The 71,860-nt window shown below is 34.3% G+C and overlaps 4 protein-coding genes across 7 annotated transcripts; 1 reads left to right on the top strand and 3 right to left on the bottom strand.

Moving 5' to 3' along the window:
• Positions 1-5,815: 5,815 nt before the first annotated feature.
• Positions 5,816-12,396, bottom strand: LOC132185760 (RNA polymerase II C-terminal domain phosphatase-like 4). 3 transcript variants are annotated; one of them, XM_059599536.1, is made up of 9 exons: positions 12,271-12,396; positions 12,063-12,195; positions 11,356-11,444; positions 9,897-10,012; positions 9,401-9,581; positions 8,137-8,426; positions 7,104-7,289; positions 6,978-7,016; positions 5,816-6,400 (listed from the first exon to the last, which is right to left on the bottom strand). In XM_059599536.1, exons 2-9 carry the CDS (start codon positions 12,191-12,193, stop codon positions 6,089-6,091), a joined length of 1,344 nt encoding a protein of 447 aa, XP_059455519.1. In that variant the 5' UTR covers positions 12,194-12,195; positions 12,271-12,396; the 3' UTR covers positions 5,816-6,088. The 3 variants fall into 3 exon arrangements, with proteins under 3 accessions (XP_059455519.1, XP_059455520.1, XP_059455521.1); XM_059599537.1 differs by lacking the exon at positions 12,271-12,396 and having other exon boundaries at positions 11,360-11,444; positions 12,063-12,152; XM_059599538.1 differs by lacking the exon at positions 12,271-12,396 and having other exon boundaries at positions 11,360-11,482; positions 12,063-12,151.
• A 12,874-nt stretch (positions 12,397-25,270) lies between these two features.
• LOC132185913 (reticulon-like protein B21) lies at positions 25,271-29,362 on the bottom strand. Its single transcript, XM_059599726.1, has 9 exons — positions 27,991-29,362; positions 27,852-27,905; positions 27,643-27,745; positions 27,459-27,533; positions 27,218-27,362; positions 27,033-27,102; positions 26,627-26,692; positions 26,119-26,241; positions 25,271-25,865 (listed from the first exon to the last, which is right to left on the bottom strand). Exons 1-9 carry the CDS (start codon positions 29,117-29,119, stop codon positions 25,768-25,770), a joined length of 1,863 nt encoding a protein of 620 aa, XP_059455709.1. The 5' UTR covers positions 29,120-29,362; the 3' UTR covers positions 25,271-25,767.
• Positions 29,363-37,329: 7,967 nt separating this feature from the next.
• Positions 37,330-53,166, bottom strand: LOC132184013 (formin-like protein 13). Of its 2 annotated transcripts, XM_059597492.1 has the most exons (18): positions 52,909-53,166; positions 51,452-52,152; positions 50,658-50,879; positions 49,070-50,565; positions 48,845-48,965; positions 47,568-47,639; positions 46,025-46,123; positions 45,828-45,869; positions 44,086-44,166; positions 43,950-44,000; positions 43,767-43,848; positions 42,493-42,587; positions 41,065-41,136; positions 40,863-40,979; positions 38,994-39,062; positions 38,842-38,908; positions 37,774-38,171; positions 37,330-37,676 (listed from the first exon to the last, which is right to left on the bottom strand). In XM_059597492.1, exons 1-17 carry the CDS (start codon positions 52,979-52,981, stop codon positions 37,993-37,995), a joined length of 3,639 nt encoding a protein of 1,212 aa, XP_059453475.1. In that variant the 5' UTR covers positions 52,982-53,166; the 3' UTR covers positions 37,330-37,676; positions 37,774-37,992. The 2 variants fall into 2 exon arrangements, with proteins under 2 accessions (XP_059453475.1, XP_059453476.1); XM_059597493.1 differs by lacking the exons at positions 37,330-37,676; positions 37,774-38,171; positions 38,842-38,908; positions 38,994-39,062; positions 40,863-40,979 and having other exon boundaries at positions 41,065-41,142.
• Positions 53,167-57,833: 4,667 nt separating this feature from the next.
• Positions 57,834-66,723, top strand: LOC132185551 (disease resistance protein Roq1-like). Its single transcript, XM_059599314.1, has 8 exons — positions 57,834-58,361; positions 59,928-61,029; positions 62,941-63,213; positions 63,300-64,697; positions 64,788-65,249; positions 65,453-65,531; positions 66,040-66,197; positions 66,290-66,723. Exons 1-5 carry the CDS (start codon positions 58,018-58,020, stop codon positions 65,208-65,210), a joined length of 3,540 nt encoding a protein of 1,179 aa, XP_059455297.1. The 5' UTR covers positions 57,834-58,017; the 3' UTR covers positions 65,211-65,249; positions 65,453-65,531; positions 66,040-66,197; positions 66,290-66,723.
• Positions 66,724-71,860: the final 5,137 nt, after the last annotated feature.

Genomic DNA, 71,860 nt, shown 5'->3' with positions numbered 1-71,860 from the left:
TGAAGTAATGTGATGAATGGAGATAAATAATTGATCTTGTGACCACTCTATAATTTATAAGCAAATTAAAATAAAATTACGAAGTAATTAAATTAAAACTAATAAAGAGATGGGTTAGGAATTTTTACGGAATTCAAAATCTTAGGGCTCTTGCATTTTTCTCTTCATGCAATCATCGAAACATTTTGAATATTCCGACTTAACATTACAACTATTTTTTCTCAACCTTCTGCTCACTTTCGTACACTCTCTGGCACATGCTATTCTTGCTTCTTTTAACTTCAAATTAGAGCTTTCTTTTTCCTTAGTAGTATTTTTTGAACCAGGATTTTGTCTTTCCTTGGGAGTATCTTTTCTCTTTGGACGATTTTCTCGATTTTTAGCATCATTATGTGGTGAGATGGAGATAATTGGAGGGGAATGCAGAAAAGGAGTGAGAGATGGGAGATGATTGAGAGAGAGGTAAGAAAATGAAGGGTTATTTGCTTGCACCACAGTTTGAACAAAGATGGCCAACACCAGTACACCACCATAATCATCAAAAGAAGTCTTTTCATTAACTTTTTAGCCATGGCACCCATCTCTCCTTTGAATTCTTTTTGTTGTTTGGAAGTCTTGTATTAAACCACGATTTATAGCATTTAAATTAACTACAATTTTCGTGGCCAATAGAAAATGTTGACTTGTAATTTTTTTTTTTTTGGTCTTTTGGTCTTGATTAAAGGCATGCAATTTATTTTTCTAGTAGTTCATTGAAAGGTAACGTCACGATCAATGAGCGTGAAAAGATAAATTTTAATTTTCTATTTTCTTTTTAATTTTTCAAGAAAGGATATAGGAAATACAAATGTTCTCTCTCCAAGAGTGTTGTGAGTGTACTTGTGAGTGTTGAGTCTCACATTGAGAAAAATATAAAGAAAAAGAGTAGTTGATATATTTAAGTTAGGTCCAATATTAATAGCTTGGAAAAGGATTATCTCCATTTGAAATCCTCTTATTTTCTCCCTTCAAAATGCACTAAATGGAAGAAATGGAGGAGATGAATATATAGGCTTTTGGGACACACATTACTAGTGGCATTTAAATATGTATATTAATGTTCGTGAGAGACACCAAGGGAGTCAAACTGAGTAAACTAGTATATCTACTTAGAGCATTCCCAATGGAAGAGCCAAATATTATTTTTATCTAAAATACCTCTTCAAATGTTTAAGAAATCCCTTACATTGGATTAGCCAAAAAAAAAATGTAAAATAGATATTTGATTGGAAGAGCCAAAAGAAAAGCTAAATGTAGCAGCACTTTTCAAATGAGCTATTTTATTTTTCATTGTTTCTCTCACCTGTTTTCTCTTTTTCTCAAATCTTTTCTTACTTTTTCTCTGTATGTTCTATTTTTCCCAATTTTTTTTTTTTTTTTTTTTTTTCCTCTCACATGTTCTCTTCTTCTCAAAATTTTTCTTACTTTTAATAATATTTTAATAGAATAGATAGAAATATAGCTAATCGGATGTAGAGACATTTAAAAATGGCTTAGCTAAACTAAATAAAAGTGAGTTTTGAGAAGCCATTTTACATAAAAATATGGCTCCTCCATTGAAAATGCTCTAAGAGCACTATACATTGAGCAACATGAGTAATATAAAAGAACACATTGAGCAACATGAGTCACAACCATGCTTTGAAAACATTAAAGGACACGATAGAATAGTCAAAGTTAAATATGAAATATATATTTAAGAATTTTGAATCAATACCAAATATTTTTATTGGTCACGCCAAAACAATAAGCCATTCTTTTGACATAAATATTAAAAAACAAGTTTTGACCCCAAACAACACCTAGAGGTGGGTGAATATGTATCATGTGGTACCAATTAAAAATCGGTTATTGTTATTGGTCATGCCATAACAAGAAGCCATTCTTTTGGCATAAATATTGAAAAACAAGTTTTGACCCCAAACAACACCCACATGCAGGTGGGTGAATAGGTATTATGCAGTAACAATAACGTACCAATTAAAAATTATGCAGCCCAATAAACAGTCTATCAAGGCATAGAAAATATACTCAAAGTGATTACACAATTAACAAGCAATTTTTGTTGACGAAGCAATTTGCAACAAAAGAATCCTAACCCTGTCACCACCGGTTCTCAAAGCACAGTGCCCTAGTAACGTAATTGTAAGGTCCCCTGAGTTAAATCAATCGACTTTGATCAACTTAGGGTGTCAGTACTGTCAATTTCGTCCATACCAATTAACTAATAACTGACCGGTGGAGTTGTCTTAAAGTTACTTATCGACTCAGGGCTTACGAACCATAATTGACCTCTCCAACTAACAAAGATGCATGGCAAACATAGTGATGGATTAATATTACATTCACGCAAGCGTCCTTTAGTAGTTGCGCTTCCATCCTAGTATTGGTTGCATGAAAGCCACAGTAAAAGTGGCCATACATACATCTTAATCAAAACTCTCTTCTTCTTTTTTTTCTTTTTTTTTTTTAAAAAAAAAAAAAAAAAAAAAAAAATTATTTTTCAAATTTAAGCTAATCTCTCGCATGAAGGAGAAACTTTTAGGGACTTTCATGTTAGTGAGTGCTAACAGAAGAGTTATAATTTTGTTTATAAATTTATCAATTTCAGTGGCATGCATTGATTATCAACTTCACTATATATAGTTTGGATGCTTCTTTATGTTAATGATGTGAGATTCCTTGTTGCCATGTTACTAGCTAGAGAAAATTACTTGCTGCAAATTCTGGTGTGTTTAGACTGTTAGATTAATTAGTGGATCATGAATTGTCAGTTTTATGCTTGTTCTATTAAAACATAATAATACGTTTTATTTATTAAAAGGTGTAAAAAAAAAAAAAAAAGGTTATACTAGAATTCCAGCATAACCAATTTATTTATTTTTTTATTAAAGCCATTTTCGATGTATTTTGAAAAACACCGAAAAATTTAAACCTTTCTACACTTACATGTGCGGGAAAAATGGTGGCGTACATTATTATTATTATTATTAAAAAAATTTGTACAATTATCAATATTAATATTCAAGCCTGTAAATTTGCCGTCATTTTGTACACCGGCATATATAAACAAATACTGATAGAATATAAAGTAATGGTGTATACCTATCGTCGAAAACTTTGCCGGCCGGCGTCTAACTATATATACACTCTTGTCTAAAAAAGGCCGCCGATTTATTGGCATTTTTTTTTTTTTTTTCACATTTCTCCTGCCAGTGGCGGAGATAGAAAATCTTTTGAATTTTTTTCTTTTTTAGAAGTATACCCACCATAGAGTAAATACAAACGAAAAATAACTAATAACTCCTCTCATTTCTTTTGCCATAGGTTCTTCCTCGATCTGTCTTCATTTAAAAAAAAAAAATAAATAAAAAAAATAAACTTATTATTCCTCTTTCTTTTGTCAACATATATAATATGCATCTCCCACACTAACAAATGTCAACTTAGACATGGCCATATTGCATAAGTAACATGACGTAACGGAAGACTAAGGTCATTAATTAAAGAGCAACGTCTTTGATTCTACAAAGAGAAGTGTCTTCGTCTTCTACCCCAAGAGATAAAACAAGCTTGCAGGCTAAAAGATAGATAAAACTCTGCAGAGTATTTGAGAAAAAATTCTCTTTTGATAATAATTCAACTGATTTTACATAATAAGTTATAACCTATTTATCGAAGAGAAATACTTGTAGAGGAAGTAAATATAATCCTAGTAGTAATAGTAAACATAATCCTAATAATGAAAAGAAAATAATTAAAGTAAATCTAACCCTATTAAGGAAAGGAAATAAAATTCTAATTAATAAAATAAAAATAAAATCCTAAATAAAATTGACAATTAGCGGGAATCGTTATAATCTTTCATTTTGCATTCCATTGTCTGAGAATAGATAAAATTCTGATCAAATGGCGCTGATTCAATATTATTTTTGATATTTTTTTAATTTTTCGTTTTTACCAAAAATATAGGTAAATATCATCCTATATCATAACATTAGTGAGTTAAAAAGAAATAGAACACAAATTCAATTGCATTACTTGTGGTTATATAAGAATATATTGATCTCCATATTTATTCAGAGTTCAAGGACACTGTAAAATATAACATAAATTGCTCTAATTAGGTTTATGTAAATTAAGTATTTCACCCAAATCACCTCATAAGTGAATCAAAAAACTTTCATTGTTCTATTAGAGGATAAACCTTTTTTTTTTTTTTTTTTTTTCAGTACAAAAATTGCTTTATTCTAGTATAGAAAGAAATTATGATAGGACATCACTGCAAAGGAGTTTCTGTTTAATATTACTGAAACTCATTAATTAAGGAGCATGTAATATCCAATTGAAGTGAAAAATATATGTTCTTTTCAATTTTGTATTTGATTTTATGTACGTTAGAACTACTAACATAATATATATATATATATATATATATATATATATATATATATAATTCCAATATGAGATGGATCGATTTAGAGAAGTAGGCAAATTTGGTTCTAATAGATATCTAGACATCCAATTGGAACAATCAGAAATTTTTACCCAATCAATATCTTAGGGCTCGTGCATTTTTCTCTTCATGCAGTCTTGGAAACATTCTGTATATTCCGACTTAACCGAGGGGAAATTACGGTTATTTTTTCTCGTCCTTGCTGTCTTTTTGGTGCACTCTTTCCTACATGCTGCTTTTGCTGCTTCTAAATTCTAATTTTAAATTAGTGCTTTCTTTTTCCTAACCAGAAGTTTGTTCTTCCTTGGGAGTACTTATTGAATGAGGATCTTCTTTTTCCTTGGGACTATTTTTTTCTCTTTGAACGATTGTGTTGATGTTTAGCATCATTATGTGGATAGAGGGAGATAATTGGAGGAGTAAGAGAGGAGGGATGATTGAGAGATAGATCCGGAAAATGAATGGTTTTCTGCTTGCACCGTAGCTTGAACACGATGGCCAACACCACCACCATCATCCTCGGAAGTCTTTTCATTAACTTTTTAGCCAGGGCACCTATTTTTTCTTTATATTTTCAAGAAAGAATATATAAAATGCGGATGTAGTCTCTTCAATAAGAATAATATAAAATAACACATCGAGAAACATGAGTCACAACTATGCTTTAAAAACATTAAAGGACACCATTAAATGGTCAAAGTTAAATATGACATAGATATCGAAGAAATCGCACTTTAACCTTTAAAATCACAGTTTAGTCTTTAAAATTATATATTTTTTTTAAAAAAAACATACTTATCTGCGCTTTAATTTTTTTAAAATACAATCTTAAACAATTAATTTTCTGTTATTTGGTTTAAAATCACACTTTTTGTCTATGAACTTATCCTTAAAAAACGATACAACAGCATAACATAAATCTTAAAATTCAATTGAAACTACGTATATGTCGTTCATTTAGATTTTTTTCAATTTCAACCCAACATAAATTAAAAGAGAAAAAACTAAAGGGAAGTTTAAATTTTAAGTGCCAATGTTAATTGGGAGCTTGGACTATTCAACAAGGGAAATGAACAAGAGAGACACCCAATTAGGGAGAAAAGAAAGAACACAAATTTAAAAATTCTAAAAAAATTAGAAAAGCAAAAACTGCTGGGAGCAACCATCCTGCATCCATAGAAAAATAGCTAGGAGCATCACAAAACCACAACCCACTATATATTTAAAAAGAAAAAACTAAAAATTAATTAAAGAACACGAAGATAAATAAAAGATCATCCAATTCCAAACAAGAAAATAACAATTTAAGGCCTGTGTGTGTTACTTCAAATCTCTCTAAAAAGGCATCTAGAAAATTTATATACAAAAAAATAGATCAGGATCCAACAGAGTGTCCAAACAATTAGTCCACTGATTAGTTTTTTTTCAACCTATTAGGTGATTGAAAATCATCCAACCCCAATCCACCTTTTCTATGAAACATAATTAACCATTCAAAGGTCTAAAAGAAAATGGTAGGTTTAGATCCTCTTTGGTCTACACTGCTGGAGAGCATCACCACCAAGAGTTAGCATTGACATACAAAGGTGTTAGTTATTGGCTCTTTGTTTGGTTGACAGGAAAGTTCTCTTCAGGTTGCTTTTGCCACAGATAATTTGCAGCTTCTAGCCACCCTGTATGGACCAAAAACTTGTTCTGTTTCACTGCCCAACGAGATTTCTCTGTTGCACCATCTGTAGAGACCACATGCGTCACTGATGAATCGAGCTCCGTTGCACAAGTAGCTCCCAAATTCTCTGCCATCCTCCAGAGATGGTGATTATCTGCCGGGAATTTTGTGGGAAACACGCGGCTAAAGACGATTTTACACCCCTTCAGGGTTTCTTTCCTAATTGTTTTCAGAACCTGCAGAAAATGACATACAGAAAAGTTTACCAGGATGAATTAATGGGAAGGCATTCAACAATTATTACTTAAGTTAACATACAGCAGTTAAAAATTGATTCATGGTTACAAAAAGGAACTATGGTGTCCATTCAATACTTAGAACCCTGACCAGGCCACCTTATTTAATGTTTTCTGAGAATGGATCTTCACTACCAATCTGACACAAAAGCAGGATGTGTAACTTTCAGACTAGTAGTATTCAGTAGGCCAGACCCCATGCCAGATTAGGCGGAACCCAACCAGAAGCAGAAAGGGAGAGATGATAGTGGAAATTAAGAATTTTACAAAGATGCAAGACACTAAATAAGCCAGGTTTAATATATTAACCAAAAAAAAAAAACATTTATTGCACAGTTTTTTCAACCCATAATATCGGAAACAATTGAAATCATCCTTGTCACAGGAATGTTAAGACTACAAATATGTATAGGCGCTTGCCACTGGGGACCAGGTCTGGACAACAAAAGTAGAACACTTGGAACAAAGCGTAGAATAAATATTTTAGTCATGTTTCAGTTGTCAAGAAGAGCATTACCTCCCTAACATCTCTGTCAACAAGATTATCCTCAAGTACCTGCAAGAAGGTTCCCCTACATTAGAATTTATCACACAACAAACTATATTAACTATTATCAATTGAGCGGAACGAAGAGGGACATACATCAAAAAACATATTGTGGATTTGCTTAAGAACTTTAAGAATAGTAGCAAGTGCTCCGTCAGTCTCACTCTCATCACTCTTCAACTCAGAAAGAGATTTACAACTGAAGCCAAATTGGTGGCAACTTGAAGCAAAGAAGTGATATCTTTCCATCAATATCAAATTGTCCTTGTGCTTCGTCCATGCCTACAATAATGCATTAAACATTTATATCTAGATTATGGTAGAAGGATGATTCTAGCAAACAAAAACCTATAAAGATAAATTGGTGGTTCAAGGCAACAGAAATGATACCCAGTGAATCAAAGCAAACACTGGGTATCATTTCCTATTCAGCCTATCTTTTAAGCAAGAAAGAGTGCAGATATAAAAGAATGAAGCACAGACAAGCTGGTAGTAGGAAATACTTCATTAAATTTCCCTTTTAGCTCCATTTGTGGCAAATAATTTCTTTACAGCGAGGGCCATTAACAGCCTCAGACAGACTCTAAGGGTATACAAAGTCCTTCTATATACACCAGGAGAAACTGCATATTCTGCATATCCTTTCAATCCTGACTACTAAATCTTTCTGGTTTGATTTCAGTAGCTCCTAGTGTAAAACAAAGTTGGCATATTGAGGTTGATTTTCTGAACTCCAGGACACTGTCAAGGCATTTTACTGCAGACCTCTTAAACTAAAATCATACTACCTCATCGAGGTAGAAATACCACTGTTCGGTTCCCTAATTTCTATAATCTGAATTAGGCCCAATAAAAGGGAAAAGACTACTCCCCATCCTCAGAAGAAAAGACAATTTGTTCCATTTTGGATACATATATATATGAAAAGATAGGTTTATTTGTACCTATTCAACAATAATTTATTAATTTCCTGTTGCCCATCATAAGGATTTTTTTAAAAAAAAAAAAAAAAAAAAAAAAAAAAAATTACTTCAGGTCTGGTTAGCACATCTAACAAGTATTATCAGATTAACATTAAAATACACTGGTTAAGCAAATATAAAGGTTAGCTGAATGCAAATGTACCTACATTTTCTGTATCATCAAGAATCAGAACTGCACTTTCTTGCCCCAGCACGACATCAAGACCCTTTTGATGTCTATGGGTGCCATCATCTCGTGAAATCACTCTATCACTGAAGTACTCTCTTTGAGGATCAAGCAGCTTAGCCATTTCCAATGCATAGGCCCGATCACCCATTGTATAAATATACATCTCAAACATCTCACTTGCTTCTTTTAAAAACGTGCGAACAAAGGGCCTTAACTTGGTCATCATATGCATAAAATCCAGCATGAAGAGGCTGCCTTTTGAGACATCTATCCATTTCATAATTTTTCAACACAATAAGGCAACAAGTACATATAGTCACTAAAGTGTGAAGAATGTCAAAGAAAACTAACTGGTGCAACAAAATCAAAAGTATTAGATGATAATTTACAAAAATTATCACTCATCTTCTGTGCCAGCAGCAGATTGGGATAGAGCAAAAGCCGACTCATAACCAATCGAAATTAATAAGGGACTCTATTTAGTTTGCAAGGTCCAATGGGGACAGGGATGCAAACAGTAAGATTGGCATTATTCTTAAATAATTTCCTTTAATATGATAGGTTCTGAATATTCCACATTACTACCATGTAACCCATGCAAAATAAATCCCATGATACAAATTTTGCCTGACAACTACCAAACCATCATATCTGCAGTTCACGAAAAAAATATTTCATTGTGAAATTACATTAAAAGGCTGTATTAAAACTCGCCATAAGCACATCATATAAATTCTGCCAGTCTTCTTGTAGAGAGAGAGAGAGAGAAAGCCAAACCCCAGCCACACAAAGCCTAGCTTTAATTAGAAGCCACAACATTCTGCTGGCAAATCAAAAACTTCCCTCAGCACATTCCACAAAACTTCCAGGTTATGGTGATAAAACAACATAAGACTGCATAAGCTTGTCTCAAGCACAAGAAGCTAATTGCATCCTTTCAATTTCTTTCAACAATTTTACCTTTCTATTGAAATCAGAATATCCCATTGACAAATTGAAAGCACTCAAAATATAGCACAAAAATTTCCATCAACAGACCCAGAACAGTTCACAATAATTCATGTCAACTTCTAAAAGTTTTGGTTGCTTTAATCATGATGATGTTACAATAGCATTAGCCTAACTAAATAGTGTTAATCAGACAAAAAAGAAAAGAAGCAATCTCACCAAGACATCTGAAACCAATAATATCTGCAATGCTAATTACACTACCAAATCATAATAACATAAAACAGAACTACCTTTCAGAGAATCTGTTTGGGCCTTTAAATATTCCTCTTCGGACGTCATATGCATAAGTTGAGTAGAATTTAGCAGCGTATGATCTAGATCAAGAACCAAGCAAAGCTTCTTATGGCGTAACAAATTCTTCATGTCTGTGTTTCTCAGTCTGGTGATTTCATCATTCTGAAGCCTTAGTCCCTGCAAATACAGATGTTACAGAGGCCTAAACCAAATTGCATTTGAGACCAATAAGCATCAGTATACTTAATTAGGCACGCTTACTCTTGTATGTTTGGAAATGGACTTGATAAGTTCTAAGTTGGTCTAAATCTCTCCAGTTCTAATTACAATATTGCTTCATATAAGGGGATGGGTAATTTGTGAAATGAAAGGTCACAGCTGATGCCTCAATATATGAAGTTTCAAAAGTATTACAAATATTCTCTTTCAATATCCAGCAAAGATAACTGAAAACTCGAAATTCAGCCAATCAGTCATCTTGAAGAAGTATACCTTGTGAATATACCCAAATGTAACACCAGATTCCTCAGCCAACCTTTGCCCACAAAGTATACACATGTCTCCAAAAGAACCAGGATGTGTACATAGATCCTTCTCTACGGATGCTTCTGCAAAAGATAACACATTACATATAATTCAAATGAGTCAAAATAGCACAAATCTAAATGAAACTAAAACTCAGCAATGCTCATCCAGTTTTCTCATTCTCTCAGAAAGTGTTTCAAATAATACAGAGAGAGAGAAAGAGAGATAGAGCTAGATGAATATGGGAGAGTGACTGCTATGCAGGTTTGCATCAGGAACCTTTTCTTCCTCCAATTTTATATACAAACGTACGGTCCATCTTTGTTTCAATGTAACCAAGAGTATGAACTTCTAGCTATAAATCATGACCACGTAAAGACTTCTTATATCTTAACAGTGTGTATAGACATACAGTCACACAAATGAATGGCCACAGTGGAGATACTTGGGGGCACTCCTTACAAAACTTTTAACAATACTGCAGTCCATGCAATAAACTTGTGACCATTTTTAAACCCCCTCCCCCTTTCCCAACCAAATTTTCCCAAACCTAGAAAATGGATCAATTTGACACTTTGCAGAATATTGTGGTTTTCCTATCAAATACAAAACAGAAACAACTTATCTCCTCAAAAGAAATCTAATTTCTTTTCTCCAGAAGAGGAGGGGATGATATTCTCACTCTCTCTCACACACCAATTTGGGGCAATTGCCCCTATTGTCAGGCTTCATAAAATATTTCAGGCACTGCACCTGCAAACACACACTCTCTCTCTCTCTCTCACACACACACACACACAATCTATATAGATTGATAGATAGATAGATAGATCAATATATATGTAAATTTACTTATAAAAAAATGTGCACATGTATATGTAACAGTGTGTGTGTACACATACACTGATATATACATGTGACAGCAGCTTTATATAAGTAAATTTAAAAGGAAGGGGACATCAATCAAGTACACACGTAGTATATGCATACAATACATGTGTGTGAGTACATATGAATGTATGTATGTATAGTATGTAAATACATCCATATGCATGTCTATATGTATGATAATGTTTTCTTTTTACGAGAATATTTGAATATTGAAAAGAAAATCTCCAAGCATTAGAGAATTTGTAGTGAGTTGAATGGCCTCAAACCACTTTTCTAGAAGTAAAGCTCATTAGTAATAGCAGTTCTATTCAGGCTTTAAAAATATGTCAATCAAACAGATTTGCTTAAGATTTATCTGTATGTGCTCCAGCAAAGGAGTGCCTTCAAAAATAAAATTGTTACTTTGGTCTAACAAAAGTTACCAAATGAGCAGTTGATAAGTTGGTCTTGTGCTGTGTATCCCAAGATTTGCCTAGGTGGGTGTTCACAAAATTTGTTAGCCACTGAACCATCCAACTAAATCAGAAGAATTTACCTACGGTTTGTTTTAGGGATGATGTTTGTGAAGTTGACCCCTGAACTTCCTCTACGTTTTCCGACTTCTCCACCTTGCATCTCTTTATCCTGCAAGTTAATGCATAGGGTTTCAGTTCAAAAATGAACTGTAGCTGACCAGTGAGAATCACAAAATACAAAATCAGAGAATCCGAAAAATGGGTCTCTACTAAAACAAAGGGTCTGTTTGGAAGTGTGGTTTCAATATCTGCGACTTTAAAAATTGCGTTTTTGAAATCGCTACTTTTTAAAATCGTAAAGGAGTTTGGTAAAACATGTTAAAAAATACTTTTTTTTATCAAATATTTGATATGCGAAATCGTGAATCGCTTTTTCAAATAAGCACCCCCTAACCACCTTACGTTTTGTGATATCTTTTAAAAATCGCAATTCCAAACGCACCTTAAGTCTCTCATCCAAAAAATTTCAGAAGGTCAGCTAAAATGGGTTCTCATACAAAAACTATGTGTAAAACAATGCAAGATATCAAACAAATATTACAATTTTTATCTAAATAACCATACAAAACTAAGAAAACTAAAATTTATACAACTAGTTATTTCAAAATACAATTTCGAATCAATAATCTAAGATAAGTTCCCAACAGACCCACAATAGCTTAACGCATAGTTAGAGAACCCATAAGGAGAAAAAGCCTAAAAGTGTTTTAAAAAAAAAAAACCGCACCTTTGGGTTTCGAGGTCGTCATTGGCATCTTCAGCTTCTTCGGAGGAACCGGAATCCAGTGACGCATCGAGATACGCTGCAAAGTCGTCACTGCTCGATGAGTGAACTGGCGATTCGGTCACGAGGCTCATCTCTGCATATATTAACGCAATTGAAGTCGAGCTCTGAAATTGAAAATTAAATTTCAATTCCAACGAAAATAGATTACCTTGTTGACTGGAAATTGTTGCAGCAGCTGCCACTTTCAGTTTCCTTTGTCCCCCCCCCCTCTCTCTCTCTCTCTCTCTCCCTCTCTCGGGGTTTTCAAGTTGAAATTTTTGAGATGTAATAGTGGGATTTGGGAGGCCCAATTAAACTTGTTTTTTCTTATAATTTAGGTTAAAATTCTTTTTAGTAATACCATGCATAATCATTTTATCTCGCTTTTATTCTGCTTAGTACTAATTCTTTGATTTTTTTTTTATTTTTTTTTCCAGAATAATAATGACTGATTAGACGTGACATGTCAATAAAGTTGAATAAAAATATAATTTTTAACATTTTCTTAACTCATTATATATTTATTTTTAGCCGACAAGTTGTGCATCATTGTTACATGAAATTGGAATCAAAGTTGAGGGTATTACAATTTTTATCACAATCTCAAACTAGAATTATTATTAGTTGAATGAAGAATTAAGATCTCATACAATTGAAGTAGGTAATTAAGGCACTCTAGAGGGGGCTTATTTGGGCCAGATGAGCCTCACAGTCGCAATCCCTTCTCTATGGGTTACCTGAATTGTGGCGCAAGATCTTTATCTCAAAGGCAAATGGAATTGAATTCATGAGCTTTTTTGGTGGGTTAAATCCGTTGACCCTCTCGTGGTTTAACAACTTTATTTTTTTCACCGAAATTTTAATTTGTATCATAGATAATATCTTGCTTATGGTTAAAAATGGAAATAGTACCTTAGCCCAACTTCCGTCCATAAATTGACAAAAATTCACATTAGTATCCTTAAAAAATCGACACAGGTCCTTATACCTCATTAAAAATTAAAAATTAAAAACTAAAATTAAAAACATTAAAAAAAAAAAAAAAATTGATAAAAGAAAAAAGGTGGCTCGAGCCACCCTTGCCCCGTTTGGGGTGGCCAAACCACCCATAGGGGCCCTTTCAACCCCGAAGGTAATCCTCAATTTTTTTGTTTTATCTTTTAGGGGTAGTCAAACCACCCCCATGGCCATTGAGGGTTACCCCACCTCCAATGGCCACGAGGGTGGTTCGGCTACCCCCAAATCACCTAGTATGGGGTGGCCAAAACCACCCCAAGCCAAACGGGAGTGGCTCGAGCCACCTCCAAGGTTGTTGGGGGTGGTTTTAGCCACTCTCAGTTTGCAAATTGGTGGTGACCGAACCACCTCCAGGGGCCATTGGGGGTGGTTCAAGATGTGGCTCCAACCACATCTTCTTTTTTCTCAATATATATATATTGAGAAAGATAGCGCGTTAAACTTTTAAATCCCAAAAAAGATTGTTCAAATTAGAAAGATTCAAATATATTTGGATTGAATTTTGTATTCAAAATTTAAAATTTGAAATTGGTGTCGGTTGAACAGTAAACTGACACAATTATTAGTGTCGATTTTTGCTCAACCGACACTAAATTAAAAATGGTATCGGTTGAACAGTGAACCGACACCTTTATTAGTGTCGGTTTACTATTCAACATGCACCATTTTTAATTTATTGTCGGTTGAACAATAAACCAACACTATTATTAGTGTCGGTTGCTGTTCAACTGACACAATTTTTAATTTGGTGTCAGTTTAACAGAAATCGACACATCCAAACCGTCACTAAAATCTTTTTTTTTTTTTTTTTTTTTTTTTTTAAGGTAGTGTGGGCTTAGACCAAGTTCAGCCCAAAGATCTAACAAAATCAACTGGTCGGTGAAAGGGACATGACATTTAAGTATATAACGATTTTCTAGCCATTTTTACAAAGTGACCTACTTGGTAATTATTCAAACATTCAAAGAAAATATCTATTACAAAAGCCACATCAAGAAATTATTAGAAGTCCTTAAATGCAAATTTAGTCCTTATGATTGGCCTAAATTACAAATTGGTCCCTATAGTATCAGCGTTAACTAAAAGGTCCTCGAAGTAGGTTAAAATAACAATTTAGTCCATGCAGTTAAATGCTATTAACACACTTAACTGATTCTGTTAGTGTACCATGTTAACACCAATAATATGATGACATGTGACATTCTTAATAAAAAAAAATATAATTATATAAAACTAAAAAAATAAAAAATAAAAATGTAAAAATTAATTATGGCGGGAGGCCACCCCTGGCTACTTCTGCCACCATTATATGATTTCGCTGCCGATCAATCTCATGCGACACTACCAAATCTATAGGAGATAAATTATGGGGTTTGCCTACATACACTCTCTCGCCTTCTAGCTCCAACACTTCACTTGAAACTGAATCTTAATTTGTAAGAGCAGAGAACATTCAACAATGCTGTTTTCTCCTCCCATCCCTTGCTTTCAGTAGAAGACAAGGCTGGACTGGAGAGGTCGACAATAAATTGTTTATCTTCTTCAGCATATTGATTTTCAACCTCAACGACCACTTGCTGACCCAGATTAAGAGTTTCAGAAACATAACTCCCCGATTGAATTAATCCAATTCGCAAACCAGAGGTGGCGGGGGGTGGCACCACCCCATGGCCACCTCCAAGGGTGGCCAGCACCACCCCTCCTCAAAGAGGTGTGGCTACAGGCTACCCCCTCTATTTATTTTAATTGATTTTTTAGTTTTTTATTTTTTTAGTTTAATATATATATATATATTTTTTTTTTTTATTAAGAGTCCCACATGTAATCATATTATTTGTGCTAATATGGCACACTAACGGAATCTGTCAAGTCTGTTGACGAAATTTAATTGCAATGATTTTAGCTTACTTCAAGAACCTTTTAATTCGCGTTAATACCAAATAGAGTGATTTGAAATTTAGGCGAACCATAAGGTTTGATTTTGGATTTATCCTTAAAAATAATTAGACTAGCATTCTCCAAATCTCCCTGTAACAGTTGAATAACATTAACAACTACAAAAAATTTCAATCTCGTGCCCATTATGCCCAAAGAAAACAACCATAATCCAAACATTATATTTTTATATTAAATAAAGGTATCTCTACGTCTACACATTGTTATGTGTAAAAACAGTTGTTATCTGCACCATGTCCAAGATATTGCGAACTAACCTAATATTCTGCGAACTAACCTAGGATGTCAACTTTTTGACCCTGACATCATAAACACAAATCAAAAGAGTTAGAAACAGTTAGGGTATGTTTGGAATTGTGTTTGAGAAATAGAGTTTTAAGTAAAAGTTTTATTTTTAAGCTTTTAGCAAAAGTGCGTTTTGGACATTTTTGAGTTTTTTAAATCCTTAAAAGCATTTTTAATTTTTTTTACCAAATGAGTACTTTTTTTTTTTTTCAAACGAATTTTTTGAATGTTAAACGCACTTTTAGACCCCTTAAATACTCACCCAAACATGCCTTTAGCCTATGATTTGGTAATGGGAACGTTGGAACAAGTCCTAATGTTGGGGAGAATACAAATAATAATTGACAATGAACCTTTTATTTCTATCGCGAAAAATACATAAATGTGAGCAAAGTATATGCGATAAAAATTGATAGCTCATACATATAAACAATGTCGCAATTATGCTTAATTTACTCTTTTTGCTTCTGAATTGTCTTTTCAATGCACTGCAATACACAAGTTGCAACAAGGAAATAAGGAACTTTGCAGCTTGGGTGGCAATCCTTTAAGCACTTTTCAGAAAGTTGATAAATTTCGGAATCAATTTCTTTATGGTAAAAATGCAAGCACCCAATGATACTATATGTAATACACCCGTCTTCTTCATGTGCATGTGTTGCGGCTTTGCAACGTTCAACTCCGATTTCGAGGCAATCATACAATGACTAATTCACAATGATCAATAAAAGGTTGAGTGGAATGAAGAAGACGGACAAGACGTGAAGAAGGACGCAGAGAGGAATGGTTAAGCTCATTCGCTTGCACCGCAAGTACCGTGATCAATATTTGTACTCTTTTCTAACATGTGGATTAATTGATGGCTCCTTGTGACATGTTAATGGTTGGCACCTGAGTACTAAACATTACATAATGTTTCAATTCAAGGGGTCAAATTTCTCCGAATAAATTTTATTCAAATTAATGAAGAGTTATTGAAGAATATAAAATTTTGGCAAAACTTAATGACTTTTAACTTGAGAGATTTTTGGTTGAAGAACGTATCTTGGCTCAGATTAGAAGCTTTCCTAAGAGTCATATATAATTTAAAGTAATATTTGGTGATAAATTCATGTACTCTCATAAGATTTGACTAGGCATTTGCGAAAATAAGAGAAAACGTGTAACGACTCAAAAAAAAAAAAAAAAAAATTGTTAGCCACGTATATGCTATCACTCTAAAGGGATTAGTCAATTTGAAGGTTCCTATAATCACTTACAATGTGAAGTGTAACCTAGTAAGTAACCAATGTTTGACTTAGCATCCATAAGTGCCTTTATAATCTACTCTCTCTAAGTAAGTTATTAGTTACTGGGGAAAGTCTATATATCCACCTCAAACTATCACACAATTGCCGATATTCCCCTTAAATTTTCAAATTAAGTACTCTCTCCGCTACTGCCTCAAGGAAATTATAAAATGCGTATTTATTATGGGGCGTTACAAAACATCATTTGCTATCCATACTTTCTTTGGAATATCAAAATCCAAAGAAACTAATTGATTGGTTGGTTAGGTAGCACGCAATACAATTAGATGGATGACATAGAAGCCTTGTTATATATGTAATTATAACTTGTTAGGTTTTGCACTTGATTTTGATATGTCAGTAAGATATACATCACATGAAGTAAATAGTTATAAATTGATATATTGATGTTCGAGTAATGTTATACATCACCCCTATTATTCTCTCAAAACTTACGTGGTATAGTCCTTCTGCCTAAAATCCAATTTTTCATGCACCAAACGCTATGGGAATGACGTTGCATAAGCTTTTGGGGGAATGTACAATCCTTATTCCTTATCAATTAAACTATGTCAATGTCCTCGAGGGGTAGCTTAATTGGCTAAGGACCACGTCTCACGAACCGGAGGTCACTACTTTGAATCTCCCATCCCTCTCTTGTGTGAATATGTCAAAAAAAAAAAAAATAAATAAATAAACAATGTCAATAATGTAATGTAGGGAAAAACTATCATTTCAAAGTGCCCAACAAAATACTATATTGAAAGGACAAAAACACACTATAAAATCTTTTATTCCATCGAAAATACTTCAGTAAATAATCAAGGCTAAAACCAATATTTTACCCTCAAACAAAAATCACTGTATTTCAATTGAGTCAGTAAATAATCAAGGATAAAACCGGCATTTTACCGTCAAACAAAAATTCTTGTATTTCAACAAAACCCACTATTGAAGGGATTAGAAGCAGTGAAAAAAAAAAAAACCGTCCCTTACATTTCAGATAAGTTAAAATGGTCATTTTGCAATCAAACAAAAAATATAGTTTTCAGATGCAGCGACTTTTTTTTTTTTTTTTTTTTTACATATAGAAGATATAGGACCATCATTCCAAAAAAAAAAAATAATAATAATTTAAGTTTGATAGTGTTATATTAACCGCTTACACTTATAATATCTTTTTAACGTGAATTTGCCCTCTTATTTATATTGAAAGGGTGGGCCTAGTTATTAAAAATATTGGAAAAACTTCACTTACCCTTTGATATTTATATATTTTTGTAATTATACTCTCAAAGTTTTAGAAGTTGCAATGTAGAATTGATTTAGGCTACGTTTGGTACGCGGAATGATTGTTTCATTAGGAAAATTAATAGCTCTTTTTGAAAATAGAAGAATGTGGAATGAAATAGATATTCCAAGTATTAGATCATATTATGATATCCTCTAACATCAACGCTATTCTATTTCACAATTTTTTTTTTCTCATTTCATAACAAAAGCTATTTATTTTTTTATAATGGATAAGCCATTTCACCTACCAAAAACCTTATTGGAGATGCTCTAAGTATTTCATTTGTAACGCCCTCAGCCCATGAAAGCTAGGTTTGCTAATTTATTGGCTTAGAGGTGCGAAGAATTACAAGATCTCTTGAACACTTCTAAATATTCATAAACACTTTTATTAGAAACCTCATAAGTGTAAAGTTTTTCATAACTTTCAAAATAAACTTAATAAACATTTGTAATCCCAACAAAAACATAATAATTCAAAATATTACAGTACTGAAAATGTACTTATTAAATATAAAAAGATCTTCAACAACCCATCGTCGTTGCTCTTATTATTCTGGTCTCATAGCAAGCTCTCGACAACATCTGTGGGGAGGAAAAACAAAGCGAGGTTAGTAAAAAACTAAGTAAGGAATATATATATATATTTCAAACGATTGAATTAAAAAACATAAAGAACTCTTGGTAATAAATATTTTTTGCTGTAAATAATTTTCTAAAAGTTATAAAGTAATTCTAAGTTTTTTATATGCTTAAGCAATTTTCTTTCACTTGTCTCACATACTCTTATGCCTTATATGTCGAGATTGTGAATGACTCTGAAGGGTCCGTGGCTATGAGTTGAGTCAATGGTGCCACATGATTAATGTTAAGATGAACTCAATGTGCCAAGTCTAATGATAAACCGCACGTAGTGGTGGCACCTCATTCTTGAGCTCTGGTACTATGTTATCTCTTATCTCTATACTACCATGTGTAAAATTATTTAATTTGTAAACATTTAAGTTGACATATCTTAACTCTAATTAAGCCTAGGGTTTGGCCCTACAATTCCTATATATGGTCTTCTCTAACTATCCTCCTTTTTTTTTTTTTTTTTTCTTAAAGGTCCAATCTGAGCCACTTACATGGGCCAACTTGGGCCCTTTCATGGGCCTAGTCTGTCCCCTTTGGGTCCAATGAGGCTTGGGCCCTACAAGTGGAAGCCCAACAAACCTTTGACCCAAATTCTAATTAAGTCCCTTCATCATTCTAGATGGGCTTAGGCTCGAACGTGGGGAATTAGTTGAGATTGGCGCACTTGGGCTATCCTTCTCTCCTTACTCTATGGGCTTAGACAAAGTTAGGCCCAAAGATCTAACCAATTCACACTAGTCGATGAAAGGGACATGACATATAGGGTCTGTTTGGGTGTGCGTTTGAAGGGCCTAAAAGTGCGTTTAACACTCAAAAAGTCTGTTTGAAGAAAAAAGTACTAGTTTAGTAAAAAAAAATTGAAAGCAATTTTAATGGTCAAAAAATAGCCAAAACGCACTTTGGCAAAAGCTTAAAAATGAAGTTTTTGCCAAAAAAACACTTTTGAACTTAAAAGCTTTATTTCTCAAACACAATACCAAACTTACTCATAGTGATTTTCTAGCCATTTTTATAGAAATGGCCTACATGGTGTAATTATTGAACCACTCAAAGAAAATATCTAATACAAAAGCCAGATCAAGGAATTATTAAAAGTCTTAATGCATATAAAAGTAACTAGATTAGCATACTCCAAAACTCACAAAAAAAAAAAAAACAAAACAAAACAAAACAAGAAAATAATCCAATCTTATGCCCGTCATGCCCAAAAACAAAACTATAATCCAAACATTATATTAAATAATGGTATATCTACATCTATACGTTCTTATAACTCAAAGGAGACCTAAATATGTAAAAAGATCAATAAAACTATTAGTTGATAATGTGATTAGCCTATGATTTGATAATGAGGAGTGTTGGAACAAGTCTTAATGATGGGGAGAATAAAAATAATAAAGGATAATGAAACTTTTATTGTTATTGTGAAGAATACATAAATGTGAGAAAAGTCTTCTTTTAGTATATCTAATAAAAAATGATATGCTTAAGTTAACGTTACATAAAGATTCTTGTTTATATGTGTGCACATTTATGTCGAAATATTAAAAAAAAAAAAAACAAGTTAGAATTTTTTACCGCACCTTTGAGCTCAGATGATGTTTCAGTTCTTTTTAATTTACTCTTTTGGCTTCTTGATTGTCATTTCAAAGCATTCCACTAAACATTTTTCAACATGGAAAAAAGGAAGTTTCATGCTTGGGAGGCAATCCTTTGTGCACTTTTCAGCAAGAAGATAAACTTCTGAATCTTTTTTGTGATGATGCAAGCACTCATAGAAATGAAAAGCCATACACTCCGTGAAGATTAGGCCTTCATGTGAATGTGTTGCTTTGCAATCATCGATTCCGATTTCGAGGCAATTATACAATGACTCTATACCATGACCAATAAAAGGCTGAGAGGAATGAAGGCGGATGGGACGTGAAGAGGTACACAAGGAAGGATGATTAAGGTCGTTCGCTTGCACCGAAAGTACCATGCGGATAATCAATACCATATGCATCATAAGCTTTTTCAAACATTTCCTAGCCATGGATTGTCTCCCACTCGAGAAGCTTTCTTATTTTCAAAGTTAAGAACACAAACAATTTATTGGGATTAAATCTCTAGTCATCATTGCTATTTATAGGGAATAAACCTCTAGTCATCATCGCTACTAAATAACATGAATCCACGAAATAAAAATATTTTTAGCTTGTTTATTGGTTTATTCATAAAAATAAATAAATAAATAAAGCTTCTTGTTTAAGAATTGTGGCTTGGAAATATGATAATATTCTAATTAACTAACCTTTTGGTTCAAGTTATGTCTTTTGACCTAAGGCCTAAGGTTTGACAAAGTTACACAACTAATATGTGATTCTTGACAAGTGAAGTAAACTCATACAAGTGAAAATCTAAAAGAGCATATTGAGTATACACGTGTGGGCACCAAAAGTTTAATCTCACACTTGAATCTCACACTTGAAATGTATCACAAGAATGAGTGGTTAATATAGTATAGTTAGCATAGACCCATAAGCCTTTTGGTTGAGTGGTGTCCCATTATATACTTTGGTCTCACTAGAAAACCCCCTAAGGTATCAATCTTTTTAACAAATGATATTTGAGCCAATATTGATGTGTGATACAGTGAATGATATTTGCTCTTTTCACGATTGGAGCGTGCAAGCATTGATAATGGGTACCCTTCCTAGTTGAAGCAAGGACAAAGGTGCACAATGTAGCCCTTAGGGAGTAATATTTGCAATGAAAATAATAATAATTATGGAAAAAAATACATTTTACCCCCCTAAAGTATCCACGCATTTGCGTTTTGACGCCAAATGTTTAAAAAGTGACAAAAGACCCCCACAATTTCAGACATTAAAAAAAAAAAAATCCATCAGTTTATTTTGACAGTCACTTTGGACGGAAATCAAGTCACATGCGTGGCACGTGACACTTTTCAATCAAAAAATTCGAAAATGCCCTTAGGGGTAAATTGTAAAAATAAATTACTTCGGGGGGATAAAGTGTAAACATAAATTACTTTGTGGGTAAAGTGTAAACATAAATAAATAAATAAATAATATTTTTTTAAAAAAAATACTTATTTAAAAAAAAATAAGAAAAAAAAAAAACTCGGGTTAATTACCTTTTTAGTACCAAGGTTCTCAACTTTTTTTTTTTTTTTTTTTTTTCACCTAGATTACAAATCGTATAACAGATGGTACATGACTTATAGGAAAAGACCAACTTAGTACTTTTGTCACATTCTGTTAGCCCAAACTAACAGACTATCACGTGTCAACCCAAAAAATGCCACATGTCCTTAAAAAATAAAAATAATTTTAAAAAACAATTAAAAAAAGATAAACCCTAAAAACAAAATTGAAAAAATTATGAGGTGGCCACATTTTGGCCTTTGGGGGTGGTTTCAGCCACCCCCAGACTGTCCCTAGGGATGGCTCAGCCACCCCTAATAGCCAAAATGAGGTGGCCCGACCACCCCATAATTTATTTTCAGTTTTTTAAGGACATGTTGCATTTTAAAAAATATATATATATTTGTAATTATTTGTAATTATTATTTTATTTTGTTAAGAAATTACAATAGCATTTTCTTTGGGTGACATTAACGGTCCCATTTGGGCCTAATGGAATGTGACCAGTGAAGTTGAGTTGCTCACTACTCGGTGCCCAATCGTAATATGATTTTAACCTAAGTGAGAAAAAAAAAAAAAGTGAGAACCTTGGTACTAAAAAGGTAATTAACTCGAGTTTTTGTTTTAGTTTAGTTTAGTTTAGTTTAGTTTTATTTATTTTTTCTTAGATAAGTTTTTTTAATTTTTTTTTTTAATGTTTACACTTTACCCCCGTCCCCGAAGTAACTTATGTTTACACTTTACTCTAAGGGCATTTTCAAACTTTTGGTTGAAAAATAATGTCATACCACCTACGTGATTTGGTTTCCATCAAAGTAACGGTCAAAGGAAATAAGCGAATGGGCTTTTTGTGCGTTGAAACTTTTAAGGTGGGGGGGGGTGGGGGTGGGGGGGTTCTTATGTCACTTTTTAAACGTTGGGCACCAAAATGAAAATGCGTGAATACTTCAGGAGAGTAAAGTGTATTTTCCACAATAATTATTCAAAATAGTTGTAACAATACAATAATTATAAAAGCCACCATCATGTTGCTTCATATTGGCCTATAACATTTGTACTCTTTCTAACATGTGGATGGTTGGCTCCTTGTGACATGCTAATGGTTGGCACCTGCGAACTAAGCATTACATAATGCTTCAATTCAATGGATCAAGTTTTTTCAAATAAATTTTATTTAAATGAAGAGTTATTAAAGAATATAAAATTTTGGCAAAAGTTAATGACTTTTAACTTGAGAGATTTTTGGTTGAATAATGTATCTTGGCTCAAGTTGTAAGCTTCCCCAAGAGTTATATATAATTTAAAAGTAATATTTGATGATAAATTTTTGTACTCATAAGATTTGAATAGGCATTTACTAAAGCAAGTGAAAATGTGTAACAACTCAGGAAAAACATTAATCACATATACGCTATCACTCCAAAAGAAATATTCAATTTGAAGCTTCCTATAATCACTTATAAAGTGAAGTCTAACCTAATAAGTAACCAATTTGACTTAACACCTATGAGTGCTTTTATACTCGACTCTCTATAAGTTATTCATCTTACCAATGTGAAATTGGCGCATTACTGTAGCACCCCCATAATTGATCAATTGATATAACTAATTCGGAGTGTTACTCGTAGCATTCTCCACACTAATTAACTAGTAATTAGCTGGAAACATTATAACACACCAATAAATTAGAGTAAAATAATGTGGAAAGCATAAATGAAATGATCTGAAGCATATCTACATATCATTAAGATTGACTATTATTATATCAATTCCAACACAGAGCTTCCAAGGATAATTCCTATCACTACGTACTCTAAGCAAACCTGTCCACCCGAGCTATTCACTAGGCATTTTCATCCTAGCGAAATGTCCTCTCTCAAAGGGCCAAAAGTACATCAAACCTGCAAAACTGCAAAACACCGAAGTGTTTTACAATGGAAAGTGAAGTAACTACATAAGTCCACGACTTAGTAAGTAAGGTACCCCGGAATGTATACTATGCAATGAGCCTTAAGTGAAAGGGAATGTAACTTGCAATCTTCAGAAAAATAGCAGGAAATGACATGAGTTTAATTGAAAATAAATCGGTATTGTGTCTGCTACTAAGCTGATATAAAATGGTTTAGATGTTAAAAAGTAAGCTTAATATCGGTGACAATTCACATTTTAATGCATAAAACAGGTTAATTACATAATAATATATTGTTTAGTTATAACTTTCTTCACTTGGTCTATCTAGGACTTTAACCCCTTCTCAGCAGGGTTGATACTGTCCCGAGAGACCTATAGTACAACACTAGCACCCCGATGTTGCTGCATACTATCCATCAAAAGCGACCCGACTGGTTCTGTCCCCGAGTGATCCACACCACTTGTTATGTCATCTTCAAAATTATTATTTAGTGTATCAATATTTCAAATTTTCTCAATTCGACCAATTCGTTAGGATTTTCTGTTAAATTTTGCCAAAATTCTCAAAATACCAATTTTTTAAAAAATAAATAAATAATTTTTTTTCAAAGATTCAGGTGTGGGTATTTTTGCAAATTCCGTTAAATCCTGACTAATGCCTAAATCCTTGCAAATTTTTTTTTCTTTTTTTTCCCCCTAAAAAGGAGGGGTACTTTGGGAGTTTTGACACCTCGTCGTTTGGATTTAACAGAAAATCTAAAAGATAGTTGAAATTGAAAAAAATTGAAATATGAATACACTAAATTGACACTTTTTAAAGTTTAAGTGTATGATTACAAAAGTAATGAAAGATCAAGAGTAGTAAGAAAAAATTTCCTCATTTTTTATTTATTTCGTTAGTTATATTATTTAATATTTTTAATTAATTTTTGCTTGACTCTATCTTTTAGTTTTGCCCCCTATGAATTAAAATTCTCGCTCCGCTATTGCCTCAAGGTAATTAGTACGTATTTATTATGGGGTGTTACAAAACATCCTTTCCTATCTATTTTTTCTTTGGAATATCAAAATCCAAACTGATTGGTTGGGTAGCACCCAATACAATTAGTTAGATGATATAGATGCCTTGTTATGTAATTATAACTTGTTAAGTTTTTTGCAACATGTTCGAGTAATGTTATATATCACCCTATTATTTTTCTCCAAAGCTTATGAGGTCTAGTCCTTTAGCCTCCAATCCCATTTTCATGCACGGTACGCACCAAATGCTATGGGAACAGCGTTGCATAAACTTTGGAGGAATGACGGAATATAATGGGGTGATATATAATACCATTTTCATTGATGTTCATGATTTATAGCTATAATACAATATGTGGCCTGTGGGGTCTCAGGAACTATCTTCTTATTATGTCTTGCTCTAAATAGTAACCTTCAAATTTATTTGATTTGTACTCTCACCTCTGTAGTCAGTATGGAGACACTTTAATCTTCAATTTTTTTCATCTATAACCAAATAAAACCAGCTCATTTCCCTCCTTTTTTTTTTTTTTTTGGTGTTTCTTGAATAAAACAATACATAACTTTTATATACAAATTTTACAAATAATCACAATCAAACCCAAAAAGTAGCTCTAAAAACAATTGTCACATAGCCTTAATAATAATAAAAAAAACAACTTATGGGCAACAAAATGCCAGTATTTTTGTGGAAAAAAAAAATCTGAGGTCAAGGAAATGTGGATTCTCGCATTTCTATAAGGGAATCCACATTCCCTTAGGTATCTGGATTCCGTCCACTTAAGTGCAATCAAACAAAAATCCCAAAAGATTACGCGATCCAAACACCCCATAAGTATTTATCTCCCAACAACTTGCAAAATATGCCTCTAAAAGCCACTTCATGCATGCATCAACTACTTTTTACACAGTGAATTGGATGAAATTTCTTCAGCACTAAACCATGTGTATAGCAACAAAGATTTTTTTTTTTTTTTTTTTTGTGTGTTATAGCAACAATATGTTTTGCTTTTTATCCTTTTCTTTTTCTTGTGAAACAGTCAATTATTTGCCCATGAATGTGACTCTCTCATGTATGTACTTCTCTATCCAAATTGATGCTGGCCCTTGTCATGATGTTTCTTGATCACCTCCTGCTTCATCTTCCACCCAATCGTCTCTCATGGAAGACTGCTGATAGCATCGGAAAGCCACATACAGCATGAACACTGCAAAACAGTTTTCACTAGAATCTAGTAACGCAAAGCCAAAACTTTGCTAATAGCTATGAAAATCTTGGATTGCTTAGTGTTATATATAAACAGAGAAGGAACCAAGAGACCCTAGGGCCATGGCCCCGGTTTTAAAATTTTCCCGTTTTCAGTCCTTAAAATTAAGCTTAACCTCTATCAAAATTAGGTTTAGCCCTCTTTCATGCTTTGACCCCTTAAGGAATCATGGTTCCATTAAAGATGTTCTCACCTTCCCAAATGCGTGCAACCGTTGAGGATAGGTTCAAAATGAGAAAAACAGTGGATGCAGCCACGGCCTTCTTGTGAGAGCACGAGTCCCATATGTCTTGGAAGCGTCGAAGCCAAAATTTAGCTGCAATTGAAAACTAGCACATGTTAAATTCTCTATCTTTTTTCAAACTATTCTTTAGTAAGCGAGGCCCAACACAGAACATTTAATTGAAATGAAAAGTAATGACGGATACAATGCTCGAATTTAAGACTATTGTCAAACTATCTCTTGGAATTTCATGTCCGAATTTCAAATTCAGGCGCGAGAAGGATGCAGGCCGGGGTGTCCTGAGCAAGTAGACCCCACATTTCAGGCAGCCCGGAGACCTAGGCCTACACCCTTCCTTCTCTTATTTCTTGCTCGAATTCTAGAAAATCCTAGCTCTAGAAGAGGTAATTATAGCTTGGTGTACACAAAAAGCATAGTCAGCCGGCTTTTGGGAGCTACATTAAATTGAGAAACTTACCTATTGCAGTTAACTGTGCAGAGTACAAGGAACAGATTTTTGGTAAAGTGAAAACTCCCACAAAACCTGAGCCAGTGAGCACAAAAACGAGTCAGTAAAAACTATAGAGTGAAAGACAATAACACCGACACTGTAATTTCAGCATAATCTCTCAATAAATAAATAAAAACTCTCCCCAATTAAACCTAGATAGAATCCACCTACTCAAATGAGAACTTATTTACCCAAGCAGGAGTTTATCTACCCGATCATGTGTTCGGGCAGATGAACTTAAGTACAATAAAATTTTCTTTCTTTTTTACTTTTAAACTTAAGCACGCCTTCAAAATCGGTTAAAAGAACAGGAAAAAAGAGGTGGGGGGGAGAAAATAAAAACAGAGGAAAAAGAAACCCAAGTGAAGCTTACCTAATTTAACAACGGTCCAAATTGTTATGCAGCTGCCACATCTAGCCAAAACAAAGAGAAGTACTGCCAGCTGCCATTGTCATAAATTTCACTATTTGTCATCTTTTTATATTCACAATAAAGGCTCTTTTAGCTTCATTAATGTCCACAGAAAAAGTTTTTTTTTTTAAAAAAGAAAAAATTACCTTCATTGTAGTAGAAGGATCTCCAGAAAAAAGGGCTCTGAGTTTTAGCAGCAACTCATTAACGTAAGGAAGAAACAATCTCAGTAACCAAATAGCTTCTTGTTCCCCTAGCACATAGCTTGAATCATCTACAATTACAACTCCCCTAATTCAATCATTCAAAAAAAGAAGAAGAAGAATCAGAAAGAGACCAAATTGGTAATATCTTTCTCTGTTAATTAAGAAGTGTTTGAGTAATTACCTGCAAATGAGGGTCCTATAGATGAAAATGGCAGCAAGATAAACAAGACCCAGGTAGGAAATCACAGAAACAAAGCTGCATATACAATAATTAAAAAGATTTGAGTTCTGGGCTCTGTTCTAAACCAGAGGAATTGCAAATCAAAAAGGCTACTTAAAATTTTCTTGACTGTGGATTTTCTAACCTCAAATTTATATCCTTTGTATAGGAAGAAGAGAGTATTACAAATGATCCAATTAGCAAGACAAGTGCAGATCTTGGGACTTCTTTCCACATCACTAAGTCCACTGCAAAATCAAACATAGAGAGAGAGAGAGAGAAAATGAATCATAAAATTGCAAGAACTTTCCTGAAGAATTTGCAATTGTACTGTATTTCTAAAATCAGACTTACCAAAACTTTGCAATTTGCTGTGGGTTTCTGGAAAAGTTTGGAACTCATAAGAACCTACAGAATAAAATCTTCAAACTCAAACCAAATTCGATAGATTCACAAAGTGAATTGAAAATGCAGATAAATTAAAGACACTAACTTGAAGTGGGTTTTGAGAGATTCTGGTGTCTTGGAGTAGGTTTTGATAAATTCTGGTACACAGCTCGGCGTTTTTCAATTGGAGGGGGCTGTTTCACAGTGGCCATTGGTTTCCTATGAACTTGATGATGATGAAGCTTTTTCTCTTCATTGACAATCTTCTTCTCATCATTGACAATCTTCTTCTCATCACTGACAATCTTCTTCTCTTCATTGACAATTTTCTTCTCTTCATTGACAATTTTCTTGGGCTCTGGGACATCGATTTTCTTAACATCAATCTCAATCTCAGTCTCCTCATCATCCACCTCCTCTTCATCTCCTTCATCCTCACCATCAACAACATCAAGACCATCATCCTCCTCGCCATTGTTCACATCCACTTTTGGAGCACAATTCACCACAATACTCCGATCTGTTATGACCTTATCTTGACAAACACCAAACTCCTTGCAAGTTTCATCAGATCCATCAACTGGGATTTTCTCACTTCCTCCAACAGACCCTTCACCAATTTCCTCCACTGATTCATCCACAGTTAGACTCAAATCCGACTTGGCCTTCCTCAGCTGAACTGAACTCGTCTGATTAGCTCCATTGCCGCTTCCTTCAACACCCTTGACCGAGTCCGATTTAACCTTCCTCAGCTGCACAGAATTCTTCTCAATTCCCGGTGCAGATCTTGGCTTCCTCGTCTGAATTGGGCTCCGCTCGAATTTCTCATCAGATCTCAACTTCCTGGACTGAACTGGGCTCTTCTTGATTCCGTCAGCAGAAACACTCAGCTCCTTCAACTGTTCCTCAGAATTCTTCTGCGGCTCAGGTTTCCGTTTGGATATCTGAAATGGGCTCTTGTCAAAACCCTCAAAGCTCTCGGATTTCCATGTCTTCCTCTTCCCACTGGCCGCCACAGCACCAGTTTGGCCTCTCTTCACCTTTGCAGCAGCACTCCCACCACCACCGCTACCGCCACCGCCATTTGCAGAAGCCCCTCCACTCTGTTGAGAGCTTTCTTCTTCTCCTTCTTCTCCGTTGAAGACCTTAATCCCACCTTTCACTTCATCAATCTTCATCCTGCTCTCCCACACTGACCCTGCCACCACTCCACTTCTCCTTCTACCCTCATCCATTATCTCTTTAACTCGCTTAAATTATACTTCCACTCTGTTTCTCTCTCTCTCTCTCTCTCTCTCTCTCTCTCCCTCTAGCGTAATGATTACTACAGTGGTGGGGCGGAGCTGCTGTGGAAATCTAACTCGTATGTCGAATTATGCATTACAATACCACTTCTTCTAAGATGGAAGCCATATACGCGGTAATTGCGGTAACCTCAATTTCAGTGAAGGTACATCTTCGAGACAGAGTAGCACTTCACTGAGGATGATTGCGTCATGAGGTTCCACAGCCAATTTTTTTTTTTTTTTTCAATTCATATTGTGAATATAATAATTGTCGTATGATTATTTACTTGTGATTTATCGCCTCCCATTGGCGTTGACCTAAAACTGTTTAATAGCATGAAACTATAATAAAAATTAATTAATGTGAAAAAAAATTTGTTTTGTGGTGTTTTTTATTTAAATAATAATAAAAAATAATTGATATAATGTAAAAAGTAGAATGTGAAAGTTGATTTTTTTTGATAAATAGTATATGACTCTTGCCAAATGGAGTCCTCGCGTTTTCTTACGACGTCATAGTAGTTTATGAGATACTTATCATGTGAATTATTAAATAAATAAATTTATCTATCATATTCACCATTAAAATATTGCAACATGAACTTCTAAATATTTTCTAGTAAAAATTATAATACTCTCGATCTGCATTTTTCATATATAGTACTAATCAAATTTTAAGTCGTATTAAATTTATAAATTAAAATTTTTTAATTACGATTTAAGTGATTTTATTATCCCTTATTGAATGGTTGTTTTCACACTATCTTTGTCAATAAGATAGATTTTTGTGTGAAAATGATGATATAAGAAATGGTTTAAAAGTTATCAATCATGGTTTAGAATTAATACTTCTCTTGTTATTTTTGTACTATATATATTTATTACTAATGAACACCAAATCATTAATAATATTATGAAGCTTATGTTTTTCCTCTATAAAAAAAAAAAGGGGTGTTCATTACTCATGGTTTTTTTGTTTTTTTTTTGGCTTAAAAAAGAAAATGGTTATTCATGGGTACAACGAAATAGTATAAAGGAGGAAAGGACAAATCTGATGAAGACAGGAAGGGGTATTTTTTTTTTTTTAATAAATACAATTTTTTTTTATTTTTTTTATTTTGACATGTCCACACAAGAGGGGGAAGAGAATTCGAACTAGTGACTTCCACTTCATAAGACGTGGTCCGCAGCTGATTAAGCTACCCCTTGAAGACTAATAAATACATTTTTAACCTCACATAGAAGGAAGGGGCAATAATAAGGGTTTGAAGGATTTCTCTAAAAATAATAAGAAAATTGAAGTATAAATTGAAAAAGCTTTCCAAAAAGCCATGTGCTTACAACTTAGGTTCTACTTAGGTTGTATTTAGAGACGAAAGAGAGGGGTGAACATTTATGCCCAACGTTTCTTTTACATCGTCCAATTAATTCCAACGGTTAGCTCCACTTATGAAAGGGGGACCCGATCCATATGCCCACAATATAGAATTTTCTTTATTCGATTTGACACATTGGATAAGGAAATTGAGGGTAACCGTTAGACTTATGGGCCAATTAACTAATGTAACCACATACCAACTTATTGACCCGAGCTCACCAAATCATCCGCGCACAAGATTCTTTCCCACACCACTTTCATGCTATTTGGACAATTTTCATTACCGTCTCTTGAGCCCCGAATTTCAAGTATAGGACACAATAGAGGGTAGAAAAACGTAGGGTAAGCCACTCCAATACCATCATCGTGGAATAACCAATGGTAGGCAATTGAGTACAAGTCATTATAAAAGACAACTTTAAAACCAGGTAGAACAGACTTTTTGGTTTCAAGTACCCAAAACTATCACGTTTCTATTTCGAGTCATTTTATTATACATATTGACTTAAGCATCGAAGTTATCATTTGCCAAGCCACACCACCAAAATTCGTTGTATATTTTTTTCTCCTCTTTTACCTTTGTCAGGTCACATCTGTTAATGTGTCATATTTTAAGTAATTTTTTATATCAGTTGCTTAAAAAAACCGAAAGTATTAGAGCAGTCGCATTTAACTTCAACATATATTTAGCAAATCCACACTTTTTTTTTTTTACCTACTTTTCTAAAAGACTTAGATACGGCTTAGCATTTTTGCTACCTAATTTTTTTTTACAAGATCGTGGTAGCTACCTTTTTACTCTTGTATTATTTGGGGCATAGTGATAGTAGTAGGCACGTCACTCTTGGCGGTGGAAGAGTGGGCATCCCAAACACAGTAGTATATGTCGTAAATCTCACGTGCCTTCAACGGTACAAAACGTTGGTCCCATAGAAATTGCTTTTATGACTGTTCCCTTGAAATCCCAATAGAGTTTCCAAATCCCAATAAGCTTTTCTGTCCATTAATTTCTTCTTCATCAAAGTCCACCATAAATGCCTAACTAATTCCACCTAAAATAAATATATAAAGCAAAGATTAATTAATATTGTTAATAAGAAACTTGTAATAAAGTTATAATAATATTGTTAATAATACTATAAAAATTAGGATTTTAAAAATGGTTGAGTTGAGGAAATATAGACTGTATTTGTTAGTGGGTCACATTTGTATGTATTGCAATTGTACAAATCAAAAAGCCATCCATAAATGGACATAGTATTGATTGATATGGCATCCTTGTGTGACCTATGTGAAATCCTACTTAACATATAATAAACAGTCAAAACATGTAAAAGTCAAATCACATAGATTATGCTTTCATATTCTTTTGACGATATTTTTAAGAGGTAGCTCAATCAGCTGGAACCATGCTTAATGAAGTGAAAATTATTAGTTCGAATCTCCCTTTTTTTCTTATGCAGACATGTCAAAAAAAAAAAAAAAATTTGATGATGGTGTTAAATAATTCTTTTTTAGTTATCTTCCTCTTCCACATGGGTTCATCATTTCCAAGACAAAACTTAAACGTGCCATGTACATCTACATTGAAGCATCACAAATATAACCATTTCAATGACAAGTGATATGAAAAAGATAAAAAGAAAATTTGAAAACACTCTCATTTTACAATCTTTTTTTATGGGTGGTTGAACATTCCCTTTAAAGTTACCATATTAACTAAACTCTTGAGAATGATGCGACCACCTTTAATGCTATTAAGAGTAGTCGCAACCACTTCGACAAGCACAAGATTTCCTCCTAATGGTTGAAAATGATGTCTACCAAAGAGTGAAATAAGAGTAACATATGTTGATTAGTGATGTTATTCAATTTGTATTAGAAACACATATTCTTTATATATATATATATATATATATATATATATATAATAGGCAAATACAGAAGGAAATTGTACGTTTTGCTTATCAAAGGAAAGTGAATCTAATAGTGTGACAAAAAAGGGAAGGACATGTGTGTCGGTGGCCTGGAACTTTAGTTTTGTCGCGATATATGTACGTGCAGGCTCCTCCATATAATTTGGCCACATGCTGAGACAACAAAGCGGTGGGGCTGGTTGTTTGTCCTGTGGATTCCATCAGTCAGTCACACGCCAAACATTCCCGTACCTCTTTTCACAAAGTGAAAAAGTTGAGCCTTCAGGCTTTCTACTTTCTGCCTTACCAAACACACCCCCAAGAAAAAAAAAAAAAGTACATTACTAGGATTTTAGTAAATATGAAGTCATTGAGATGGATGAAGCCCTTCATACAAAATATGGATTACAATCAATTTTTGATTTGGGTCCGTATTAATTGAAGTTAAACCTATTGAAATTAAAACATGTATCACTTATATGAATTGACTCGAGGTGTGGTTGGTTGACCTGTAGTTGATAATTTAATTTGGTATCAGAATCAAAGAGTCATGAGATCGAACCTTGACTCTATCAAATTACCTCAATTTAATTAAATATTCCATGTGTTAGGTATCATCTATTAAAAAGGAGTTTGAACTCATGCGTGAGAAAAAATGTTTAAATAATAATTAAATGATTAAATTTATCTCTTCTTTTCAGCATCATACAATTCCGTCAAGCTTCTATGGGCCTTGGTAGACTTATATTCAGTGTGGAGTTATATCATTTCATTGAAAACGATGTCTCAATCTCAATGAAATGAATTCTAACAGAAAATGAGTGCATCAGGAATTAATGGATTGCCTACCAACCTCAAACTACTCTATGAGGCAGGTTTAAGAATACCCTTTTGTTGGTTGAAAATGACAAATTGTTTTTCCTAATGGCTTGATCTTCTAGGCAGCCCAAATCATCAATTAAACAGCTTGCTACCTATCTTTGGACTTATTTGCTACAAATGTCAAATCAACTACCTTATTATCTAATGCTCCATATAAATGTCTTGAGGTCATTTTTTCTTCTAGTCTTTTTAACGGCATTAAACCTTAAAGGAGAGCTTGAGGAGTGCTTTGGATCACCATGCTTGTGGAAGCTACTACTCTGGAGATCTGAATCCTCAGGAAATACGTGAGAGTTCTTATAAAATTTATTTATCTGTGCAAAGAGTAGATTGTTTGAAATTTATTTGGACAAATAAATCTTTATATCATGAAAATTTTAGAAAACTCTCATGAATTTTCACGTGTTTTAAAAGTACCCTTTCAAGTTTAAAAAATTTTAATTAAGGGTATCAAACTTTTAATTTCTTTCAATTACTTCATTTCGTTAAGATTTTCCGTTAAATCTTGTCAACGTTTTCAAAATACCTATTTTTATTATAAAAATAAAATAAAAATATTTGTTATATTTTTGCAACATCTTTACAATATATAATTTTATTTTCTTTATTAAAAAATGGGTATTTTTAAATTTTTGACAAAATTTAAGAAAAAATCATAATGGAAGAAGATAATTGAAAGAAATTAAAAATTTGATACCCTTAATTAAAATTTTTAAAATTTTGACAAAATTTAAGAAAAAATCATAGTGAAAGAAAATAATTGAAAGAAACTAAAAATTTGATACTCTTAATTAAAATTTTTTAAATTTTAAAAATAGGGTAAATGAAAATTAAAAAAAAATAAAATAAAATTGTGAAGCTTCCTCCTTTATGCCTATTGTGGGGGCTTTGTCATTATTTTTCCCTTCTCTCAAACGTCAAATCTTCTCTATTCTTCTCACAATATAGGTAGTGTCTTCATTTGCATGTGAGGTTGAGAACTTTTGGGTGCCTCGGTTATAGTGCTTTGAAAGATTCTTCAACACAAAAGTAAAGGGAATAAGTACCCACAAAAGGGCAAAAAAGATCATCATCCCTAACGTTCTATTCTAATCATTCAACCCCACCAAAGTCTATCTTTACTTTTTCGTAAAATCAGAACCCAAAGGTAGAAGAAGCCCAAGAAAAAAAAAAAAAAAAAACCTAAACGGAGATAATATTAAAAAATAGAAAGAAAAAAAAGACCCATATTATCCCTTCAAACACAATCTTATCTCTTTCTCACTTAATTGCTTTTCAAACCCAAAGGAATCCCAATGTTCCACCCCCACCAACTGCGATTTCTTTTACTTAAAAGCCTTTAAAATACTGTTTAGATTTTATTTTATTGTATTTAATAGTGTACATAATTCGATGTATTATTTAAAATTTTTAAATGACGTGACTCATGTTTGCCTTTTGTCGACAAAGTGTGAGCAAACAGATTCTTTGAGACTGTTGATGAATTTGTTTTTCGCAAGGGTCTACCAAGCTTCTTATTTGTCCATTATTCTTCTGTTACACTCGCCAATTAAATTGGCGGATTCTTCTTTGTCTAGAGTAAGTGAAGAAATAAAACTCTGGCCGTAATTTAGCAGACCTAAGTGTTCTATGTCATCTGCTAACAACTCCAATTCATATGATAAATCAATATTTTTTTTTTTTCTTGTTTTCTCAAAATATTTTTCTGCTTGTTCGACTTGCTCTAGACTCCGAGAAAAATCAATTGAAACTTCATTAACAAATAGCCTTTTAATATAGACCATAAAATAAAACCGTGTAGAATTATAGAACTTAATAACAATTTATGATGACGTGGGAAGAATCTAAAGAGGACTACTTTAGTTGATAGGGCTTCGTATAAGTTGATGAGAAGGCCAATTAAAATAATTAAAGTGATTTGTCCCATTAGGAGTTTTAATTAATGATAAATTAAAATATGTTTAGTGTTTGCTTGCAGTAATGACTAAAATATGAGAAGATGAGGCCAAAGCAAATGGTCATTCAACTAACAAATACTTGTTTTATTTTGGTAGATGAAGATTGGTGATTCGGTGACCAGAACTTGTCCCTTTTGATTTCTTTATTCATATTTGTCAGTTTATTATGTTAAATTGGTGATTTAACAGATTCCGGAGATATAAAACGTGGCCACGTTAAAAGATGGAACTCTGATATTATGTTGAAGTTTGTGAAGAAATTTAAAATACGAGAATAATAACAAAAGTAAGAGAGAGAAAAGAGAAATAAAGAATTATAGGTGATTCGGTGTTAGATATCTACGTCCACCATTTTGAATAGCCCTTAGAGACATTGTGCTCACATTAGCTTGATTGTTTATAATATATATGTCCTATATATTAGAAAATATAAAGAAATAATATAAATTCAGAATATATTTAAATAGGAAGAAATAGAACTTTTGGATTGTTTTATTTTTGAGGGAAATCTCCTCATACTCCTTAGGTCTAGGCCTGAATTCTTAGTCATTTATAAGCATGTGTGACATGATGATATCATTTTTGGATAATGCTAGACATCTTAAGGGATTCTTCCCAAAATGTTTTTCAAATGATGTGACAAACATTTTTTTCCTTAAAAAATTCGCATTCTCTCTCCTTTGTTTCTCACTCCTTCCCAAAATAGTGCTTTCCACATCATTTGGGAAGGATTTTGGGACACCTAGCAGCCCTCATCATTTTTTAATACACGTGGTACAATTTTACTAGGTTTACGCGGAGAAAATAGCATAATGGTACTTCTATTGGCCAAAACTTAGATTTTTAACTGTCAAAATTAGACACTCAATTTCTTATCTATCGCAAAGCTAAAACTAAAACTCGAAGCAATTTTCGTTATTCACGTACTGACACATGTCAACAAGTAGTAAAACAATTATAAATCTAACATTTTCCATAACTAAATAGCCAAATCAGAAAAATAAAGGAAAAGGAAACATGGTAAATTTAAGAAAGTAACATAAGGAAAGGAAAATAGTTCTCAAGATTTGCTAATTGGATCCTTTTTTTCACCTATTCTCCATCGTTCATCCATTCGGTTACTTTTACCCATCGCAAATAAATTATTATCTATTAATCATGCATCACTTTTCTAAAAGAGAAACAAAAGGACACAGTTTGCTTCTCTCTCTCTCTCTATCAATAAAACAGAGAAAAAACAAACAAATCAGGACAAAAGTGATTGAAAATATTGCAACGTTGCCTGTCCCCCAGTCCTGATGAGTGATGTCGTGGCCTGTTTTCTGTCATTGTAAAGAATATTGCATGTAGTTTCCTTTTTTGTCAAACATAATTAGACGGAGGAATGATGGAATTGTTAGAGAATATTTGAATGATCCTAAATTTAGGAATTTGATGAAGATTGATGAAGATTAAATTAGCCTAACTTTAAGAATTTGATTATGATTTGATCAGCATAAATTAGAAGATTTGATTAAGATTTCATTTATGTGTAAACTCTATAAATAGAGCATTTTGTATTGTAAAAAAATTATTCAATAAAAGCATAATGTAGCCCTTTAGGCTTTATCTGTAGGCATAAGTCATAAATCGAACCACGTAAAATCCTTTGTGTCTATTTATTTTATTTTCGCAATTTATTTCTATTTCTTTATTAATTTCTTCATGAATACCACAGCTTTTACTAAAATCACATACAAACTCGGATATCGTAACTTTTACTATAGTCACATAGACTCACACACCACGTTAACTGCCATGTCCATATGTAAATATGGTAAGTGTAATGTAGACTATTATGCAGTAGTCCGCATTTTAGTAGTTGACGTGACGTGAACTACTACGTAAACAGTAAAAGTTATAGTATCTCTCTCCGCTCTCTATTACATGTAATACTAGAAGTGTGGAAGAAGGAACATGAATACATGATGGTGCAGAAACAAGCTAGTGGGTGTGCCACAAACGATAGATGCAAGACAATGTCAATCAAAGCAGCCAAGGCTGGCCAACAAATGCCTTCAAATAGATTATTGAAGCCTGGATTCATTTTCCACACCCTTAAACAACAGGGGAAGATACATTTGCCGGACTCGACACAATGAAGCTATATGTACATCAAAATAATAGAGGTAAAACATACAAAAGAATATTAAAATCAATGAACTAGCTAGGTATGGAAATCTAAATAGAGTTGTAAGAACAACATTTGAAGGGAGAAAAACTTTTCCCTGTCCCTAAAGCAATTGACTTACAACGACCACGAATTCTTTGAGTAAATAGATACAGGTTGCACAGTGAAGAACAGAATCATGCAAACTCCACCATCTCTGACCCTATAAGAGTAGTATAATCATATTTATAGATGCTTGTAATTGTATAGAACAGAAAAAGAATCATTAACAATATTCAAACAGATGAGGGAGAGGTTACCTCTAAGTGAACAAATTCAACCTTGCAATCAGCAGCATATTGTGTCATCCTTAGACCCTATGCCACACATTCAGATTCAATCTACCAGCCAATTTACATGCTTCTCCTGACGCCTTGAACTATTTTTTGCCCAAATTAAAATCTCATGTTGAATGTTCTTGCCAAACTGGAGCATCTATTGATTCCACGAGAGAAAGGATTATTTCATTTCCACACTTATCATTTAACATTGCCACTGTGTATCGGAGAGCGTAAAATCTGTTTGGACTCCTTATGTGTGGCGTCCTTCTGTAACTTTTCACTTTCAACTGCTTTCTTCATTTCAAGCTCAAGCTGCCTGCAGTTCTCTTCATGGGATTTGTTGAACATTCTCATAAAGTTGAGCAGAGTTGAAATAACTGCAGATGTGATTCAGAAGAGCAATAAGGTAGTGGAAATTACAGTGAAAATACCTGGGTATGCACTGCCCTCAAATTAGACTTTATTGACTATCCATATAGATAGAGCAGATGATCAACTTTAAGATTAGCAAACTAAAAACCCTAAACCCCTTTTTTTAGATAGCTTTCACAAACAGATGAACAGCCAACACATGGGTCTTTAGTGGTCCAAAAGCTTATATCAGGGTCACTATAGCAACAATGTGTAGATTTAGATTGGGGAAACACCTTGATATATTATCATAGAGGAATTGATTAGTAAAGGCATCACACACAGCTTCCAATCTGATGACAGACTTAGAAATAGACAGAAAACGAACCGAGATTTCATTAAATTTAACTATTAAGTAGATCTCCAAAAACTTAGGAACTGCAAATTATTAAAACAGCTAAGAGATTTCAAAACCAAGGATCAAACGTAGTACAGAATTTGAGCTTCATACTTCTGGTGACTGGTGGACCATCAGTTAATACAACATTAAATCAGAAAAGTTATAGGAACCAAAATTCTGAATATATACCAATACCATATATGAAAAAACAGATATATCAAAAACCAAAGTTTCCCTTTAACCTTATGGCAATCAAAATGTCAATTCCATTACTCACTGATCACCAGTTACAATACCTTGTTCAAAGGGGCAACGAGCGGGATCTTCTCCCAAATAAAGGATCAATGCATCCACATTTCTACCCTGTAAAATGTCCCAGATGACAAATAATTGTTTTTTACCATTATAAAAGCTTAAACGCTCAACTAATCTTCAAAGCAAGACATACCACGCCAGAATACAATGAAGCCAAAGACCTCACTTCGGCTTCAGAATAAAGAAGGAACTCCTTTGAAGTCTGAAAGAGATAAAAGAATACCATAGATTAAAGCCTAAACAACAGAAGAGGAGACATAAATCCCATGAAAACAAATTAGAACAAAGATCCAAGAAGCCTGATGAATGAAAGATAAAAGCATGACCCTGGGCTCCTTTAGATATAACTATATAAGCATCATAATTATCGTTTAAATGGTACTATCCAAACTGAAGGATGTGGTAGTGTCTTTTCATCATGTTGAATCAGATCTTTGACCATCTTATTTGAAAACCAATTAGTGTCCAGTAAGGAAAGCCAAAACTTTTTGTGGCATTTGAAATCGCATCCCATAAAACATGTTCTAAGAGCCGTCCACGTGAGCAAAGCGGCATTGTCGCACCTCAACATATCATTTAAATATTGTAATAGCAATATCCACACAAAAGATAGAGCAATTCATATAATCTCACAGTAGCTCAATGAAATAGAAGCTTCACTATCATCCAAACTCAACTATTTGGTTCACCTTTGTCTTATGAATAAGATACTCTTATAAATTTGTTAGACATTGATTAATGAGAATTTGAGTGTAAGGTTTACTGATCACGTAGCTGCCTAGGATATTCCTGTCCTCTTCTTCTTCTGCTCTCAATTTTTCTGCAATTTGCCCTCTGCTTTGCTTTTTTTAAAACAGCATCTCGACATCAAACTGCCACAAAAGACCCTAGAATCCAAAGTTCAACATCTTAACTCAAAGGCTATCAATCTCTAAGCACCCTTATACTGATCAGTACACATCCCACCACATGCTATCCCTAGGTAATCATCTCTTTGGAAGAAACTGAGCGAAGATGTTGAGATGAATTAACAGAATTAATGAGTAGCCATACAGAAAAGAAAAAATGAAAATCAACAGAAATAATTCTGGAAAATTTGAAGATAGCACTAGCACCAATGAAGGACAGTACAGAACCACTTTTTGCCCTTTCTAAATTTGCAATATGAATGGGTTATCATTCACAATAGACACCAGAGAAACTGCACCAATAAGAGTGTCACGATTCAGGCAATGCAAAAAGCAGAATTCATTGTTGCAAGGGAAAACATGATTGCTTAGAAGTTGATGGCCTTAGAGCATTCCCAATGGAAGAGCCAAATATTATTTTTATCTAAAATAGCTCTTCAAATGTTTAAAAAACTCCCTACATTGGATTAGCCAAAAGAAAATGTAAAATAGATATTTGATTGGAGGAGCTAAAAAAAAAACTAAATGTAGCAGCACTTTTCAAGGAAGCTATTTTATTTTTCATTGTTTCTCTCACCTATTTTCTCTTTTTCTCAAATCTTTTCCTACTTTTTCTCTACATGTTCTCTTTTTCCCAAAACTTTTCTCATTTTTTCTCACATGTTCTTTTTTTCCCAAAACTTTTATTACTTTTAATAATATTTTAATAGAATAGATAAAAATATAGCTAATCGGATGTAGAAACATTTAAAAATGGCTTAGCTAAACTAGATAAAAGTGAGTTTTGAGAAGCCATTTTCCATAAAAATATGGCTCCTCCATTGGGAATGCTCTTACATAGGGAAAATGGCCAAATAGTATTCAAGTTGCCGACCTTTATTTGCCTAGTGCCTTGCTTTACTGAGTTGAATCTCTTGGCAAAATCCTTTTGAGCCATATATAATTCTAAAGAGTGGACTAGGTGAACATATGATCCGAACAAGATATAAACTTGAATACGTCATCCAATAACAATAAAATGCAAATTAGAAAAGAAAACGTGCAGATATGGATAGATCTTGTCTATGGTGACAAAAAAAAAAATGCTTATATACCTTACGGAATTTTTCTGATACAGGACCATCATTTTCAGAGGTGGATAGTTCCTGTATAACTTGCTCCAATCCTTTGCTTATGGCCTGCATTTCCTCTGCCAAAAATTTCAATTGTATCTGGATAGGAATCACAAATTTCAGTCAAGAAGTGCCACTCTACAAAGTTCCTTAAATGATTCTCACCAAAAACAAATAAGAATACCTTTGATGCAGGCTCCAAGCTGGCAAGGTCGTTGGAAAAATGTAAAACTTCTGGAAGTTTATCAGCAAGCACCTACAGCTTATCAAGCAAACTCAAACTTAATCACTTACTATGCAGGTAAACTTATCCACTGGCAAGTACTAGAAAAGCTAATCAATATATTGCCCAAAACATACTATACCATAATTGATGAACATAATGGACTTCTATACCAAAACCACATATTAAGGCACACGCTTTAGTTCTTAGTGATAACAAGGCATGCTTCTTTTTCAAAATGGTATGTGGTAAGTTACACACATCCGATGGGACTAGAACCCACGACCTCACCCTCTACCTCGCTATAAAGGGAGGAAGTATCATTTGAGCTAAAGCTCATTGGTCAAGGTATGCTTCTTATATGCAGATGTGTAAAAACCATCAAAGAATCAAATCTTGAGACGTCATTAGCATAATGAATGACCCATCCTGTTACAATTAAAAGATTTTCAAACACCTACATGATGCATCCAACAAATTAACGTTTAGGAAGAAAAATTAGAAGAAGTATAAATAGCAACGGCCTTTGTAATATATGTTAAACCCCTCCCCCCACCTTTCTCTCTTTTTTTGAGGGGATGAGGAGAGCAACCTTTTTTCAACGGGCCAAATTCTTACTAGACCCCAACTGTAAGGTCAGAATTGAGATTGTGAGGGACCCCCGATGGACCCCCTTACCCCCTGGGCACCTTCAAAATCTGTCCATGACTATTTAGTTAGCACCAGAATTTCTAAAAGTTGTGTTTTCCAGTTAATTTGCTACAAAGAAATGGCAGAAAATCACATTTGAGTCTTCTTCTAGCTCTAACAACAATATTCTTGAACTTGATCTCATTAAGATACCCTTTTAAGGACTTCAAAACACAGTCACATACATAGAACAGAAGGTTTAGCGAGTAAAACTGAAAAATTCAGACTGAATTGATTGCATATTTTGTCCATAAGTGCCAAGGGCAAAAGACAAGCCAAGAGGCTCAGTCCTGAGATACAGAAAACCAAGGTACTGCACAATTACCTACAAACCACAAGTTATATTCCAAGCCTAAGGTTAATTAAATTCTATTCCTTTTACTTAGAAATCAAAATTCTGCATTGAAAAAAGCTCCTGAAATTCTTCAGGCACCATTTGTAAAATGTTGGAGAAAGATATTGAGCACAACTGCACAAGAAAGTGTAAAAAAGAAATTGATGCATAAAATGAACCGAGAGGCGATTTGCACATATGTTTCTAGCACAAACGTGCAATGAAATCCGTAAGTAATATATTTGAGTTACGAAAAGTTCCACTTACACTTGATAAGCATACCATATGTTCCAAAAGAATTTTAAAACCAATGTGGAGAGTCAAGCTATAACAGGAACCCCCCAAAAATATGAACCAACTTATACCTTACAAAGATAATTCATGAGAGTCATCTTGTTGCTCCTTCCCCGTGTCTCAGTAAGTTTAAGAAGGCTATCCAACCTAAATCCAATAGCAGAACCTAGAAAAAAAAAAAACCCGTGGAAGTCAGTTAGAAGAGAGAAAATATAAGGAGTATCAATGAACAGGATACCGTATACTGCACATATAATATGTAAGATCCCGCAGCATGAGTGAAAATGGAACAATGACAAACATATATAAAAACATGTGGCAGGAATCAGGATGTGAACTAAGTAATAATACAGACCAAGGAGGTGATGCTAGTAGTTTTATGAATTTGAGTATCAAATGTAGGCTAACTTGATGTTCAAAGGCAGCATCTCAACTCTCAAGTGATCTTAGATTTAGAGGTCAGCTTCCAGCCACAGCCTAGGTCAAATAGGGTATAGGTATACACATACGCTTTTGTATCTCTTTAGGACATTATTAAAATCATATACATCTGATAAATCAGAACTCATAGTTAGATTCATTTTCTGCATACTTCTTTACATAGATCCACTAAAGAAGATTGCCTGAGTGATCAATTTTCATGTTAACCATACTCGACAGAATAGCTAGATTCCTTCTTCCCATACTTCAAGAGGCACTTTTCAAAGTTTCAGAATGCAGATTACATGTTAAACCGTCAAAAGAGTTGGGATCTATAAATTTCTGTTTGTATATTTGTCCTGTATTTGTCCCAAGATTTGCTGGAAAATTTTGTCAAAATCCAACTTTAAGATATTAATAGGATTCCACATGCTCCAATTCCAATTTAGCAATTTACAATTTCGTTCTTCATATCCCCTTTGAAAAGATTACACGTCCCAGTCTACCAGATAATTAACATGAGTTGTTTTCCAAGCCAGTTAGTAAACATCTGTTCACATTCTCCGGTACTCAATTTAACAGATAGGTGAACATATATCTTATGTATGGTCTAACTGAGTACTTTCTCAGCATTCGTTCTAGCCTCCTATTAGACTCCAATTTTTCTTCATTTACAATCCATTTCCGAAATTGGTAACAGTAACTCAACCATTTTCCATATATCAGTAATGGCTATCAAAACTTAGGCACCCCATGACCAACTTCTTGTATTGAGGATTTTCTTCTGTCATACTAAACTATCTAAATTATCCAATATACAGATGCTAGATAACAGTGATAACAGGGTAGTTTGCTTCTAACCCTCGTATATTTAATAAACACAGTGCCCCAGCCAAGATGCCAGACCAATTAAATATCCACTTACCCCTAGCAGTTCCCTGGTTCAAAGCATTTCCTAACGAGAGAATTGTCTGCATAATTCTCTTCAGTTTGACCGAATTCCTGATCTGATGAGTACATCATGAATAAGACAAGGAGAAGTCAATATTCTTAGAAATATCAGAACCACTTCCAAAAAGAAATATGAGGATATGATAAAATAACTTGCCTCTTCTGTGGCGGAGTTCACAACATTTAGGCTCTTTCTAAGGTCAGAAACCTAGATAGAATCATACATGGGCCATATTAGTACATGTAAATCACAGGACTTTCAGTGAGCAGGAAGATCCTGAGTTCATTCTTACCTGGGAATGGAACTGTATCTTGAATGAAAAAACTCTGAGCTTAGATTCTGCACGTGGTACTTGCATTAACTCTAAGAAGAACTGTCATGAACATTTAAAAGCATATTAATCCAAAAACGACACCTCAAAATGTTTGAAGATAAATTAAATAATTAAATTCATCCATTTCTATCGGCCTACACTTTTGGAACATTTGGTGATTTAACTCGGTATCAAAACAAAGGTCCTAAGTTTGAACTTTGTCTCCACAAAAACCTTCAATTTCAATTAAATATTTCACGTATTGGGCCTCACTTATTAAGGGAAAGTTTGAGCCCACATGTGAAGGGAAGTGTGAAAATATGAATTAAACGATTAAATCATTCATTCCTATTAACTTAAGCTTTTATGATAAGTAGTAATTTAATACAAAATAGTTCGGGGAGATTACATTTCCAAAGGTATTATAGCAGCTTAATTAAAAGCTAGAATCAAGGGGCCAATATATCTAAACATCAGAGAACAAAAGCTTGAATTTACTGAAAATGCAGACACCTATGTTGACATTGATCTACCAACCATTTCTCAAATTTTCTTATGCTAAAAGGACGAAGGTCCCCCTCCCCTTGGGAAAAGAAAATTACTTATAAAAAAAAAAGGACAAAGGTTTTACTAGCAAGTAATTTTATATTAAATCTAACCAAAGCAATGAGTAACAATGCTAGTTGAGCAGATGAAAATAGTTTCAAATGAAAACCATCTGACCACCAATATTTTAGAACTCTTTCTAGCACAAACTCTGGTCCTGAAAGATGTTACAAAAAAAAAGAGAAGCATTTTAAGCTTCTGGACACACACACACACTCTCGCACTTTGAAACTTATGCGCACACACTTTCACTTTGAAACTTCTTGTGATAGGTAAGCACATACAGCACACATTTGCATTTTGAAGACAAATACCTTCTTGATAAAAGTATAGCCACCCACACATGCACAGACACAAATGCAGACTTGCTATTTAAACTTCTCAAGACAATGATACACACGAACACACATGCATACAAGCACCCTGCACGCATGCATACACACGAACACACATGCATACAAGCACCCTGCACGCATGCATACACACACATACACTCAGAGAGAGACCAAAAAGATAAATGGAGCTTAGCTATGTTTTTCTTCCTTCATCTCACAATTCTACCTTTTTCCATTTTGTGTTAGTTAAAACCCTCCACCCAACAATGCCCAATCCAACAAAATGAAGTCTTTGAAATGATAATCAACAACAATGCATTCAGTTCATAAGTGGAATTAGTATTACTGTAGGGTTACAGCTATATTTTTACTATATTTTCATATCAAGCAGTACGCTTAACAATTCAATTGTTACATAAGTACGGGCAGCAATTAAACTAATCATAACATACCAGAAGTTAGTAATTATAGGTACAAAGGACAAAAGTTAAAATAAAAACAACAAATGATTCGCTTGTACAATAATGACAGAATTTGCAAGTAATTATGTGCTAAAGTTATATAAGAGAACTACTAGATTAATCATTTTAGAGGACCTTTCATTGTTACCTGTGTTTGGAACTCTAACTACCCAATGTAGAAAAACTTCCTTCTAATTAAAAGCAGACATAAAAATAAAAGTCACAAAAAGTAACCATATGCATGTCATCAAGTATGAGTTGTCAAGACACGAAATAGAACTTTAGAATATGAACAGCACGAAGGAAATCCTACACACACCTGTTCACACTTCCCTAACTTTTCCTTTTCTCCAGTGTAGCCCTGAACACAAAAAGATAAATGCAATTATAATTGAAAAGAACCAGTGCAAGTATCATCTTGAGGGACCTGACTCCTTCAATGGCTATCAAATATTTGCAGAAAGATATGAAATGATAAAAAATGATTCCAATTTCAACATAATAGTTTTCCCAAACCTTAAGTAGTTCCATCTCCTCTTTTGTTGGACAGAACTTTATAAGATTCTCGACCTGATCCACATCTAAAGCTGAATCTTCCAGGGCAAGCACTGAACTCTGTCAATGTTCCACATGAAGCCATAATCGATAAGGACAACTCTTCAGAAAATAATCCCCAATTCTATAATGGGACTAAGACCGCATATCTTGCAAAAAATGAATAAGAGCGTTGCATAGATGGAGAATATGTATTCCAAGGAGAAACCCGGAGGAAAATGATAACTTCTAGCAAGAGATAGAGCCTATGAAAAAGAATGAGAACATTGCCTAAACAAGAGAGAGAGAGAGAGAGAGAGAGAGAGAGAGAACATTGCGTTTCCTTTTCGTTTGGAGGTAGAAAATGGAGTGGAGGCAGAAAATCAAATTATAAGCACCAAAATATAATAACATGACCTGCTTAAGGCAGGTTAAAGACATGAACTACACTCCTTATTCCTTAATTGATAAGTTGTCATAAGAAAACCATAAGAATGTAATTAAATTTGTCTTGTAACAATGTAATTAAATTTAACTTCTAAGAAAAGAAAGAACTTTTGTACCGATAATTTGATATACATATGAGGAAGCTGTAATTCAAACCATATGTAGGCTTACATCAGGGGTAATCATTTTGCACACACCATTATGCATGCAGTATAAACTGACAGTATGACAGAATAACAGGTTTCAGAATTTATGCCACTTCATTTCATAAATTCTTTCTTTTTTTAGGTTAAAACAATGCATGCATTCACATGGGGTTGAACCTATGACCTCACCCTCCACCCTTTAATTATGAGGGAAGGAGGTGTCATTTTGTCAAGAGACCATTGACATCAGTTTCTTTGCTTAAACTACAGATTCTTTTGAATAAAGGAGTTTGAGGCCAATTGGATTCAAACCAAAGATTTCAGATGTGATCATAACAATAATAAGAGTACAAATGGTGTTACTGACAGTGATGGTAATAGAATACCTAAGAGAGACCATTTTGATTACCTTGTGTCAAACATTATCAAGAAAGGATTGAAGAGAATGATTCTAATAGGACTACAGTAAACGGATGCAGTTGAGAGGTACTTCTGGAGTAATAAATACTTGCTTCTTCTTCTGTTAATTCATAAATGATACAGATGTATGGATGGAAAACGCATAAATGATGTGACAAAAATAAACTCATACGGAGTGTTGGAAGGATTGCCATTTGGGAAGCAATAGCATCGGCAATATAGTCAATGAACATAAGACCAAAAACAACACCAGTAAGGATTAAAATTGGAGGAGTTGCAAGGAAAAGGTCAAAGACAAGAAAGATGTGAGGCTAGGGCAAGACAACATAGGACTAAAACGAACATTACACTAGATATAGTGGAATGACAGAATAGAGTTTGCATAGCTGAGCACCCACAGTTTGGATAACGATTTGTGCAGTTGAACTCTGGACTACTTGAAGTTTAAGCTGAATTAAACCTTTATTTCAACAACCCAGAGAAGCACGTGCTTGAAGTACCATCAAGCTTACCATTAAGTCATGCAATGACACTTTCACCTTTGAAAGCATGATTTCACAGTTGTACGCCCGCCTGTGATCAATCTGCAAAACGTGATAATATCACATAAACACTAGATATTGATCTGATATTTATGAGAACTGTAACTTGGCCAAACTAGATAAATGTGATAAGAAAGTGATACATATAACATCAATTCAGATGCTAGGCTTGATTGACTGAAGTGTTCTACAATTCCATAATGCAAAAGGAAAAGAAGAAAAAGAAAAAAAGTACAAGTGTCACATGGTTCCTTCCTATCGTATTCTTCGGATGATGATGCAGCCAGGTAAAAAATGGTTTAGCTGAAGTTTCCTCATAACTTCCAAAATCAGTGTATTTTTAAGTTTTATTGTATGGGGTCCACATGATACATCTAATGGAAACAAAATCCCTAAGGCTATATCAGTTTGCAACTTTAGTTATTTGTTTCAGTAAAAATGCCAGTTGAAGAATCATACTGTTCTGCTTAACCTATGGAATAGACTTTTAAGGGGCACTCTAGGGTTTTTTTTTGATAGTCCCTAAGAATCATTTGTATTCTTGAGTTTTAAAAGCAAGTCTATTGGTGTTTTAAAGGCATGTTATAAAATAGTCTTTAGGAGTCCTAATCCTATAAGAATTTTATTTTCAAAATAATAACTTTGAGTATTGATAAAATTTGAGTTTTTTGTTTAATTGAAGGCATGAACATGTGGCAGTCTCCTCTTTAGTATGTTACGCAATCACAACCCTGCTCTCGTTGTGTTTTCCATCACATAACCCTAATTTGGACATCTTTATCCTTTTTTCCTTTATGCCATCATCTTAACAACCTAATGTCCTAAAGCTAGTCACTGCCACAAAATTTCCGCAACATATATCTCAAAATCTTGCAAGCTTTTGCTCATCCAACCTTTGCTTAATTTAGTGTCCAACCAATCCATGAAGTTCTCTCACCTATTAGAATCCTAAAAATTTCCTCAAACCTTAGACCTTTAGAAATGCAGCTCGTTACAAGTTAGTATGTCCTATGCCAGATGGAGTATACAAGATGAAGAATCTGATAATTTTTTTCACTGTAAACTTCAACCACAAAAATGGGATGGTTGCTTGTTTCTCAAAATGGACACATGATTGCTGATGACCCATCTTTTACAAAATATTCCAGGACTTAAATCTCAAGATGAAATATAGGTAATTTCAAGTAATAAAAATGAACGAAAAACAATTATGTTCTATACAACTTAAGAACCAAAAACTTGATTACCAGTTGCACTTTATCTGATTTAGGTCCAACTGAGCCACGCATAGACTTCCTGCCATGATCTGAACTTGGAAGTGCTGCTGAGAAAAGATTCTCAAGCTCTGACATGTCAATCTCTGGAGCCCTACATTGAGAGATAACAAACAAAATAGAGTACGAGATTTGTAGGAAATTCAAAGCATGATTCATAGATTGGCATAACATCACTCTTAGCCAAAAAGCACATACTTGGCAGCTTCACCATATTTTTGTGCCTCAGCCCATAGACTTCCACTCACTGCTCTTGTTAATTTCAACCAATGTAATGGCTTCAGTTTTTTGTTATGATGATTCTTTGAAGTAATAGTACGTGACAGAATTCGCCCCTTTCCACTACCAGGAGAACTAAATGGTGATCCAGACAAACTATTTCCACTACTACCTGGAGGTGGTGGTGGCACTGAAGATGGAACTCTAGGGCCTGCAACCTGCCCAGAATGAGGAGGGGGTGGGGGTGGAGGCTGTCTAGCTCTAATAGGTAGATTCTCATTCAAAGGAGGGATTGGAGGAGGAGGCGGTGTTGAAGGTGGTGGAGTCGTCGGAGGAGGCGTTGTTGAAGGTGGTGGAGGAGTTGGAGGAGGCCTAGTTGATGAAGTAACTACAGGAGCTGAAGGAGAATTAAGTGATGAATTAGTGGAAGAGATTATATGACCTGCAATGTGCCCAGAATGAGGAGGGGGCGGAGGTGGAGGGGCCCCAGCTCTAACAGCTAGATTCTCCTTCAAAGGAGGTGCTGGAGGAGGAGGTCGTGTTGGAGGTGGAGGAGGAGTTGGAGGAGGAGGATTAGCTAACAAACTATTGGAATTGGTACTTGAGAATGGTGTCCCAGGTGCAGCCAGGGGGCTAACCATTGATGACTGATCTCTGTAATAGATCTCATTGGTAAGTGAAGAATGTGTAGGTTCTGATAGATGATGAGGTGGCAGCGGTGGAGGTGGGGGAGGAGAAGGAAGAGTTTTTGTAGAACAATCAGTTGAGGGAGGTCGTGGTGGAGGAGGGCGAGGAGGTGTTGCAGGTGAAATTGAAATACTCTTGGTATCTGGAGATTCAGGTACCCATACAACTGCCAAGGCTGGATCTGGAATGGCTGGAGATGCAACCACTGGATGAGTGACTTCTATACTTTCAGATAAGGCATGGTCATGCAACTGACATTCTATGCCAGGAGTTTGGACAACAGGTGCATCTTTAACAGATTTACTGGAGATTGTCATTGACTCAGACGATTGAGGCATCCCTTGGCACATGATGTCCGATTGACTGGGTAGTTGAAACTCAATCTGAGTTTCATGGGGCTCAGCCACCTTTCTACTCGGATAAGTACCTGGAGATCGCTTAGGTGAGGGAATGGACTGAACCTCCAGGGACGAAGATAAGGAGCTCTTAGCCTTGTTTTCCAAAACTGCAGGCTTCTTTTTCTGCCGAAGCTTGCCAGAGCTTGTTTTTTGCAATAAAGTTTCCACTCTCTCATTAGAACTATTGTCCAACATTTCATGGATGATATTTGACGCACTCATCTGTTGGAGCACATTTAGGGCTGCATCGGTCTTGGGATCTAACCAGTCCACACAACTGAAGAACTCTTGAACTTTTGCAAATGCTTCCACTGGAAGGCCCTCCTCCTCGAAGCATGAGATATCACCCGCAACTACAGAAGCAGCTGCATCCATCTCTGAGAAAAGAATCTTCATCCAAATGACAAGCAAAGAATAAATTCCCTGTTAAGAAAAACCACCAACAAACAGCTATCCCTAAACAAATCTGGCAATTGATATACCTCGGCACTGAAGTCCTTTGGAAATTGATCCTTAGCATTCCACATCATGTCAATTTCATCCCGGTTTAGGATCAATATGTTAGACCTAATAAAAGCTGTGTTAAACATTACTCGGAACATCATCTCTTCACGTTCCATGTCATCATTCAAGCTAACACACTCAACCACAACATCACCTTGAATATGGCAGTTGATGTCTATTTTAGCTAGTTCACTTTCTTCCTGAAACACAGCAATAAAGGGTTCCAAAGAGTCATATAATGCAAAAATTAGACCGAACTGTAGTTTTCACTTTACATGAAATAATAAAGTTTGCTAACCAAGAAAAAAGTGAGCTTTCCCAGCAGATTGAAACATAGAACGAAAGGTCTCAACCAAGCTTCCCAAGATCCAGGTAATCGTTGGAAAACTCGACTCACAAACAAATGAAGCCCCCAAAACAATTACACTTTGATCTTGGATTTTGAGTCAAGACCAGAAAGCCACATTAAACTTTGACCAGGCCCTACTAATTGCTAAAGTCCCAAATTAAACAGGTCCCCAAGCCAAGATTGACTAGTTCAATACTTCTTAATGATTTCTACAATTCTATGTATAATAGTTTTGTTGGGGGAAGGGGGGGGGGAGATGAACTTTTACTTTTTGAGAAATTCACTTATACACAAAGGATGTTTCTAACCAGTTTTTAGGCTATTATGATTCTGACTTTGGATCTATATTAAACCTCAGATCTATTATTCAGGAAGTGAGGTAGCAAAATTATAAGATATGAAAAAGAAAAGGCATAACATCACCTGCTTGTAAGCCCGGACAGTCTTGCTTCTTTTTGGAGTGGAATACAATACTTTGGGGTTTTTATTAGCAACAAGAAAAGGGTCCTGTCCATATACCCGAAATATTGGACGGCAACCCCCCTGTCCATCAAAATTAGGAATGAATCTGAGGATGACGCAGTCCAAGGTGAGCGCTCTATCCAATGGTGGCCATTCTGAGGCAAGATTCCTCCTAGCGACATACTGTAGATACCTCAGTTGAGAAGGCATTGGATTCAGTGGTGACAGCAAATGGAAAAGTTCATGGGGAGCCTGTCTGTAAACCATGTCTAATGTCTTCTGCTCCCCACTGTACTGCTTCCTGTAGATCAATAATGCAGCCAACATGAAAGCCAAAACTGGCCAGCCACCACGTTCACAGTGCATCAACAGCGCAGTATGCTGCCCAAGTGAGAGCCAACTTTCACTTGATTTTAGAAAATGGTGGATCACCTCTACTGTTAAGACAGGGCAACTCTCAAATTGCCGAGGGTAGTCCATTATGGTCATATCATACTCAGCCAAAATGTTGGCAATCTCACTTTGTGTTTCTCCCTCACGAAAATTGAATACCAACAATAAAGGATCAGACAAATGATGCCGAAGTTGGTCGACTATCCCACCTATATATTCCTTATAGTTCTCTTTGTGCCATCCCTCGGTAGTGAAGCAGCTGTCAAACACTACATATGTAGATAGAGTGTTAAACCATCAACCACTGAATTTGAAACTTTCTTCCAAAACTTAAATTTCCAATATATATATATATAGTTTCTGAATACTATTCGATTTGGGACTTAACCACTAACACTCACATGTGTACACTCCAATCAATTGATGGCCATGTTTTATAAGCAATGGACAAAATCACAATTACAAAAAGGAATTGTATTCTCCAGAACCTTCACTCTATTCATTGCACTTGAAAAAAGACTGGGTTTCCTTTTCTCTGCCACAATAATGCAATGAGACACCGACATAACATAATCCTCTAAACCCAAAATCTAGCTGCCATTTGATACTTCTAGCAAGTAATTTCAAACACCCACTAAAAAGTACTGCCTCAACTTAGATTTCTGTAGCATTCCACTCTGCTTGGTTGCTCAGACTCTAAAGAGAAGAAGGCAACAATATTTGAGCTTTTCTTTTACCACCGCCCCGCAAATCATAAGAACTAAAAAAGTAGGAAAAATTCAATAATCCTATTCTTTCAATTCCAACATTTTCTCAGCAACCATACAGAGCCTTAAGCTCAGAAAATCCAAATTCAAAAACCAAACACACACACACGCGCACACAAAATATGAATCTTCTACGCTTTGCCCATTAACAATTCTCCACTCTCCCATCATTTTCATCATTTCCACAAACAAAAAACAAAAAAGGAAAGAAAAAAAAAAAAAAAAAAAAAAAAAACCCAGAAACATAAAAGAACGCACCGTAAACTCGGTCACAGATTTCAAGGAGCCCATCCGGCGGCTTCCGGAAGAAGAATTTGCGTAGCAACGCCATCTCTCAGTCGTCCAATCACTCCTCCAATTTAATACACATACATACATACATATATATGTATTTACGTACGTTTGTGAGTTGTGATTGTTGTCAGGTGGTGGCCGGAGGATTGTTGTTGTGGGTGTCGTGTTGTTGACGATGAGCGATGGACGGTGTTGGTGTTTTTCGACGATTTCACTGTTTGGGTTGTGTTGGTTGTTACTTGTTAGTTCTGCAAGCAGAGATTATTGCCCACCAAATCGCGGGGGAGTGGCCACGTCGGATGACTTGGACAGCACTACCCCATCGACGTGTATACTAAGTTATCCACACTAGGGGTAATATTGGAGTTCCTTGATCAAAATGATCAAATTCTACCTCAAGTAACAAAGACACTTTGTCCCGACAGGTAGTTCAATTGGCAGTAGGCCACATCTCATAAAATTGAGGTTATTAAGTCGAATTCTCTCATTCTCCTTTCCTTATATAGACATCTTTAAAAAAAAAAAAAAAAAAAAAAAATTACACTTTGACTAGCATTTGGTCTAGTATTTAGGTGATGTAAGAGATTTAAGAGCGGTGTGACCACCCAAGCCACTTCCGAGGTATGGCTAACTAGGGGCAAAATCACGTTGGGCCTTGGAGGAACCTGGACTCCAAAGTCCTAAGGTGGTCCCCCCCATCAAAAAAAAAAAAAAAAAAAAAAAAAAATCAATTATAAAAAATTCCTATAAAATTTAATTTTTGACCCCCAAATTATATTTTTTAGAATTTTGCCTCCCAAACACAAATATGGGGCTAACAACCACCTCTTAAGATAAGAGGGGTGATCAAGCTACCCCTTAAGGTAGTCATTGTCTTCAAAATGAATTATAATCGTTTCCTTAATAAGTTACCTATTCATTCCTTAATATGCTAACAAGAAACGAGGGATAAAAGACGGCTACTTTACAGTTTAGAAGTTGATAAACTAAAGGATGCAAACGTGCATCTAAGGTAGTGGTTTCTGCCTCAACATCATTACTTGGTTTTCCTTCTAAGCATGTCCCGGTTTACTAGAGACTGTACACTTTTTACCCATCAATATGAATTACAGCATGGATCAGCTCACAGAACTTTATGCCAAGGAGATTGTATGACTACATAGAGTTCCTATGTCCATTGTATCATATTGGGATCCAAGATTTACCTCAATATTTTGGCGGAGTTTACAGGAAGCAATGAGCACAAAGTTAACTTTCACATTTCATCCTCAAACCAACGGGAAGACTGAATGGACAATGTTATGGTCAATTCCCCATCTAACTTTAATGTTAAGACAACATCCTCCTATCCTTATTAAATAAGCCTCATTTAATCCATCAAAACTCACAATTATATGCATCATTTTTTCTTCTTCAAAGAATAATGACAACCACCACTTTTGACCTTTGAGCCAATAATAACAGGTCAGAGTTCATCTAATGTGCAAAGCTAAATTTAGGAAGACTAAATGTTGACATTTGTTAGATGGGGAATTGACCCTAATATTCTGGTATAGTTTGATTTGTTTGTATGTAAAGTTTCTTTGAGTTCAGATTTTGAAGCTTGTTTCAAAATCTGGTTTCTGCTTGTTTAATGCAGAAGTGTAAAGAGGTACAGTAGTGATTGATTTATAAAATTTGATCTAATTCATAAAATAAAAAAAATAAAAAAAAATAAAAAAATAAAAAAACTCAGTAAAAATTACTATAAATTTGGAGGATCATGACCATCATACAAAGAGTTCCCTCTCAAATGAAGCCTGATTTATCAAAAGAATTGGTAGCTCTAGCCATTTCATCTTGTGAGAATATAAAGAGATAAGTGGAGTTCAAGGGATTGCTGGCTTCATCCTCTAATGCTTTTTTAAGGCCTATGACTGCGGTGGATACCCTTTTACACATTAATTAGCCTTGGAAAATTACACTTTACCTTCAAAGTTTGGAGCGATTTTTAATTCAATTTCCAATGTTTTAAGTTTTGCAATGCACCTTCTTAAACTTTCAAATTTTTGCAATTCAATCATTCCGTCAGCCAAAGCCATTTTAAAGGATGGAACAGTGATCACATGACTCACATGTGATTACTGTTGGCTTTTTTTTTTTTTTTTTTTTTTTTTTCAAAATGCCCTCATCCCAAGTTACACTCACACACGCCTTTACCCTCACTTCGGCAGCCTCTTCTCTACTTCCGCTAGCGTCGACCACAGAACAGCCCAGACCAGCCCAAAATGTCCAAAAAGAAATGATAGAGAGCACATAACTCGAATGCGTGATAACACCAGCTCATAAATTTTCTTCACCGTGTTTTCCTACAAAACACTCATAAATCCGCAAGTTAATTTCGGCTTTTCATTTTTTTTTTTAATTTTAATTTTAATTTTTTTTATTATTATTTTTTTTTATGTCGAAGAACCTTTTCAAGGCAGGGTCCTTCGAACCCACCCTTGCAGAGTAAACCACAGTCCTGTGCACTGCATCCTCAAAAGTTTTTCTACACAGAACTCGCTAAATCGCTAGTTTTTTATTAGGGAGTGTGGTTTCAAAAGATTATTTGCACCCATGAGATGTTGAACCTTAGACATTGAAATGATGATATCTCAAGACCAAAGTTTTCACCACTTAGGCCAATCCCTTGGGGTTGGTTATCAGAATTGGCGGTCACATAGAGAAGGTGAATGGGAAAGAAGTGAGTTACAGAGAATTTGTGCAGAAATATATGGAAAAGAACCAGCCTGTCGTGTTGACGGGTCTCATGGATGATTGGAAGGCTTGTAAGGATTGGGTCTTGGATAATGGAAAGCCCAAACTCCAATTCTTCTCTACCCATTTTGGGAAATCCAGAGTTCAGGTACTGTTTATCGTTCAATATTTGATCACATGTGCAAGTTTCGTCAAATTGAAAAACTCTCCACACGCGTCGGTCATCGCCTTCATCAGGCTCTCCGGCACACCGTGATTTATCACCTAATCGTGATGCTCACGACCACGACTCCATTCCCACTCCAACTCACCTAATTGAACTTGATTTGGCCGAGTTCATTACTTTTTTTTGCGTAAGTCAATTTGGTTCATCGGGTTCGAAGCGTTTGAAATCTGTGATTTTGATGCAGCATTTGGCAAGACCTGAGCAACGTGGTGATCACCGAGAGACGGTAAAGGTGTGCGTGCGTGTAAGGTGGGATAGGGGGCATTTTGGAGAAAAAAAAAAAAACCCCAACTCTTCCGTCAGTCAAAAAGGCTTTAACTACGGAATGGTTGAATAAAAATTTGAAAGTTTGAAGATTGCATTGCAAAAATTGAAATATTAGAGGTTGTATTGAAAATCGACCCAATGAAGAGTGCATTGCAAAAATTAAAACATTAGAGGTCGTATTGAAAATTGCCCCAAACTTTGAGAGTAAAGTATAATTTTTCATAAGGCTAAAATGCAAATAGAAAAAGTGATTAAAGGTTTAGTAGTTTTTTTATTCACCTTTTTTATGATTTTGTGTAGGCCATGAAGCTCTGAAACACAAAACCACCGCTCTAGATGGACGCTTGAACTCTACTAAAACACAATTAATTTTTTGTGTAGCTTGATGGGACCGAGTCAAGCTCTGAAACACAGTTAATTTTTATACCAAAAAAGAAAAGAACAAAAGGAACAGTAAAAAAGGGGCTGAGTTTGATGACTACGAGTGCATAATTCACAAGTTGAAATGAAAATTTCACACTAACGAGTTCCAATTAGGGTTGGAAGACATCAAAGTACAAAATAGTTTATTTTTCTAATCTTCCCCCCTTTTTAAAGGAAACAAAAATGCAAAATCATTGTATTGTTATGAATGCATTTATGCATTTGGTGGATGACCATTTAGTTCCATATCTTGAAATTCTACACATTCATATCATCTTTTAGAATTCTTATAACATCCATGTAATACATTGATGTACTCTCTTGTTTCATATTTCCCCTTTCATATTCCTTAAACTCCCATTATGATTTCATGTCTATAAAAGAGAGTATTGAGTTGTATGTAAATCACACAATAATAGAGAAGAATTATACATAGTTCTTGAAGAACTAGTTTCACATATTACAATCTCTTTATCTTGTCTTGTTATTTTCTTTAATTTTACAACATGTATGTTAATTTAATTTGCAATAAAAGCTCTCTATAATTTAAAAATTAGCTTAAAACTCGATGTAATAAATATGGGCAGAACTGAAATATTTAGTTTAGGGGGGCAAAAACTAATTTTAAAGGTATTTAAAAAAATAAATTTCCTCCAAAAGTGGCCAGTCTCATAATTGTGCTCGAGGACAAAAGAAAAAGTCAAAAAGAGACAACTTTAACAAATAAAGTTTGAAATCCAGTACTGGTAGCGGTGATGTCTCCTCCTGCTTTTCTAAATGGCTATATAACTAAAATGTTGAATTGAACAAAAATTGATTAAAAATTATAAATAAGGAAATAAATAAAGAGTTGAAAATAAAAAATAATCCCTCAGATCTATTAGCAAAAAAAAAAATAAAAAGTTAGAAAATAAAAAACGGGCTGTGTCATATAAAACAGAAAGTATTTTTCAAAGCAGGAACCATGAAGTTAATTAATGTCTAACATAGAAAAGATAATCCTTTATTTAGCACCGAAAAAAAAAAAACACACTCCAAGCTGGTCAAAGTCATATTTTTTAACGCGGCATCCCCTTTCCAAGAAGTTGCCAACAAGTTTCTCATTTTTTGTATTCTTTTCATTATGATGCAACGCGGTTACGCGGCATCCCCTTTCCTATATATTTATTTAATTAATGAAGGAGGTACAGCTAGGCTTCTGCAATTCTCTCTCAATTTTTTTTTTTTTTTTTTTTCTGGTAAGCTTTAGTCTTGCATGGAGGATTCTTCTTCCATGGCGGCCTTCCACGGAGCCTCTTTCTCTTCCTCTTCTTCTTTTACCCACGATGTATTCTTGAGTTTTTAGAGGCGAAGATACTTGCAATGGATTTACTGCCCATCTTTACAACGCTTTGTGCCGAAATGGAATAAACACCTTCATGGACAACAGCCTTAGAGGCGGAGAAGAAATTTCTCCGGTACTCCTCAAAGCCATTGAAGACTCAAAGATTTCAATCATTGTACTTTCTAAAAACTATGCATCATCCCGATGGTGCTTAGATGAGCTAATGAAGATCCTTGACTGTAGAAAAACAAGGGAACATCGGGTTCTACCGTTGTTTTATGATGTAACTCCTTCAGAAGTACGACATCAAACCAATACAGTTGGAGAAGCATTTGCTGAACTTGAAAAATGGTACAAGGATGATGAAAATAAGGTGAAGGCGTGGAAGATGGCCCTAACCGAACTAGCTGATTTGTCTGGGAGGCCTTTGGAGAATAGGTATGTCTAATCACTCTTGCAACTTTCCTTTTAGACTATTTTCTCTTCTAAGATCATTAGCAATAGTTTCCCCAAATCTCATTTTCTTCCTTAAATGTAGGAAAAACTTCTAAAAAAACCCACTTGAAACAAACTCTTTTGGTGTTCTTTATAGAACCTGCAAAAATAAAACCAGACTCCAATAACACCTAGAAGGGGGCTTGAATAGCTTCTTTACTATAACTCTGATTGCTTCAATGGTTGAAAGTATGATGAAGGTTGTGGTTTGACAGAACAACTCCAAGAAAGTAACAATGGAAACTCAATGTCAAAGCTCTCTTGGCTCATAACAAAGATTAAGCATAAGCTTAGTGATTTGAGAGGCTAACCATAATCAAGGAGACGGTTTGGGATGTTTAGGCTCAACAATCATACGAAACCTCTCTAGAAACACTTAAGAACACCAAAAAAAATCCCCTACTTTGTGACGTGTCAAAAGCGAGTCCCAAAAAAAAAAAATAATAAAATAAAATAATGATGTTTTATTGTTCAAACAACACTATTTATAAATAGTGTTGTTTGAATAGTGAAACGTCACTAATTAGTGAAGTGTGAACAGTAAAATGTTACACATCACTAAGAAAGGAAAATTAGGGAGGTCAAAGTCAGCTAAAATAAATTTGCTAGCGGTGGATCTCGGTCGACCGAGCTCCTCTAGTTTTTGTATGGAAATTTGATGCAGCACCTTGGTTGACCAAGTTTTTCCTTAGCTTCTTCCAAGCTCCTTTATTCAGATTTTTAAGCTTCTCTTGTCAGCCCATTTTGACCTAATAAACATCAAAATTGGAAACTCATCGTGAAATGAAAAAATTGTAGCATTTTTAGTCAACTTTCCAATGCCACCAAGTGTGACTTCATATGATGTCGGATTCAAAAGATATAACCTTTTACTCAGACTGTTTCTTTCTTACGCAGCATACACACAAATTAATTTTCCATGTCTTTAGCCACAATTTGATCCCGAGTTAACCCTAAACCTTATAATTACACAAATTTTTTCACTGAATTAACCAATACTAAAAACCTAACATAACCAAAAATGTTACCCTAAATTTAGTATAATATTTTTGCTTCCCTTAACATTATTTTAATATAAAAAAGGTTTCTCTATCCATCTCTCTTTCATCTAGCATTTATTTGAAATAATATTTAAATGGATACTTCATGGGGCAATATTTAAATGGTATGAGTAAATGATAAGAGAAGCTACTATGTAATTTATTTGAATAGAAAAGTAAAAAAAAAGTAGTTTGGTTCCCTAATTATTATTATTATTATTATTATTATTATTTTTAAAAAAAAAAATCTAAGAAAAGATGTTACCAATGATATAAAGGAGGACTTGTTTAGTAGGAGGATTGAGCTTTGGGAATGTATCCATTACATATATCATAATTCATAACCTACCATTGTCATTTGCTTAGGGAGAAAAAAAAAAAAAAAAATCATTGTAAATAGATCATATTCCAATTATTTCTATTGTGAAAGTAATCTATTAGATGTTTTGTTATCTTCTTATATTCGTAGGAATGAACCTGAATTTATTCACGAAATCATTGAATGGGTGGATTCGATATTAGTAAAGAAGACATACTTTCAAGTTGCCCATTATCCAATTGATATAGAGTCTCGTGTACAAGATGTGAAGTCTCTTTTAGATATAGAGAAGAAGGACAGTACACACATGCTAGGGATCTTCGGGATTGGTGGAATTGGTAAGACAACTCTCGCCAAAGCTATCTACAACTCGATTGCTTCTCTGTTTGAAGCTAATTGTTTTCTTGGAGACATCAGAGAAACTTCCAAACAAAATGGTGGTCTGGTCCGTTTGCAAAATGAACTTCTTTTTAAGATCCTAGGAAGTTCAAGTATAATGGTTGACAATGTTGATCAAGGAATTAATTTGATAGAGAAGAGGCTTCGCCTAATAAGGGTTCTTTTAGTTCTTGATGATGTGGATCAGTCAGTTCAATTGGAAAAGTTAGCTGGAAAAACTGATTGGTTTGGTATAGGAAGTAGAATCATCATAACAACAAGAGATAAAGATTTACTAACTAAGTATCATGCTTTAACCTACGAGGTGAAGGAATTGTGTCACCACAAAGCTCTTCAGCTCTTTAGTTGGCATGCTTTCAATAGATACAAACCTGATGATGATTATGTGGAAATTTCTAAAGATGCAGTACGTTATAGTGGAGGATTGCCACTAGCTTTAACGGTGATAGGCTCAACTCTAAAAGGTAGAGATATACTTTATTGGAAAAGTAAATTGGATGAGTACAAAATAATTCCTCACGGTGATATTCAAAAAAAACTTAGAATAAGTTTTGATGGATTGGATGAAAATGCGAAGAATATTTTCCTTGACATTGCGTGTTTCTTCAAAGGAGAGAATGTAGAAGATGTCACAAAAGTGTTAGATAATATCCGTGGTTTTCACTCATATAGTGCCATTGAAGAGCTAAAGGATAAGTGCCTCATAACTCAATATTACGGATCATTGCGGATGCATGACTTGGTGCAAGAAATGGGTAGGGAAATTGTTCGACAAGAATCACCCAATGAACCTAGCAAGCGCAGTAGATTGTGGTTTCATGAAGATGTTCGTGATGTCCTAGAAGGAAATACGGTAAAAATTATGTTAAAAATCCCTTTTAATTTTACATTTGCTTATTTTTCGTGATTGAACTTTTTTTTTTTTTTTTACATATAAAAAATGCTAAAATGTTGCATGTGGATGCATATATATGTTACAGAAAATAATTAAATAAGTAGAATGAATTTAATTTCGTATAATTGGCTGTGTTTTTGTAAAACCATTTGTAAAATTGTTTTCAAATAACCGGATAATTAATTTATGATGACATCTCTTAAGATTTTACAAAATAAAAATTTGTTTGATATTTTACAAAATAACAATATTGCTTCAAGTTACTTGTTTATGGGACTTTAAGGGTTGAATATTCATATAAAAATGGTGATGCTCATAATAGAAGGAGAACATGTGAGGTTAATCCCACCTTGAGAAAAATAAATTTCCCATTAGAAATTTTAAAGATTATAATGAACTTTTTTCAAAGTTTAAATATAATTTTTGGTTTTTTTTTTTAAATTTTTTTTAATAAAAACACATTTTTCAAAATAAACTGCAAAATATTTTTCTAAAAATAAAATGGAAATCTCTTTTTAGAAAACGTCCTACGACTTTGTAATCGAATGTTTTGAAAACACATGCATGCTCACTTTTTTAAGTTGAAGGTTGGACTTATTATTTATGAAAAACTAAAAAAGATGTGAAACTAAAAATAAAAATAAAAAAGGTGAATACTAGCCTCCATAGTTAGAGGCCGCCCCGTCATTGGAGGCAGATAGAACCCAACCCTTGCGTGCCTCTCATGGAGGGGGTGAGGTGGGAGACCCACCTTCAACATTCATGAAGGGACAGGGGCCACATGTAGAGGGCAACGTCCAACATATATATATATATATATATATATATATATATATATATATATATATATATATATATTTTTTTTATCTTTTTACTTTTTTGTTTTAATTCTTTCTTGTTTTGCAAACTCTTTTCTGTTTTGGTTTTTAATAATATTTTTCATTATTAACAAATGAATTTTGTCTCCAAGGAGTAGCTCAATCGGCTAGAAATTACACTTCATAAAGTAGAAGTTGCTAGTTCGAATCCACTCTCCCCCTCTTGTGTAGACATGTCAAAATAATAATAATAATAAAAACAAACAAATTTCTATGTGTGGACCTGTTATCTCTCAATGACAAAACTACTCTTAGTAAAATTAAAAAAAGAAAAAAAAAAATCCTTTTTATAAGAAAAAAATTAAAATTTTTTATTTACTTTATAAAAATTGAAAAATTTTGTTTTTACTTTTATTTTATAAATTCTTTTTATTTTTTTATTTTTTTATATTTTTTGATTTTACAGGAGTATTTTTGTCTTATTTAAAAATATATAGTGACATTTTTATCTTTTTGTTAGCCTAGAGGGACATTGACAATGTTTTGATAGTTTTGGGGGATATTGTCACAATTGAAAGTTTGAGAGGACATTATCAATTAGATGGTAGTTTGAGGGGATATGTGGACTTTACCCAAAAATATAAAATCAAAAACTACTTTCAAAATCTTTACCAAACATGCCTATTACTGCCTATTTGGTAAAATTTTCAAAAACTCTTTTTTATTCGTAAACACTGAAAACTCTTTTCAAATACTAGGTAACCAAAGAAATTTTCAAATATTTTTCAATTTTTTGTTTCTAAAAAATGCTTCTCAAAATTTTACCAAAACAATTTTCATTTGCAGACCCCACGTGTAACACTTTGTTTTTTTTTTTTTTTTTAAAAGAAAAAAGCAATATACAATGACAAACAATATAAGCTTGTTTCTTTTTACAAAGTAATATATATAAAAGTTTTATCAAAACAAGAATTATAGGTCTAGGAAGTGTTAAAATATGAACTTTATGTAGGATTTTGCTAATACACTTAACTATGCGTTGTCTTGTTAGGGAACAAACACAGTTGAGGGCATGTTGATACGTTTGCCTGAACCAGACTTGATACACTTGACTCCTAAAGCCTTCAAGAAGATGAAAAGGCTCAAAATTTTTATAAACAACAATGCGTACTTTTCTAAAGAGCCTAGTTTTCTCTCAAATGAGTTAAGATTGCTTGATTGGCCTAATTATCCTGGAGAGTCGTTGCCACCCAATTTTTGTGGAAAGAATCTTGTCGTTTTAACAATGCCTCGAAGTCACCTCAAGGAATTGGAGGGAGTTCAGGTAGAATTATTGTTTTTAATATTTCTTCGTTTAGGTTATGTTGTAAACTTCCTTCAAACTAATTTATTTCCTCTTTTTCTTGACAGAATTTTCAAAACATGACAACTATGAATTTCTCTTGTTGTGAATTCCTAAGAAAATTCCCTAATGTTTCAAGGACCCCAAATTTAGAGAAATTGGATCTTAATTATTGTAAAAATTTAGTTGAGGTTCATCATTCTGTTGGATTCCTTGATAAACTCGTTAGTTTGACACTTGAAGAATGCTCTAACCTTATGAGTTTTCCTAGAAGGCTCAAGATGAGATCTCTCAAACTTCTTTCGCTTTGGGGTTGCTCAAGACTTAAGAACTTCCCTGAAATTGAGTGTCAAATGGAATGTTTAGAGAATATCAACTTTGGAGAAACTGGTATAGAGGAACTGCCTTCATCCATTGAATACCTCGCTGGGGTTAAAATGTTAAATCTAAGCGGTTGCAAAAACCTTATGGATCTTCCATATAGCATTTATAAGTTGCAACATTTGGAAAGTCTATCCATTGGGAACATGGATAGGATTGTACTACCGTTTCTAAGCCTTCCATATAGCAATTATCAATTGTGTCATTTGGAGCGTCTTAGGCTCTCTGGTTGTTCAAAAGTTATTGAGTTTCTCAAAGTGGTGGAGAATACGAGAAAATCCATTCCCGTTGTTGTATCCATAGAGGAATATGAAATTTCACCAGTGGCAGAATTACTCCAATTGTCGCCTTCGACAAATAGAAACGATTCTAATGATGGTTGTTTCTCGGTAGTATTTCCGAAACTTCGAATGTTGTATCTTGAAAATTGTGACCTCTCAGAATCAAATTTCTTTAGGACCTTTGATTTTTGCTCCACATTGATGGAATTAGATCTATCAAGGAGTGATATTGTTACCCTTCCTCCATGCATCGGTAGATTTGTTAGATTGTGGGCCCTTTATTTGATCGGATGCGAGGCACTTAAAGAAATTCTAGGACTTCCACCTAATGTAAAACGAGTGGAAGCTAGGGGGTGCGTATCATTAGCAATATTTTTAGAAGAAGACAGAAGATCTCAATTGTTTAATACACCAGAGGCCTTATTCCAGGTTGGAACGGTATTTCCAGCGTTGATTCTTGGAAACCATGTTCTAGCAGAATCAGATTTCTTGATTCAACGTGATTACCTTTCTAGTTTGGAACATCTAGATTTATCAAGTAGCGCTATTGTTAGCCTTCCTGCGTGGTTCAATAAATTTGTTGGATTGGAGATACTTTACTTGAACGACTGCAACAAACTTGGAGAAATTCCAGAACTTCCACCAAATATAAAAAGGTTATATGCAGAGGGATGCACGTCATTGGAAAGATTTCAATTTAATAATGTAAAGGATTTACCAATGCTTGAATGGATTGACTTCTCCAATTGCCATGGACTGCGTGAAAATATGGGGGATGATCTGGAAATTTGTTTAATGAGCGTGGTATGTACCTCTCTTTAACATATATACTTGTTAGTATGTGCCTTCATTTGTAGGTCTTTTCACTGAAAATTTGTCATATCTGTGTAACAGGGACATTCTAACAACTATGAATTTGGTTGTTTATTTCCGGGAAATAAGATTCCTGATTACTTTAGCTATCATAAAGAAGTTTCATATGCTAATTCGTGTGAAATAGATATCAAAGAGCCTGTACATTTGGATTTGGAGAATACAAGATTTTCTTTCTCTGCGGTTATTGGAACAGATGATATACAAGATGCGTTTCCTTTTAAAATTCTCGTTGAAGTCATCAATGATATTGGTAAAAAAATCTATTCTCGGAAGTTTCGTGATTTGGATACTCCAGTCGGCTCACATGTATGGATGAATTTCCCTGGTTCACACCACTCTCAGCTAAAGACGAATAACCTTCAAGTGAAATTTACAATAATGGGTGCGCGTACGTCAGTGTATTTTAAGAGTTGCGGATTCCAAATAGTTGCAGGGCAATAAACTATTTGGGACAGAGTCCCTAGCTTGGGTTATGATAATGTAAGTGCTTCACTTATTTAGTCTCCTATTTTGTAATTAAGGTGTACGGGGATTTCTTTTTCTTTTTCTTTTTCTCAAAGCCGATTTTGTTACCCCTTTAAATTAAGGGTTTTGTTTGTGCTTTTATATATAGTTTTTTGGTTTATGATTTTCGTGGCATAAATTCATCAGCAATGAAAACTAATTAATTGTTGACCTGCTAGGCGTATTGAAGGATTTCCTTTTGATTTGGCTTTGTGTGTTTTGCAAGTTACATGCTGCAACTTCTACGTCAGATGCCATGTAAGTGATTTACTCTCCATAGCCTTTTGTTTAAGGTTAAATTATCCAAGAGATTATAATTGAATTCTTTGTTAATTATTTACCAATTCTACATCATATAAGCATAGTCTCTATCTGTCATGTAGTAAGCAGCCTTAATGAGACTCAAATTACAATTGTTAATGGGTGCATCTCTGTTTTTTTTTTGTTTAAGTGCTTGGTTAAGGCACTTCTTAAAGACTGTTTTTCCAATTCCTTAATTGAGACATGTTTATGCACCCACTAACAATTGTTTGGACATGTTTGGTTAATTGGCCAAACACGCACCCATGAATTAACCCAAGAAATTATTTGTCATAAATATTTGACATGCACCCATTAAAAAAATTTAGCACAACTAGGAAAGCACAAATATTTAGCCAAGAAAGACTCTGTTTTTCCATTCCTTCTTCTTTGGTTAATTGTTGGTTTTCTATCATCTTCTCAAATGAGCATTTATACTCTGAAATTTATTTTTTTCTGCTTTCAGACATGGGTAAGAAATGGTGTCTTCAACTTTTGATCACTAGCTTGCTAAGATTCCGACCGAACCTTACCAATAGTCCATGTTCCATTGTAGGAGTTCCAGCATGGACCCAACAATTTCAATTTCAGGAGATTGAGCAATATGTGAAAAGTAAATAGAAAGTAATCGTCATTCAATTTCTAAATGTGTAAGTAAACCTTGGTTTTTATGTTCTTTCATTCATCCCCTTACGTTTTTTTTTTCTAATTTGAAGTTGAACTCATTGCTATGGAAAAGCTCAACCAACTTTCTTATATGAATGGTCATTTTCACTCGGTTTAGGACCACTACAAAAGGACCCCAATTCAAGGGAAGAATTTGATTTCAAGCAGCTTGTGGAGGCATTATCATCTAAATGCTCCATTGAAGAATTTGAGCTTTTGTGAGAAAAATTTGATTTCCCCGGAACACAGTTCACAGTTGTTCATGGGGGACAGAACTGGAGCAGGTATGACCACGTTGTGAATGATATCAAAGATGTTCGGAGTGGCAGATTGTTCATACAAAAAAAGGAGACAAATTTTGCTGCCCATGAAATAACCAAATTGGTTGTCCACCAAAGTATAGATCAGATTTGAATTAAAGAAATTTCAAGATGTATTAGTGAATTGGTTTTGTTAGAGCAACATGCTCTTATTTTTTTATACGAATAAAGGTTATGAAATGTTTTTCAAAAAAAGAATTCAATAAATTACATGGTGTAGGTGCACGACACACTTATATACGCCAAATATACATTAAAGAGAAAAACAAGAATAAAGGAATATTTCTTTTGTTTGCATTGAGTGTGAACTTTCCTTTAACAGCATTGAATACCACATTACTAGCTTTCCTTTTGTCTTCCACATACTTTGAACTTAGACATGATTTGCTCATACAATGTGCTTATGGAAATATAATACAATTTTTTTTTTTTTTTTATTTTAAATAAATCTCTAAAAACAATTTAAACACCAACACCAAACACAAAGTTATTCCCCCTAAACTTCACGCCACAAAAGAAAAAAAAACACACACACACACACACAAAACTCATGACTTTTAGTTCCTCAACAAAAGATTTTCCTCTGCTTTCTCAACAACCAAACAGAAAAAATAACAGTTCTACGACTTCTTTCGGTGGGCCCTAGTCGCTAAACCCACCGCTGCATCCATCTCCACTGCCTCTCGAAGGTCGCATTGTTCACCGATTGAACTGAGTTATGAAGAAAGCATTAAAAGCCCTCCCCACATAGTATTACAGTTATGGCGGGAGAAGAAGCGTGTTGTCTCCTGGAGGGAAAGAAAGCAAGCGGGTTGATGACGTGTTTTCGTACCAGCTGTTAATTTAAATGGACGGCTTGCTTTAACAAAATTAAAGAAATTGATATAAATCTTAATCCCATCAACCATCCGGAATTTGTGGGAAAATTCTTGGTTGTCCCACAAAAATGAAACATGGTATACAAAGTCATAGTTGTCCCACGAAAATGAAACATGGGTATACAAAGTCATAGTTGTCCCATGAAAATGAAACATGGTATAATGAATAAAATAACAACATTTCATCAAACAGGATGTTGGGTACACTGAATACAGTACCTCAAAAGTCGGACAGCTAATTTGCATGATAAAATATACAAAAAGTTGAGCAGTCCTTAATAAATCAGGATGAAATTGTAAAATGCTGAAAATATTCTCGTCAATTCATTTTTTTTTTTTTTTTTTTTAACATATAAGATTGCAAGTTTTCATTTTGTTTGTCACGTACGTCGAAGACCGAAGAGTCGACAAATTATAAAATTTTATTAACGTCTCCTCAAATTCAATTTTACGTATTACAATATATATTATAAATTTTAAAATTATAAGAATTTGCGTATCATGAGGGTTATGGGCTATTATACATTAAAGAAAAAAAAAAACACAAAAAAAAAAAAAGGAATTAACCGACTTTGACTACATTGAATATCATATTACTTGCTTTCATTTTTTGTCTTCCACATTCTTTGAACCTAAACATGATTTGGTCATACGCGGAAAGCTTATGATATGGCTAGTCATATATATATATATATATAAAAGCCGAATCACTCTCAGAAATGTCTTAATATTGCGACATGTGGCATGAACCCTTTTTATTTTAATGTTAAACCAGTTTTTTAAGACATAATTTGTGAACCGGTTTTTTAAGAGTGAACCAGTTCTTACTTAAAAAACCCGTCATTAAATTAGCGTAATTAATGACATTTAATTATATTTTAAGAGTTTTCCACATATAAATTATTTAATAAATTAAGTATTATCAATGTCCAAATCAAATAAGGAAACAAATAATGAGAAATAGTCTAAGCCTTCTTTTGAAGTACCTTCAAATCGCGACATGGGGCGTGAACAAATTTTTTTAAAGACAACTAGTTTTTTAACTCATTATTTTAAAAAGTGAACAGTTAAAAATTGAATGGTTCATATTTTTGTTTTCTCTCTATCTCTCTTTTTTTCCTTTCTCTCAACGTCTCTCTCTCTCTCTCTCTCTCTCTCTCTCTTTTTTATCCAAGTCATTCACTCTCATTCGACATCTTTCTCTCTCTTGAACCGGTTCACATCTCTGTCTCTCTCCTTTTTTTTCCTGTCTCTCCACGTCTCTCTCTCTTTTTTCTCTCCAAGTCTTTCACTTTCACTCAACATCTCTCTCTCTCTCTTAATTTCCAAAAAAAAAAAAAACATCTCTCTCCCTCCACTCTCTAACATTAATATCTCTCTTCTTTTTTCTCTCAATCTCCATCTTTATCTTTCTTCACTCTCCAACATTAACAAAAACATAATCTATTGGCCTAAAAATTTAACTTGGAGGTAATTATTCTTCTTAACCCCTTTTTTTTTTCCAAACCAACAGTGTTTTAACATATTCTAATGTTTTAATTTTTTTTTTTTTGTGTGTGTGTGTTTGTGTAATTTACTCGGATTTTCCAACATAATATGTTATCAATAATATGCTTATTGTTTATCATCAATAGAATGATGATACATGTCATTCTTATTTAAAAGTAAATAAATGTATCAAATATATAAATTATTTTTAATATTAAAAAAAAATGAGGGCGGGGGAGGAGGTGGCCAACGAGCCACTCCCAGAAATGGCCAGGGATGACGTGCGGCCACCCCTAGCCACCATGGGGTGGCCCGCATGCCACCCCTTAGGTGGGGGTGGCCTTCGGGCCATCATTGATTTGGTTGGGGGTGGCCCGCACGAGGTGGCTGGGGGTGATGCACGGCTACCCCCAGCCAAATTTGGGAGTGGCACGATAGCCACCCCACCTGCGGGGTGGCACGCAATGCACCCCAGGGTTGGCGGCGAGCCACCGGGTGGCCAAGGGGCCACCCCCTCCCCCAAAGGGGGTGGCTACCAAACCGGCAACCAACCCATAATTTTTTTTTTTTTTTTTTTTTTTTTTTTTTTTTTTTAAAAAAAGGTTAATTTGTAAATTTTAGGGATAATTATCATTTCCCCCCGATGAACTACGACCACTCGATTACCATATACCCCCATCAACTACGAACTTTACATTACGACCCCATCAAATTAAACTACCATTTCGTTATCAAAACCCACATTTCGTCAGTCAAGGTTGTTTAGTCGGACAGGATCAACCGGCCATCACGTACGTGCGACTAATTCATAGGGATTCGGTGGTGAGTGGGTGGGTGTTGGGTTAGAATTAATGAAAAATTTCATAAGATTTATTTGAATTAAAGATATTGTATGGGGAGAGGGAAAACATTGAGGGGGAAAGTATTAGGCGAGAGCTGAGGAATCATAGGCGAGCTTAATTTTCCCTAGGGAAAATTATGCTCGAGCACTAACAAAAATAATTTTGGTGCGTCTAGCTGGCAGGCGCTCCTAATTAAGGGCACTTGCCATCCAGGCGCCCCTTAATTCGGGACGCCTGCTATCCAGGAGCCCTTAATTAGGGGCGCTTGCCAGCCAGACGCACTTAATTAAGGGCACCTAGCTAGCAACCACCACTAATTAAGAGCAGGCGCCCCTAACTAAGGGTGCCTGGATAGCAGGCGTCCCGAATTAAGGGTGCTTGCCAACTAGGCGCACTTAATTAACTAAATTGGGGCATGCTCTATTGGAATGTCTCGAATTAAGGGGACGTTTTTCTATGCAGGCGTTGCTAATTTTATTTTGTGTCGTTTACACAATAAAACGTCCCTATAAGGGGATGTTCTATTAAAGCGCCTCTATTCCAAGCGTTAGTAAACCTTGTTTTTTTTTGTAGTGAACACTAAACGTTAAATCCTAACAATAAAATGAAAAGGATATCCTCTGATGAGAAAAGTCTAAGACTTTAATTTGTTTAGCAAAGCCTTTTCCTTAGATACCGTAGTTGATGTAGATTAATGTGAAAAAATAAATAAATAAATAAATAAAAGGTAAAGAATTTTCGGTATGGAAAAGTGAAAACGTTTTGTTTTGTATTGATTTTTTTATTTAAATAGTAATAAAAAGTGAAAAAAAAAAAAAAAAAAAAATTAGAATGTTTTGATATTGATTTTTTTACGAAATTGTGATGAACAATAACAAAGGAAAAACAAAGTCTTTGCCAAACAAAACCTGAATTGAAGCCTTCATTTCAGAATAATTATTGAAACTCGTCTGTATTTTGTTGTAGTATTCAAGTCATTCATGTCGGTCATTAATTAGACATGATGAGACGATGGTAGAGGGGACAAAATAATAATAATAATAAAAATTTGAAAAGGCAAAATTAATTTTTAAAAGTATTTGTTAAAAAAATAAAATAAAATAAAATAATGTGAGTACCACCTTATGGCTTGGGGGAAGCCCCCAACAGATTCCAATCAATTTTTATTGACCACCTACATTTTTTATTGGTATTTTTTTTATTGAAATTGTGTCGATGGAGACGACCCGGGGAATGTATATGTGTCCTTGCCATTGATCTTGGTGAGCGTCTCGGGGACGGCGGAGATGCAAGTTCTGCCTTCGCTTTGCATCTGTGCGGTGGTCTTGGAGACCTGAGGACTTTCCAAGTCCACGCTCGCCGTCGATCGATTCTATTTTCTTCGGAGGCATTTTGGTTTTAGATTATGGATTGGCATGGGTGTGAAGATGGAGGTCTGTAATGAAGCTCGATCTTCTTAATTGGGAGTTGAGGGGAACATCATACACGTTTGTTGGCATATATTCAAACATTTCAAGGTCCCACGAATTTATTACGGATAAAAGGAGGCAAAAATGTAGGAATAATTGGTTTGAATTTTAAGAAAATTGGTTATATTTCAACAAATATATAATGGTTGGTACGTATGGATAAAATCTTATCTCAAAACTTGTCTTCCTTCCGGTCTATTAATTTATAGAGGACTGCTGTATGAAAATGCACTAGACTTTTAGTGTATAGCATGTTAACTTTCCAAAATATTCCCATTCCCTAAGTATTATAACTCCGGCCTATGTACAAAATCAAGCACATAAATACTCTCTAAGAGAGAATGCATTTTTAATATAATTTCAACATTCACAGTAGGCCGCATAATTCATAAACTAGAAAATCACAACAAATTAAATATTCCATGGGTGTGATACCAAAAAGTTAAAAGATGAATTGTCCATGTTAGGTTTGTAGATTATAAATGTGTTTATTGGTATTAAATCTCACATGGGTTCTTTACTAGATGTAATATTAGATTTCATACCAGCTTTAATTACAATTTGACTGTCTTTAAGGGGTAATTCAATCAATTAGAGACTATGCCTTATGAATCTAAGGTCACT

The sequence above is a fragment of the Corylus avellana genome, chromosome ca6, assembly GCF_901000735.1.
Source record: "Corylus avellana chromosome ca6, CavTom2PMs-1.0".
NCBI classification, from domain to species: domain Eukaryota; kingdom Viridiplantae; phylum Streptophyta; class Magnoliopsida; order Fagales; family Betulaceae; genus Corylus; species Corylus avellana.
This window is presented reverse-complemented; position numbering and strand designations above follow the sequence as displayed.

Excerpts from the sequence above, each read along its gene's own strand:
- LOC132185760 (XM_059599536.1), bottom strand. The coding sequence starts at position 12,193 with ATGAGCCTCGTGACCGAATCGCCAGTTCACTCATCGAGCAGTGACGAC. Across the intron at positions 7,290-8,136 it reads TTCTTGATGATACAGAAAAT|GCATGGACGAAGCACAAGGA; the intron begins GTAGGTACATTT and ends GCATTATTGTAG. Across the intron at positions 6,401-6,977 it reads TTGACAGAGATGTTAGGGAG|GTTCTGAAAACAATTAGGAA; the intron begins GTAATGCTCTTC and ends CATTTTCTGCAG.
- LOC132185551 (XM_059599314.1), top strand. The coding sequence starts at position 58,018 with ATGGACAACAGCCTTAGAGGCGGAGAAGAAATTTCTCCGGTACTCCTC. Across the intron at positions 61,030-62,940 it reads ATGTCCTAGAAGGAAATACG|GGAACAAACACAGTTGAGGG; the intron begins GTAAAAATTATG and ends TTGTCTTGTTAG. Across the intron at positions 64,698-64,787 it reads AAATTTGTTTAATGAGCGTG|GGACATTCTAACAACTATGA; the intron begins GTATGTACCTCT and ends TCTGTGTAACAG.
- LOC132184013 (XM_059597492.1), bottom strand. The coding sequence starts at position 52,981 with ATGGCGTTGCTACGCAAATTCTTCTTCCGGAAGCCGCCGGATGGGCTC. Across the intron at positions 47,640-48,844 it reads AATCAGATAAAGTGCAACTG|ATTGATCACAGGCGGGCGTA; the intron begins GTAATCAAGTTT and ends CACGTTTTGCAG. Across the intron at positions 44,001-44,085 it reads AGATACAGTTCCATTCCCAG|GTTTCTGACCTTAGAAAGAG; the intron begins GTAAGAATGAAC and ends GATTCTATCTAG.
- LOC132185913 (XM_059599726.1), bottom strand. The coding sequence starts at position 29,119 with ATGGATGAGGGTAGAAGGAGAAGTGGAGTGGTGGCAGGGTCAGTGTGG. Across the intron at positions 27,363-27,458 it reads TATAGGACCCTCATTTGCAG|GGGAGTTGTAATTGTAGATG; the intron begins GTAATTACTCAA and ends TGATTGAATTAG. Across the intron at positions 26,242-26,626 it reads TGCACAGTTAACTGCAATAG|CTAAATTTTGGCTTCGACGC; the intron begins GTAAGTTTCTCA and ends TTTCAATTGCAG.